Here is a 72089-nt window from a genome sequence, read left to right as displayed (position 1 = left end):
TTAAAGTATAAAGACGACACCTTGTCTCCTTGGCAAAGTTTGGTCTGGTATTTCCTGTTGGAAATTATCATGCACCCCTCTACGTCCGCCTTCATGTTCACGGTGACAGGTGGCCATCATGTTCAGAACACCCGGTATCGAGTGAGACACGACCTGGTATTTAGCTGAGCTGAAGTTTTACGTCATATTAGCATTGTTTCAGCCAAGTGTATAAATGCTGAAACAAAAGGCAGTCGTTTCCATTTCAGTCTGTATGTTGGCGGCGACGTTATCTTGCATATGTCGGTACCAGTTCTCGTGGGAATTTACGTGAGTATACGGGAAGTCAGTTCCGTAAATACAGCCGACGTAGCGGTCTCAGAGGGTTCCGTTAGAAACCGCATGTCCACAAATGAATGGAAATTATTGATTTAGCCTTCTTTGATAAGTTCATTCATCAGCAAATTGCCACTTGAAATATTATTAATTGAGTAATGAATATGTGTCTTGATAAATGTCACCGTCGCTTATCTTGACATGAGTAATAGTCTGTGAAATCCCTCGTTACGTCACAGACACAGGACGTTCGTTGTTGTGTCTTCGCGTTCCGAATCCTAATTTGGCTGCTGTTCCTGGAAGTGTCTTTGTGCGTTTCTTTGTGTGCGTGGTTGCGTACAGTCGGAATAGGATCATACACTACTGGTGTTAACTTAGAATGTTTTGGGTTGATGGTGAAGATGATTTTACCACGAAGTAGGTGGTGATGAAAATGGCGATTATGTCCACGATGGAGGTGATAATATTTTTGTGATGAAGATGGTGGTGGTAGTGGTGATAATGAATGAATGAATGAATGAATGAATGAATGAATGAATGAATGAATGAATGGTTTACTGCTAGTTTCACACCTTATTCATCAGTGCTATAAGTGTTTCATATTGCCCGAAAGCAACTACACACAAAAAGTGTAAACCGTAATGATGCGGAACTAATTTTTAAATAACTTTCTTTCAACATAACATATGTCAAAGTATAGTGATATATGAGTGACAATTTGCTTTAAAAACGATTTAATAAGATATTGGTTTCTACACTAAACCCAAACCTGACAAAAACGAGGACCGAATTTCATTTGTCGTGTCATGGCAGAAAATATATATCTGTCTAAATGATCAGCAAATACAATGCACATTTACAGAATGGCTTCCTTTTTAATGTGAGATACTTGTTTCTGAATTTATAGAGTGCGTTATTGATAGAGATCCGGTGACAAGGAGACCATGACACACACGCTTAATGTGCTGCTGTAGATGCTCCAAACAGTTGTCATCCCCGGCGAAACACGTGGCTTCCTCTCAATGTATCACCTTTGACCTTTGCATCAGCTGGTCATGTGCTACGGGCAATGTTTAAACCTCAACAAACCCTAACACATGACAAAAACAGTTTCTGAAACCCAAGGTATATTATATTCCTTTAAAACCTCTATTCAACAAACCTTTTAAACACAAGTGTTAAATTATCTGTTCGGTTTTGCCATTTGTTTTTGTAAGAAATGCAATATATTTATTACAATGTCAATTTAAATGTCGGCTATATCATTTTTGTACTTAAGAACTTTCGTTAGAATATGTTTAATTCCAAACAAATGTGTTGTTCTTGTCAAAGATAAGGGTTATCAGAAAAAATGTTACATCCAAGATCAAAGAGTATAACTTCATTTCTTCATACAATCCCCTATTGTTATAGAACAATCTGATAATCCCTGAGTCTCATACACGATCCAACCAACGTCAGAATGCAATATTCCATGAATCAATTTACTGGACATCTTTCTTAAGTGATCAGTTTTAGCTCTCGACAACTTTATCTTTTAATGTCAACAAATTTTGTTCTCCCAAAGTGGCATGAGTTTCCCTGTTTCCGATTTTAGAAAACGTGAAATGGGTCATTGTCTCCACAGAGCGGAGGAACAACTTTGCTTCACGGTGTCTGCGAATGGCGTCCGTGTTTAAACGTTGTCACAATATGATAAAATGTACATGTAATGAAGAATTCGTAATGTCAGCATATCTGTCTTGTTGTGGTCATGTCTGCTCCGCGATGACCCCGCCACTACGACTTTTAAACATTTAAAACGAAAACAAAACCCTTGTTGATGCCAAACTTTTCAGACCTTTTATTATACTTTACTCAAAATGAATTATGGGCAAGTTAATTTTCTGTTTTGTATCAAGGTATTATCTCATGCTTTCCTGAAATGTCTTGACATAAGTGTTTTGTGTCAAGGTATTATCTCATGCTTTTCTGAAATATCTTGACACAAGTGTTTTGTATCAAGGTCATATCTCATGCTTTTCTGAAATATCTTGACACAAGTGTTTTGTATCAAGGTATTATCTCATGCTTTTCTGAAATGTCTTGACATAAGTGTTTTGTATCAAGGTCATATTTCATGCTTTTCTGAAATATCTTGACACAAGTGTTTTGTATCAAGGTATTATCTCATGCTTTTCTGAAATATCTTGACACAAGTGTTTTGTATCAAGGTCATATCTCATGCTTTTCTGAAATATCTTGACACAAGTGTTTTATATCAAGGTCTTATTTCATGCTTTTCTGAAATATCTTGACACAAGTGTTTTGTGTCAAGGTATTACCATCATAATTAAAAACCAATTCATACATTTTTGTTATTCTTTTTCAACTTAAAAAGAGTCGAATGTCATGGTCAAATATTTAGACGTGAGTACGAGTATTTTCTTTTGTCTTGAAACATATTAACATCCATTAGCCCTGTTGTGTTAAAACGTTCCTGCCCCAGTGATGCTGGTGTTCATTAAGATGCGTCTACTGGCCACACACTGCAGCATAGATAGTACTAAGTACAGAGGTCCGGTCTTGATTGATGAGTGTGTATTCTCCATCTATTATCCGCCAGATTAATCTCTCCAGGAAACAAAGATATTGACACAACTAACACCAATCTGTCCGACGTCATGTCACCACACATTAACAACTTGGTACTTCCTCGGCGACCGGCGTTAATCACTGCCGAGTATGTTTGACTCAAATATTAATGAAGCTTGGGGCATGCTGATACCTTTATTATTTGTCTTAGAAACCAGAACGACTTTTGAATTAATTAATGCACCATTTTTTCTGAATGAAAATTCATGCACTGCATCCACCGATATATGTTTGCTATTGTGGTACTGGTCCGTGAATGTAGTTTCGTGAATGTTAGGTTTTAATTTCGTTTTTAACGAATGCGAAATCTGTTATCAAGTGTTCGCTCTTTTAATTTAGCAAAAACCTCAGGCACATACCCAAATGAATGTTTAATTATCATTACAAATATGCCAGTAACATACTATTCACTCAATTATTATCAAGTTTAGGCATTCTGCTATCGCACAAATATTTCTCCTTACAAAACGTGAAACTTCAAGACAGGAAAATTACATTTGCCTGGTGTTTTGTAACGATGATGAAAGCAATATCCGGTAACAGGCATGACAAGGCTTCCTGCTAATATAAGCGAGAGTACATAATGAATATTTCAACACATTATTACAGGGACGTGGTAATGATATGCGTGTCGTTCTTTCAAGTTTCCTTTCTTCGTGGCTTTATGTAAAGACAGCATCATTGAATGTCTGTTAAAAGGTTGTTTGGAAGATCGTCGTGAGGTCTCCAAACTTCGGTCGCCACATGTCACGATCTTCAATTAAGGCTTTCTTTCTGGAAGCAGGAAACGTGAGATTTCACACAAGAGGAATTGAAGCGATAAAGGCTATTTAAGCAAAGAAATAGAGTTAAGAAGTTGAAACCGATCAACTTCCGAACAGATGTCTTGCGTCTCGGCAGGCCAACCCCTTATTTTAACGCTAATATCAATTGTGCCCCCAATTGTAAAGTAGCGGTTTCTAATGGATGACACCTAGGCAAGTCCTGTCCCCCTTTGATTTCATTAAAGTGACAATCTTGGTAATTTCAAACAGTCTTCAAGTTGAAAAACGATCATTAATCGGTTGTCGATTTCTGAAGTCGGCCCGTCTCCCAGATGTCAGCGAGCGCTCGGCGCCGACAGCTCATGCGCGTGCCAATGAAATCGGCAACATGGACCTGTCATCGATCGGTGTCTTGAGCGCTGGAGGCCGAGTTGGAAGTTGTTGCTTAATTTCATGATGGTCGGGCCGGCGTAAATCACTGTTTAACAGAAGAAAGCAAATATTTAACCGCGGAAAATGTCTTTTTACCCCGTCAGGTCTTAATGCCGGCTGATTGCGTGTGGATGACAACTGATATATCGCTTGAGAATGCGTGGAAACATTCTTATAATAACTCGTCCCAAAAGCTAATAGCCCGCCGGCTCCAATCCTGCCTAGCAATATGAAGACATGAACTCAAACACGGGTGTCAGCCTAGAAGCAGCCAGACAAATACGTATCTGCAGAGATCTGTCGAACTCGGTGACGTTTGGACTAGTCCCTATTTGATCGTAAATCAAATACTTGTCTTTTAATTTCTCCATGTACACAAAGCTCGGAGCTTTCCGTGCAATTAGACGCTTTATTGTCTCCGCTGTCGACTCAATTCTAATCAATTCAATTCCTTTATTTGAGCAAATTAACTACCTGCTTACCAGGTGGAAATCATGATATTGCTTGCATGACAACCGGTGGCTAGGCTACAATAGGTTCTGGGACAATACCGTTATAACAAAACAACTCATTAGACAGAAACCATCAAGAAACAAACGATGCTATTGCCATTAATTTGACAGGACTAAGGAAACCGTTATCCGCGTATCGCTGACATGGGTATACTTGTGACAAGTGGGTTAGCATAGGATATAATCTCTACACACAAAATAGTGACGTGGTGAGCGCGTGCTATGACGTAATAAGTGGGAGATTATGAGTCAATACTATCTGATTACAACACTTAGCCGACTTAATTATAGGTGAATTATCAAGCACCTTGGATAGAGCTGTCAGCTTGTGCCACAACACAATACGTATTGGGTTGTAATGACAACTAGCCGAAAACCATCGAAGAACATACACGAACAGTCAACAGTTAAATGAATTGGAATACGAATTGAAATCAATGATTATTGCGTAATTCTTGTAGTGAGTTTTCTAGCCATTCGACATCTTGGCTCGCCTGGGACACACTGCGATGGTTATCGGTAAACGACTTGGCAAATCAGGCATTTATTCCGAAAAGTGTTAAATAAATCTGTGTTTGGTTAACCGCACATACTGTAGCTCTTAATGCATTTCGGTAACACCAGAAAAGGCCTGAGATGAATTTTTGCAGTCAATTTGTGTTTTTTGAAAATCCTCATCGGCCAAGTTGGTTTTTCTGCTGTTGTTCGTGTTACCAATATAAAAGAGAAATCTGCCGTAATTTGTCATGTGACAGACACGGTCAATTACACCAAGATAAATGGTTTTGTTAAAATTCATGCCCATCTATGACGTATCAGTTTCAAACAGTCCTCGAGAATAGCACAATATTATTCGTGTGTTGCAGGTGTAACGACGTTATATTATTCTACAATCTAAACGTTTTAAGTAAAACGTCATCCTTACTATTTCGTAAATCTAAGGTCATGCTAGACACAAAGCAGATTAAACACCCATTGTAGACATACCTGGTCATCCAAAATGTCAAAGTTACTGTGCCCGGACATGGGTGTTCTACATACAATACTGTGGTTGTAACGTTCTCAACTACCTCTGCTGGAAAACGCAACCAAAACCGGATATGCAAAATCTGATAACAAACTATCCGGGAATTTAATTTTTTCCTTACAGGAATTTCATATCAAGGCGACTGAATTTAAACTGAGGAAAGTCTTTCATAACATATGTCTCCAAGTACTGTTGCGGGTACAACATGCCTAAATTACTGTCAATTAAATGTCGCCATTCAGACAGTCTTATTTCTAATTCACTCCCAAAGTCAGATATATAATTATAAAATAATAACATAACACTCAATATTTCTGTAAATATTGTACTGGTTCTGTAATTGGTCTGTAGATCAAAATCAGAAATTTAGATCTGGTACAAGAATATCAGCCTCAACAGTCTCGAGCTTTTGGAACAGGTGGATTCGTATTTGTGTGTGTGTGTGAATGCGTGCGTGCGCATGTGTGTATGTTGTGTTGCTGAATATTTTTGCCATCAAATTATCTGAACCTCTCACCCAGTTCACAAGCGCCTGTGCACGTGCTGAGTATTTGTTGCAAAAGCGAACTTAGCGACAATATTAATCTTCATGTACTTCTCATGTGATGGGCTTAAACACATACAGAGTGCTGATGCTAAACCTAATTTAAAATCAACGAAAAAATATATACTTATGCATAAATTAATGATGCGCTTTTATTTTTGCCTTCCACTTGATAGACCTGCTCAATATGTCTGAGCTCATGGTTGAAATTTCCACCAAACATGTGTGCACTTGTGTATGTGTTTAAGCTTCCAGCACCACCTGTTGTCGGTGTAGGGAGCTCTACACCTTCACATCCTGGTGTAGCGATGCGTCAAGTGGTCTAGATTCACGTTACAGTACCAACACTACAAGATCATTATCTAAGCTCAAGTGTCAGTATCGTCCAGCAGTAATCAGTGTCAGTTTAATGTCTTCCATGTCCTTCTGGCCACAGCTTGTCAGTCTCCATACTGTCCAGAGCAGGATGGTACCGGTCACGTGGTCAGTGCATATGACCAATACATGTCCCTTGTAGCGGAACTGGTTTGGTGTTATTGAAGCGCGCAATGGCTATGACACTAACTAAGTAACACATTTCATTCTTGAAGGGCTGTGCCCGGTTATGATAATAACGGTAACATCTGGCTCTTTATACATTCACAAGGACTGTATGTTGAATAGTCCTTATTTTCACTACGTTGTGACGGCCCATTACATATTCTACATTGCTTATTAATTAACCGTTAGGCAGTCAATATGCTATGAAGTTATTCATGTTGGTATGCTGCTGCAGAGACGCTATAGGCGACATACGACGCCCTCTTATACCAGGCTGCAATGGTGAACTGCCCAAACATGACTATTTATGAGTGTATGTACTTGAATACCTTCAATGTTTTCTTAATCATATGAATCAGGTTTGTGCGTCGCTGGGTTTTGTTTTATCACAATATGAACATGACTTGAGGCTGATTCGCTGTCGTAAACATTTACAACATATCTCCCTACATGAATTATATTAAGATAGATTCAAAATTAAGATTTTTTTGCCAAATTCATTTTTAGAAATCGAAGACAGCCGGCCAACATCAGAAGTATATTGAGAGCGTTTCCTGAGGGTAGTGCGTTCTATTGGACGTGATTGATGACATTTTCTTCAGATCATAAGATTTGGTAGACAAGCGACAATAAGCAGACTTGGTAATGGACGCTTTCATAAATCAGCGGAGCCAAATTGGAAATCTTTATCATGTAAGACAATACTAAGCGATCAACACCAGTCCTTGTTGCTCCAACAGACGCCGCAGTCAGCCTGGCTGTAACTTTTGTATATTAAACTGTCTTAAGCAATAAATGACATAGTGTATAGATATTAAAATAATAACAATTAGAAGACACATTGGAAATATTATCTCGCAGACGGTTTGTTATTTTTAGCTAAGATAATATTTCAATGTTTGCAATCTTGCGAATGACGCTTATACCTCCGATGAACAGCATCGAGATGAAACTGTTAACGTTTTAGCGGACATGGAAAAGGGCATGTTTCCAAAATCAACAAATATTTCTACAAGTTATCTCTGCAACATGCTACAGGAAGCTGTTGCTGAGGCAATTATCATTTAGGGAATTCCAATTAAATTACACAATCACTTATTAGTAACGTGGGAAATAGCAAAATTGATATAAATGTATGTACTACCAAATTATCGAGTCGATATAGAACCCACTTGCTCAATCATTATTTCGTTTCTTCATGGACTTGTTAGAAGGTAAGGGGTTAATTTTTTAATATCAAAAGCAGGGTTTGTGTCGACAGCAACATTAGAAACCAATCCCCTCTAAATCATGCAAACAGATAGAAGATCGAAAAATGAAAAAGTGCATTGAGACTCGCTCGGACTCCCATTCTCAGCCGTGTAAGATGCGAGCTCCCGTGGGACCTCGTGGTATTATCATCAGCGTCATGAACTATCTTTAAGTGGTATTGGAAATTATTGGGAAATGCTAGATGGGTGACAGCGATTAATAACCAACTAAGTTGTGAATAATTTAAGACGATGGAAGTAGCTGCCCGTCCATTACAACCACTCGGAGAGTCAGGTTCCTGGCTGGGTTTCCTGAGCAGGATTGCGAGATGGGGGATTGGGGGAGGGTGTCAGGATGTGGGGGGTTGGGACATGGAGCGGCTGCGAACAACAGCCTACACCGGATTCATATGCTGTGATACTGGTGCAATCAAATACGGCTATTATCTTGATTTAAATTGATTTTAAATGAAACTGCACAATAGTTTAATGCTTTCCATAAAAGTGCACAACATGGAGTTGATCTTGTACACGTATTATTCCGAGAATGGTGGACGAAGATGAATTTCCGGGCCGCAAATACTTAATAACACAATTTGAAATTAAAACGCAATCAGTCATTTTCCGTATGATTCTATAACTTTCGCTTATGTCACACAGACATTGTATTGTTCTAGGACATTATGACGTCACGATACACCTGATGTCGTCATGTTGCCTTAACAAGTCAACTAGTATTGCCGCACAATGCCGAGAAAAATCCCCGCGAAATCGAATTTTCTCTGAAATTTATCAAACTTAATATATAATGAATGAAGCATCAATTCGCCTAGCCGATCATCACGTATTTCTAATCAGAATTCAGAAAATAAAAGCATTAATCGACATAGTGATGACATTACACTTGACTGATCGCAGGAAACTTTGGATGGAAGAGTGATATTAATCAAGAAAAATATTCATAGAAGAGGCCAGAAGCTTACCTCTTTTTTCAGTTCCATCCATTAAAATATCAGTTAATCAAATTTCAGGAGACACTGCCATAGACAGAATAATGGGAATTTTCTTCCCTCGATTCATTTGAAGTTTGAGTGATGGCTCTGTGTGGAGTGCTATGGCAGAACGCCGCTCAGTTTTAAATACGTACCAGCATCGCTGACATGTTCAACCGATAAGACGAAGCCAAGTGGGTTAGGATGAGCTCATTACGCTCAACTTGGTTCGATTCCTGATATGAGTAAACTTATAGTACCTGCAATGTGACGTTTACCTTGCGTCGTTTTGCAGAAGTGTTTTGACGAATGCGACGTGAAGCATTTTTGCTAAACTTACTGACTTACAGTCTATACTTGACTCCGTTTGAACATATTTCTCTGTCGATGTTGATACATGCATTCATCTATCTGAGAAGCAAAATTCAGACATAAAACATACGAAACACAAAGAAATGTATCATACTGAAAAAAAGAAAATAAGTGAAAAGTTGGTGGTAAGAGTCAATATGTGTTTCAATAAACATATTTAGTAAATATATTTCCCTTTGATAATTGAAGAATCACTAATGACGACAAATGTTATATTTCTGGATATTTTAAAACATACTTTGATTTACACATTTTGTCTTTCTCGCAAAAAAAATTCAAAGTTTGAATTTAACGAAATACGTTGTTCTTTACAGAGGCGATATAACATCAGTGAATGTGACCACACCCACCGACTTTCCTCACACTCTTTCCTCACACTCTTTCCTCAACTTAGACTAGTACTGAAAGGAAGTACATGTGATGATAATTTACTACTATTGTTTTCAATATGGAAACAAGAAGTGCGTTTATATTTTCAGAGAATCACTCCTACTGACCATTATTGTGATATTCCGTCACTTCTAATTTAAGACATTTCTCTAAAATATCTCCTTCAAGAACAATGAAATTGCAAATACCGTGATAATAACATCTGCACAGATAGTTGTTGGAACAGACTGTAAATAAGCCGAGAGCCACAGTTTTGTCCATTGTACAATAACGAGTTGTTATAAAATCTTTAAAATGTAAGAAAAGTATTAAAAATGGCAAATTATACAGTGAGTTTTCTACGATGATTCTGTTTTCCTAAATACACCCGGACCTCATAATGTAGCTAATTTACTTAAGCATAAACGAAAAATATCAAGGACCTAATTTATATAATTAATTATTATTAAACATGTAACATGTACTCAAAGTGTAAAATATAAAATCAACGCCGCAGTATTTTCACATGATCCGCTGAAGCAGGGTCCTTTCACCCACTAGCTCTGGCATCATCACAGTGGATTACTGAACATTGTTGACTCCAGTGTTCGAGAAAAGGGTATGTGTGTCCTGGCCAATCATTAGCGTGCATCATGCATACAATTTGCATAAACTTTAAGTGAGTGTTTCCTGAAGCATCACATTGTTTTTTAATTCCTGTTTGTACAAGATAGGACCCTTGTTTCAGTTTTATTAGAACCGTCTTTAGTGCTAGTGTTAACCAATGTTTTAAACTACGTTATATTGTCATTTACAGATATTTTAAAATCTTATGTTTAAATTATATTATTTTATATATTTGGTATATTTTTGTACGGATTATTGTTTATATATTCATAAATAAATGCGTCATTATCTGTGTACTATTGATATGTTATTGACATGTGTAGAAACATGTAATGTGATATATCCCAGAACTGTGTCCACAAGATCAAGGAGCTGGAGAGACTGGCCATTTCTCTAGCGACATCTCCATACAAAGTGTACTGCATGGGGAGATAAAATCGAGAAGCAGACTTTGTAATAACCCCTGTTGTCAATCATCTCACCAACTCTCTAATATAGATTATAATGCATTGTACATCAACAGAGAGACGGGAATGTGAGGTCGTGAAACACAACTACCGACAAAATGATTCGTGGTATACGTATAATATTGAAACAAGCACTCCATATAATTATTTTCTTGGTCCGAAAGTGATAGATATTTTTACATAAGATATTCACTGTCTCATCAGCTCTGGCCAGCAAGTCAGCACCCGTACATGCGCACACACGCCCACACTCACGCACGCACGCGCACGTATGCATGCATGCACGCACAAACACACACACACACACACACACACACACACACACACACACACACACACACACACACACACACACACACACACACTCTCTCTCTCGCTTGGGGGGACCTTACCGTAAATAATCTAACACTCATTTATGGAATTATTTATCGGAACATTGTGTATCATAATATGAGCACATAAACGTGGATAATTGTTAAAGGGACAATGATTGTACACTGAGGGACAAAAGAAAGTATACATGGATGTTTGATGTGGGCCAAACAAGAAATGATTAAATAGATAAGTGTTTGATATTTCTATCATTGTTCTGTTTTGGACCTAAAGTTTGTTGTTTCTTTTACCCCCGTAGTTTATTTGTTGACGTTTATGTGTAATTTTCTTACTATTGCCAAAGCAAATTGAGAGTGCTCGACGCTCCATCCGTTTCGATCCGGTGTCGCCGCTGTTTCTTTGGTTCATTCATTTTTATTCAATTTGATTTTTTTCAAAACGGACAATCTACAACGGCACAACGGATTCCGGATTTACTCAGACAATGACGTCCTATATTTTATGCATATGATACTAGGATCTGCAAAGGCAGTTGGAAAGTACTCTAAATAAGCTGGGGTTCACATCTTTGTTCTTTGTAAAATAATGAGCTGTCATCTGATTACGCAGCTCCTCAACTTCCCTGTCAAAGCCACCTACATAGGGATGACACACAACTTCTGAAGAATTGCACAGATATATTCTCACACTTCGAGCGATACGTTCAGGAAGTCACGTGTTTCGGCAGGGTCTGAGTGATGTTTTGTTAACAAGGAAACCCAGCTCTGTGATGTGAAGCGTAGATGAACACACGAAGGAAGTGCTCAGGCTCTCAATCTGGGGAAGGCGGTGCTGACTGTTGAGAAGTTGAGAAGTCACGATGGCGATGTCAGAATCGGATGTGAAATGTGCACCGAGTTCTTTATGAACAGGTCTGAACGCTCGGTTTACTAATAAGAGAATGGCATGACGGAAATTACGGGAAGATATATAAGTCGTGTGTTCCGTTAAATCTCCTCTGACATTGGCCACACACTGTCTCTTAGCACGAAAATACACTTGACACTTGAGATTAGAAATCTTCCACAAATGAGACGCAATTCCCGTGTGTCCTAAATTAATGTATACTCATTGAGTGACAGCAAAGAGAGAGAATATGGCTTCATTCTTTTAAGTAGATGGCAAGAATTCGGAAAAAATACATACCAATATGCTTCTTAATTGTTGCTTATACAATATCATTGACTTCGGTTGATGCTTTCCGAAAAGAAAATAGCAATATGATATTTTTGTAAATGTTTATTTTTGTAAATATTCTTATAGTTGTGTTTATCGTTCAATACAGAGATAACACAAAGAGGAATGTACCGAGGAGATCGTGGATCTGACTAACCTTTATTCTTTTGTCTGATCATGTCCTTGTTTATATATTTAATGATCACACACCGTCTGAATTTTTCACAACTATCTCGTAAATATTTTCTATATATTAATACTTTGTTTACCAAATGACACGGAAATATATATTTTGTTGCCAATAAAGTGGTGCCGTGGGTCAGTATCGTCTGTACAGGACACGTCTGATGGGGGACTAATGGAGGAAAAGCCATCAAGAAGAGAGCACGATGAAACTTGCAATGTGAAGTTAGGACTGGACATCGACATCGCTGACTACACCGAGGGCGGAGTTAACACAGTAAAGATGGATACAGACTGGCTTATAGAGGATGGCTGGGGTATGGTTGTATAGGATTGACGAGATTATTTAGGTGAGGTGCGATGTGTTTGGGTGAGTCATGGTGACGTGCAGTAGGTTTAGGAGAGATGAGATTTGTAGGGTGAGACGTGGTGAAGTTTGACTCCCCAGTCAAAATGTAGAACGCATAGGGTCTTGAGGTTGTCTTAAGTCACATTTTCTAATTCGATCTCGGTTCATTTCTTTTCAATGCCCATTAAAGTAGTTGTCTTTTCAATTTGGAGACGGTGTCTACGATGCTGTAGATATAACAGATACAAACAGTACAGAATGTGTAAACTATCCATGACAGAATGAAGGCTCGGTTTAAGTGTTTCGTTTTCGTGATGGAGAAATCAGATACTTGCTCCAAATGTTTCCGCTCACATTTTGAAGTCTTCACATTCTATTGGCTGTCAAGAATGTTGACCTGACACAGCGTCCGATGGTTTTGTCCAAAGATTTTTGCACACAGAGGTGATGAAACATCTGATTGTACTAAGCGCGAATGACAAGAGACGGTGCAAACTATGACATGTGATAATCGATTTTCGCTCCTGTATCTGAGTAGGTCAGCTTGCAACCAAAAACAAATGTATATTAGTAGAAAATTGCAACAGAACACAACTCTCTCTCTTTCAATAACTTCGTGTAAATGCTGTGTCTAATAGCACGTCACCCTACCACGACACCGCTAACCTCGTGTACTGAATGGCCCCTCTCTCTCAGCAATATGTTTCATACGGTCATGGCCTTCTGATGCCCGGTCCGTTAGTTATCACAGCAGTATTCAAATCAATCGGTAGTAGTTCTTCAGGTCTGTCGTACAGAACCTAAACAAATATATCCAAGAAAGTCTACAACAAGTCGTAGATCTAGATTTCCACAGTTTCGGTTTCTGAGGTTCCTTTTCATTACATTTTTTACTGTCAACTGTTTTTTTCTGTAAAATGTTTATTTCAGAGACTAGTTAGTTAGTTAGTTAGTTGTTCTTCAAGCGATGAGAACTGGAGATACACAAAGTGAGTGAGTTTGGCCTTAGCTCTTGTTAACCTTCCAGCTGTCCACACGGTGCTAACAACTTCCCTATGAAAGGAACTCAGTATCGGCGTCGCTGTACGCCTAAAGGCGACTCTAATCACCGCACAATGATATGCATGAACTAGAATTATTCCGAATGATGGTTCCTTGAATACAGCAATTAACAAACCCTCACGAACTCAACAAGTAAATCCACTTTGGCTCGGTAAAGCGATGAATATTGAGGCCTAAACTAGCGCAAGCCAAATATTTGGTTCTATATAAAGCTATAAACGATCTTCCTCGCCCTGAACGCTTTTCTAATGTTTGGTTGTGTATGATGCAATGACCGACCTATAGAGTCGCTGAAGACGAATCACAGTGGTTGATAAACGAACACAGATGATCGCTTCTCCAAAATTGCCAGTCATTTTAAAAACACATTAAAACCGAATAAAACGGAAACTCTCATCAATATTTGTAACAGTTTTAAAGAGATAGCAATTTAATATCCCGTACAATGACAAAAAGTAGGAAGTCATACTGCACTCTCTGTATTCCTCCCAATACAAGACATTCGATACCAAGGATATGCTTCCGAGCTTCGCCGCTGGTTAGAATAGCGCCTGCTCTTTGTGAAATCAGACTTGTGTATTTCAAAGATTTAATTAGAGAAATAGGCTGCTTTATCCCAAATCTCCCGTGTGTCGTTAACGTCGGGAGCAGGGTCGGGTAGTGTTTTAACTTGAGAGTATTGTTCCGCCTTTCAGAGGAGTCAGCGGCCTAGAAGAATCACCAGCCTGAACGTCACGGACATCGTGATCACCTGATAATAACATTGTGCGTTGTGGGTAAAATAATCTGGTGTTTCCTTGGTAGCGTTTTTCAAGATTTATGGCAGATGTTTTGTAAATGGTGAGTGGGTTAAGTTTTAAGCCGCTATTTGCAATATCAGCGGTACCTCCAGAAATGCGCTTCACACATTGTACCCATGTGGGAAATTGAACCCGGGGTCTCAACGTGACGAGCGAGCACTGTAGATACTGGCCTACCACATGTTTGAAACAACAACGGTCGTAAATAACACACTTCCAAGCAGGCATTCGCTGATCTGATTCAAGTGACCCTGCGAATCTGCAACCCGTTCCTGTAATCGCCTCACAAGACTAGCATGGGTAATAAGGATGACCTCATACCCAGGGGTTCACACAGGATATAAGCTACAGAAAGTGGAGAACTCGTCGATGGACTTTGCTTTACACCACATCAGCTAATGTATTTACTTCAGTTACATGCTGCTTCTTGGACTGTCCAACCCGCGAACTAATTTGTATGTGTTTGCTGAGATGGTTGTGAAGTGGACAATGGATCCGTTACCGAAACTGTCAACTTAGATAACCACGTTGGGTAGAGCCACCAAATCCTAATGACATAGTTTGTTTTGAAAGTGGAATATGTTCGATATTCTTATAGTGTTTTTTTTTTTTTCATTTAAACGAAAGTTAACTATCGGATTAAATTAATATATATTTCAAATAAATATCATATCTAAAGAGATTTTCTAATCTGCTATCACAAGCCTCAGATAATGTAAATATAACACGATCTCAAAAGTGAAACAATTCCATTTTCAATCAGGCTTTGGATTTCTGACAGAATTACAATTTGTGTACCATAAATAATATCTATTGATGGATTTCAGATAAACATGAAATGTTGATTTGAGCAAGACTGGCACCTGGTCTTGTTAATGACTCAAAACAAGGCATTATACTTTTGTAAAGGTGCATTAGGAACAGAATTCAATACGACGAACATCACACCACATATCAAATAGCATGTGCCCAGTTTCGTTAACACTCTGGTCATCTGAGACGGAATCTGGTAGATAATGCAATATCCCCTAGCATCATGGATTGACTAATACGTGACGAGTTATAGTCTGAAGATGAGTAGCTTCTCATGATGATTCGTGTGACAAAGATATCCATTTGTACACCTAACACAGCGTTGGTAGACACTTCATCATCTGTTTGCATGTTTGCCTGTTTGTTCATTTCTAGAAACCAAAAAAACAAAAGGTTGGTCTAAATTGGTCTTCAGCAACCAATTGTTGTTGTAAGAGGACTGACGGGATCGGGTGGTCAGACTTGCATGTCATCGTATCAAATATGCAGATCGATGCTCATGTTGTTGATCACTGGATTGTCTGGTCCAGACTCAGTTTTTTACAGCTTGAATATTGATGACCATAGCGTTGAACAACAACCCAACCAACTTTCTTCAACATTTATTATATTTCTTGTGAGCGATTATACCGTAATTCCAACTCCTTAGGCCCAAACGGGTGTCAACGGTTTCTGAGCCCCCCGCAGCTTCTGGTGATTATTGTTCTCGATTGAAAATAACCTGGTAAGTCCGGTGTAAAAATATTCTGAATAGGTCTGTGTGCCCCCTGATTATCAGAAAAGACGGCTCCAGTGTATAGCGACTTAGTAAAATCCATCTGGTTAACCGCACCATTGCCTTATTCCCCCCGATCTCATTAAAATCACATCTTTCACACCCACTCATCTCGGCTTGAAAACCGTATCACAGAGCCCATTGGCGGACGTGTCATTTCTACTTTCTAATCAGCCAATCATCGTCGTGGCCTCAAAATTGTCTGTACGAGTGAACAAAGTATTCTAAAGACTCTGTCTCCATGAACCTGGAGAATAAATTAACAACTAAATCCAACTCAAGCTTAGAATTAATTCCCAAGTCTACATTGCCCTATCTCTGACTCTAAACTTAAGTTTTGTTCTGGAGCTTCAGCTGAATTTTTAAAACTATCTTGGAAATATATATTTTTGAAAGAGAAACACTTTCGTTTGTTGCTAAATACTTGTGTGCATGTATATTCAAATATCTGAAATCTGACCTAGAGACGAACGTACTCGACAAATGCCTGAGGAAGAAAGTCGCCGTTGACGTCGCCTGGTGTTTCTGATAGTGTTGGCTCTGTGCTTAGTACAGCGTATCTCTGCAGGAACTCAGGAGTTCTATGGCTGATTTCGTTTTCACAAATCGTTATTTTTCGAATCGACACAAATGTCTCTTTTGATTGCTACACTCCATTAGGATTGGGCGGTCAAAGTTCAGACAGGGTTCACCTGACGCGACCTCCCAATGGTTGACCTCAGCTTCGTTCACTGTGGAGGATTGTATGGGGTGAAAAAAAAAGAATTTTAATTATAGTGTCCAGGGTCGATTAATCAAAGGTCGCTGTGAGGGACCATGAAAAGTGAAGACTGTGGTGTAAAACAACCTTCATTCGAAATTTAGTCTAGAAACGCTTGGTCTATATAAGGCGTGTTCGTTTTAGCTGTATTTAAAGTATTCGTGAAACAGGAAAAGTGCCTAACCTCATATTGCTTGTCCAGTTTCTTGGACTAGAGAAAACAAATTGAAGCATAAAATAACTCGAAGCTCAACCTACCTCATGATACCCAGTCACACACAGATACTCACAGGTGATCCAGCTGAGCGGAATTCAGACAGTTTCCAGTGTTGTGTTTGACATATATCACAATGATCTATGCGCTATTTAGTTCACACCGCTTACGAAACTTATGTCTTAAATACTTTAACTTCAGGTTTGTTTCCACAAGACTCCCGCGGTGTCTCAAGGTACACCTCCACCCAATCTCTTATCGTTGACAGACACATGTAACCACGTGACTGCATCCGGCAAGACTTCCAAGACTTAAGTACAGACCCATGTCATCACAGTAGGGGGCGACATTGTCTCCGACCGATGTTTGCCTTGTCTGGACAGACCAGCACTACACATACTTTAGTTCAATACTATTATGTACTCGTTCAAGTCGAAGACCTATGTTTGATGTCCTATATTATGTAAATGTGTGTTTGGTCTCCTACATTATTTATGTAAACAAGGTGGCCAGTTACGACTGTCCAGCCTTGTTCGCTGAAACTTCGTCAACGCGATGCGTCTTTCAGGACGATTTAACAGGGTGGTGAGAACCTTTGCTCGCTATAACATTCCTATAACCTACTGGAGAAGTTTCTCATTTCGATTAACCTCTAAATTGCGTGTTCGCTGTTACTCAGCATATATTATCACATCGGTAACAGGGGGGTCGCTTCAGACGGTGACACTGAAGATTTACTTGTTTAAGTGCACAGCGTCTCAGTAAACACAAACGACCCGCGTCACATTTCTCAGCTGCCGATAGCTATTTGTCCAGACAAATCGACCACACTTTAAGAAATAAGCTACGACGTGTTTGGGGGCCCACGTGGCCGGTACGACGATGCAGTCACGACGGCATCCAAGCATACACCTTCCAGGCTGCCTGAGGCACTACTACACTATACATATAGGATACAAATCTCTAAGGTTATCTATGACGCCATGACATCGATCTTATGTCTGACATGCACTAACATCCAAATAGGCATTTGTAATATAACGTAAGATTGAGGTTCTCTTGGACAAGAATAAACGATACGGAACTGCCAGCTGTCACGTGGAGAAGCATCTTCCGTACATGGGAACCCATGCTTCTTCTTAGCAACGTTTACCATAATTCTGTGGTCAGACTCAGTCACGTGGTTCATATCAATAACAATCACGTGTATCACTGGATGTTTTGGTCTAGGTGCTATGATTTCGAAATATTGCAGATTGTCACGTGAATCAACAACCATAAGTTTAAATGTGGTCAGTAACTCTAGAAGAGTGGTCACACTTCTGAAACTTACATAGAAACACATGCATTAGAGTTTACTAGTGAATCAATAGACAGATTATATTTACTATACTTTGTTTGGTTGTGTGAAATAAGACGATACATATATATACATATAAATATTAATCAGACAATCCAGTGATAGATATTATGAGCAATCAGTACTTCCATGGTATCAGGATACACTATCAACCATGTGTCATGGAGGCTGACCACCTAGCTAATGACAACCAAGTTTACCAATTTAGAATCCCCAACGTAGTGGCCCTTATGACAAGCATAGGTTAAAGGACACACAACAGATATGCAGTTCCATTCTGACAGGTAAAACAGTCATATCCAGACATAATAACTTAAACAGAATACCTGATTACAGGTAAAACATGACCACAATTCCCTGACATATTAATCTCAGAATTGTTTATGGCACAAAAAACAACAAATACCAAGCAATAAACAACTCAAATACTTTACTGCTAGAAAATATACCTGATGTTGCCATCAATCACAAGGGTGAGCTTATACCTGAAACAATCAAACTTCCACCTGCCACAATATTGTCAACTGGAAGGTCACTATGACCTAGTTGTAAGGTCACCTGACCCATTCACCATTCTATGCAGCCTGACCTTACATAAGGACATAGTCTGGGAAATTACAAATGGATTTAGAATATACCATGTATATTAACTTTATTCAACTATCAATTATGTATCTATGTAAATAACGAGTGCTGATTACTGATCATATGAATGGAGACTGCAGTATAACAACTGCACAACTCCAGTGTTTCATGTATGTGGATGTAAACGTTGACTACAGCGTTAGTTAGTTAATACTTTATTACCAATGAAATAATGCCATAAATGAGCAAGTCAATATTCGTCATATAGCAAATCAAACATATCAAATAAGTAGATAATTTATTCAAATAAATATTTCCTCAAAATTAAAGGTATTTATGCAATTTGAAACAAGATAAAACCATTAAACACACATTTACACAGACTTGTGGCATGTGACAGTGCTGCGGGGCTGATGATGCGAGACCAGCGATGTTGCGACAGCTGTGGATGCTCCAGAGATTCTCAGAACACAATGCATTCTCCGGAATATAGTCTCCTCCATACGAATTAGGCACAATAAATGTCTACAACACATCTGCTTGTATATTACAAGTCCAATAGTAGAACTCGCGGATCCTCCACTGCCGATTTTATTTTCCTTAGAAAGAGGACAGCCTCTCTCCCATCTACAAGTCTATGATCATAGGTGAGGGCTACATACATCATTGGGCGGATCTCCACCTGCAACGACAACAACATCAGTCAACACAACACTCACAAACAGGTGCTCTTAACAGCTGGGGTGCCTCACTCATTCCACATTGGGGGGATATTGCAATGGACAGACTCCTTACTGACTTATCCTACATCAGGGAGAAATTCTGGTAGGTGAACTCCTAACATCTGGGGTACCTGACTTATCCCACATAAGTGTGACATAGCAACTGGCCGACACTCAACTGACTTATCCTACAATAGAGCACCATCCAGGTAGGTGAACTTACAGGTGGGCCTGCTGACTTGTCCAATGTTAGGAACAATAGGCAGACACCCAATAGTTTGGAGCAAAGTAATCCCTAGTTGTACAGTTCATTACAAAATCATGTGCCAGTTCATTACAGCTAGTTTACTGGAATAACAATCCCTTAGATCCCCCATTGTAAGTTCTGGATCTGTACTTGGTGGACAGTCTTGTCAATAAATCATATACTCACATACTAATTGGCATCTACAACAACACAACTTATATTGGCTTAGTCTAACATAACCACAGCACGATTTAGTAATCTTCAGTTGGGGGTCCAGTGATAATTATAAAGGCACAGAGCAAGGTAAAAGGTTCGGTAACTGTTTTGTCTAGAGTGCAGATCACATTACCTTCCCATCCACGGCGACCGGACGTTGGAAGACCCCATGCATGCCGAGGATAGCGGACTGAGGAGGGTTGATGATTGGGGTGCCGAACATGGAGCCGAAAACACCGCCGTTGCTGATGGTGAAGGTTCCACCATCCATATCCTCCACAGCCAAATTCCCTGATCGCGCCTGAAACAAACAAACACAGCACTGTCTGGGCAGGTCCACAAAACACTTGATTAAGTATCAGACCATATGACAACTGGAATGATATTTGATTATTTCAAATTATTTTGATGTTAGCACTCTTAGGTGTTCATAACTCTAAACATAGACTTATACCTCCAAGATCACATGCAGGTTTGCTGACAGAAAAGGAGTAATTACCTTAGGTCATGGTGTTTCACTATAAAGCAGCTACTATTTCTCCATATCTAACTACTGGCAAACAAGGATAAATTGGACTGGCACAGAGAATAAGTTTACGACAAGTAGGCGATGCAACACAGTGAGCAAAACCATTTGGTTTGTGAAAGGTAGAGTAGATGGAGGCTAATGCATGTGCAATACATGACGATGAAATTCATTCTGTGCGTAGCTGTGGAGATGGGTCACACACTGCACCCATCAAACTACACTTGATCACAACCTGGAGCTCCTTTGCTCACAACAGCAGGCAGCAGGTGCTACAGGGTGGCACTTATTTATGCTAATACTGTCAATTGCCAGGTAGGTGCTCAACTTGTTTGTCCTTGTTTGCCAGCAAGTGCAAGTGTATAATTTATTGAATGCTAATCCCCACAACCTGACAGACATGTCCACTGATGACTTACCCTCTCTCCTAGGTCGTTTATTGTCTTCTCTATGTCTGCATAGTTCATTCTCTCCACATTTCTTATAACGGGAACAACTAGGCCCTGAAGTATCACAGAAACAGGTTAAGTACTGAAGCTTCCTTCCACATCTTAGCCAACTTTGAAAGATACACTGACCAATGCTAAACAGTATTTATTGACAATTAGATGACTGGTATCGGGCATAGTAATGCTTCATATATTCACTATTTATTGTTGCAACAGACAGTCATTTTATCTTTCAACAAACAAATTCAAGTTCCACCCTTGAAGAAATCCAAACCCATACTCACCTTTCCAAAGAATTTACCCATCCATCACGCCCTGACCAAACTCACAGCATTAACCTTGACCCCCCAATCCACTCCCAGCCTCACCCCATCCCCCCAGCCACACTCTCGCTCCCTGATCCCCACACTCCAATAGTCCATGTTGTACCTTGGGTGTAGACACAGCAACACTGATGTCTACATAGTCTCTATACACAATTTCCATATCGTCTATAACTGCATTAACCACAGGTTGATCTTGAAGGGCAAACGCTGATGCCTTAACAAAAGCCGACATGAATCCCAACTTGATCCCGAACTTCTTGAGGAAGGCCTCCTTGAACTGGGCTCTCATGCCCATCACATTGCTGGAAAACAATGTCACACACGGGCAGTCAGTGCACTGGGAGTAATCCATGAGCTTCCTACCACAGTCTTACAACAGGTTTCCTTCAACATTCTTAATTCATATCCTCTTTAGCTTGGATCTCACTCAAGACCCTTCAACATGCTACAACTGATTTCATCAAGACACTGTTCATTACATTAGAATCTAGGCCATTGCGGGAACATGATGTTTACCTAAATAAGATTTCCTTAGTTCAATTATACAAAGTGATGTTTGCATGACTAGTCTTTGTTAAACTGACAATCTTAACATTAAGATTAAGGGTCATGGACTGCACTACCTCATGTCAACCTCATTGAAAGTGGTCAACATGGCACAGGTGTTCTGGGCATCCTTCAGCCTTTGGGCAATCCGCTGTCTCATCCTGTTCATCTTCACCTGCAATGGCACTAACAGACTTAGAAATACATGCTTTTCAACACTACTGTGATAAGAAGAAACCTTATCAAAGTTTGCTCTAACAAAACAAACTGTTTGCTATGGTTGCATTGTCAGTTTGATACAGATACAATTCAAGCCTTAAGAGGTGTTCCAGTCCTTGCATGTTACTAGATAATGAGGACTTTCATCTTGAGGACGCCCATCATTATATTTTAACATTTCCTCAAGAAAATTAACTTGTCTTGGGCTATCTTTACTTTGGTGTAGCTCAGGACATAAGGAATGTGCTTTACACAGCCAAACGAACCAGGCATGTCAGCATCCCCTGTCGTCAAGGGAACGAGGCCTTGACACCTGCTATTTGTTAGAGCCTGACATCACTTCCTTGTTTAGTCAGTCATCACCAGCATTACCAGCTGCCTTGTACCTATCTAATTCTAGAGTGATGTAGACATTATTACAGACTGCCTTGGACCTATCCAAGCCTAGAGTGATGTAGACATTATTACAGGCTGCCTTGGACCTATCCAAGCCTAGAGTGATGTAGACATTATTACAGACTGCCTTGGACCTATCCAAGCCTAGAGTGATGTAGACATTATTACAGGCTGCCTTGGACCTATCCAAGCCTAGAGTGATGTAGACATCATCAAAGGTTGCTCTGGACCTATCCAAGCCTAGAATCATGCGTACTTACCCTCTGTTCTCCTCTTGTTCCACTTGCCATATCCAAAGAAGGAGCAGATGACGGGGTAACTTTGATAGAGGAGGTTGCGGTGGAGGTCACAGGGGCTTTTGGGACAGGGGGAACTGGGGGTGGAGTGGTGGGAATGGGGCCTGCTGATGGTGGGGGTGGGGGTGGTGGTGGTGGTGGGGGTGGGGCAGCAGCTGGGGCAGCTGCAGGTGCTGGAGCTTCAGCCTTGGCAGCTTTGGGGGGAGGGGCATCACCTACAAATGAATGATCCAAGTTAAACTTCATCACAAAACTGTCAACCAATTCAATGCCTTACCACCTGTTACACAAGTCATTTGTTACATCTATTGGAGACCAACAACAACCTGGGTTGCTTCATCGCTGTCGATTCCCAACAACAATAAGGAGATTCCTGACATTCAACAATGATATCATTCAGATCTTACCAGTGATTCTGATCTTGAAGAGTGCCTGTCCTGCTTCGACTGTTCCACCGTCCTCCACAAGTAGCTCCTCGATGATGCCTGCTACAGGGGCAGGCACAGGGATGGAGGTCTGGACAAACAGCATGTCACATACAGGAGGGACTCAGTATTAGTGTTACAGTGTTACTGTTAGTGTTACCGCTCTCTCACACACTAGCTCAATGTAAAGATTATATACAATACAAATAACACAGTTAAAATTAATGGGTATTTTGTGTTTTGCTCCAGTGATATTTCAGTCTTGGGACGCCCTGAGACATCTGACTTTCAACATTACAACTATTATGAGACAGAGTTCCATATTATTTTGAACGCTGAAAGAAGAAATATTAATTTCAATTCGGGAATGTATGCTGCCATGTGTTGCAGATAAATCCTCAGACATTATAACACACCTTGTCGGTCTCAATCTCTGCAATAACATCATCCTCACTGACGAAATCACCAACAGCTGAAATACAGTCAATGGTTAGAATATCACATTGTCAACACACAGAAGATTATCCATGGATAATCTATTGTGAAGAATTGACAACAGTGCTCAAACATTGTACCTAGTCTGGCTTGAACATGTCAAAAATGTTTTCTGTGTTTTGGGTCATCAAATACATGGCCATCAAACACATAAAATGTTTACTAGTCCCCAGCAAATGTTTGTAGTCACAGGCTAGCAAGCTAGCACGCATTTTGAAGACTGTAAAAGTTCAACAGCTGAGTATTAATCCAGTCAGGTTGGATAAATTACTAGATTCCAAGGAATCTGTTCCTGGCCCCATGGACACTTGTGAGAGAGTGACAAGTTAGTTTTAAGCTGCACACAGCAATATTTCAGCTATGTGGTGGCAGTTTGTTAAGAAACAAGTCTGGGACAGACAATCCATGATCAACAGCATAAGCATTGATCTGTGAAAATGGGAACTGATGGCACTGGTCAACCAAGCCAGTAAGTCTGACCACCTGATCTTGTTATTTAACTCTTACAGCAAGCATGGGTTACTGAAGACCAACTCTGGCCTGAACTCCTCCTGGACCCTGATGGACACTGACGCATGAGTTATGAATATTTCATCAGCCTTTATCATACCTGTTGGTATAATAGGTGTAAAGTGCCTGATAATTCGTCACAGTCCAAACCATACAGACCATGCCATGCTGAAGCTACAGAAACTGTTGACCCAAACTGATCAATGTGTGATCATACTGGTGGAGCATGAAAGATATGACTTGTGTGAACATGAAATCTATGCATAGCTTCTACATATGCAAGGATACAGAGACTAGTGTGTGTCTGTATATGAATGGTGTTTTTTTTGAGCAAATGTTGCCTGTCCATGAAAAGATAGGAAAGTGCACACAGAACATACATAGCATGGATATGAGAAGATAATGGTTTTTGGGTACATGAGACAAAAAACATACAACAGACAAACTGACTCACCTTTTTCCCACCTGACATCTCCCTCCGTTACAGACTCCGCAAACGGAGGCGAGTTCACTGTTCTCACCTCCTCATCTACAAATACATCCACTCAAAAAACTAACATTTGTATAGTTCAACATCATTATAAGCTACATCACTTGCAAATATGTTATCAAATCAAAATTTGAAATACAGTTACACAAGATACACATAAAAGTCAGTCAGATAATGATGCTATAACTTATCACAGTGAAGGAAGGCGCTTCCTGCAGCTGCCAGGGCCTTCAGTCAAGTAGGCGAGTACTTACATTGGACAGATGTAGTCTTGAAGGTTCTTGCTGGTACCAAACCACCTGGCGATGTCCGTGAGTGACTGAAACACAGGAGAGGGAGATCTAAATACATCCAAGGTTGTTAACATATCACCAACAATTCTACACACACAAACCTCAAGGTACAACAGCTCAATATTTCACAGCTGTAATTTTAGATTATGAGCAACAGATTATCAAGTTGGCTGTTAACTTACTAACTCTAGGTAGACAGCTCAGGAATGTTTGTTAGAAATGAAATCATTAGTATTTCAACAAAGCTCACTACACCAAATCCACTTTGTGTTGATTTACTGTAAGACCACGGTCAACACCCACACAACCACCCACACATCACCTGAAATTCCTTCACAAACAGGATAATGCCTCAATACATCATATAAATCAACAATCATTAACAAATACTGATTTGACTAATGATGTATACTTGGGGATAAACAAAACTGAATAACTAGAATACACCATGATGAGTGGGGACACATTCAGACATGAATTACTAACACATACAGTGTACAAAACATAAAACAGAAGCGGCCCATGAGCATGAACTTTTTGTGTTGCATGTGAACATTACTTTATTCATCACAATAGTTTACGTTAGGTACTATCAATGACATCATTTGCATAACTATAATAATTTTGCCCATATTTCTGATAATCAAATTTTCTAGTCAGCCTTCTTACATACATATGGATCATTCTCCAAGAAATATTGATGAAAACTAACAACTAGAATAAGCATGAACAAAATCTAAATAAATCTAGATTAATAATAAGGACACATACTAAGAGAGTGTTGCCACGCTGAAATGTAATGGTGTTTGTCAAAACTGATCAATAACTAGTTCTGCTGTTCTACAATCCCATTGACATATGGTACAGTTTCAAGGAATGACACGTTATCAATGCATGCAGTGACAGAGTGCAGCCAACGTATCATCCCATTATCGCAAGTGATAACAGTCCTTGGTGTCAACGAGGAAGAATCACCCCCAATCTTCACCTTCCCCGAGCATAAATGTCTTTTGATGGACAGGTAGCTGTACATAGCTGATGGCTGAAAACATCAACCACCCACGTCTCTATCAGTCAACAAGTCATGCCTATATATACCATGTAGTTAGCAATCTTTAATTAACACTGTTGATACTGCAACAGGGACAAAGTCACATTACCCGGCCCTAATCTTCTTTATTATCTTGCCGCAGCTTCTTAAGAATGCAGCCTTTGATCAGTTGGCGTAATATGTAATATTAGCTGTCACATCTAGGTGCAGAGTTCATACACAAGAACATCAGGTAAGGTGCATTACTAGAATGCTTATTGACGTTTCAAAGTCTGTGTACTGGGTTTCTCACATGTAAATGGGCAGGTTTCCAGTGAGTAAGTACGGGGCTAAGAGTTTGCTACTATAGTAGTCATCCTGAGACAGAGGGACTCCCTAAGTGTTTTCTGCTAACATGAGGGTAATAAGAAGTATCAATGCCTAATTCCACATCATTTTTTACCCAATGGACTGCTTTTTCATGAATTCAAATACTGGGATTGTGTGAAGAGAGTCCAACCAGTGATTGATAACATGAGCACAGCTCCTGCCAAGGAATTCCCACGTCTACACCCAATGTTGTCTCACATGTCCAGAAAATGGGATATCAGAAAGTCAGCATTTCAAACAAACTGTTCAAACTTGAGTTTTTATGGATGTCAGCATCTATATGATGAGGAACACAATGAACAAAATGATGGAGCTGGGACATACTCAGACACATTGTATACCTCATAATAAAGAAGTTGACATCCATACAAACTGTCTTCCTTATGGTTATCACCTCTAAATGCCATTCACAGACCTTAGAAAAATTTTATGAACACATGTATAAACAGCAACTAATAGTTAGACAAGGTAATCTGCATCTGCTGACAATGCAACTTGATAAAGACAGAATAAGGCATAATACAACCAGATCAAACTGTTTTTTTAATCATTGGGCTAGCACAGTGGTATAAACGATCGCTTGTCACGCAGACGAACTGGGCTCGATTCCCTAAATGGGTACAATGTGTGAAGAACATGTCCCATGCTGTGACGTTGCTGGAATCCTGTTAAAAGCGGCATAAAACTAGATGCACTCGGTTTGCATCATCTACAGTAGACTACCGGTGGACTACTACTAGCTGATCTTACCAGCCAGTTTTACTAGACTCAGGTTTTGACAAGTGCATAAAGTTGGAGACTGCCCTGTCCCTGAAGGTTACCTGAATTATGAATAAATAATGAGACAACATTTTCAAATTTGAATGCTAGTTTTTGAGATATCTAAGCTGGGGTATTTTACAGGAGATCACAATATGTCTCTTTGTTGGGAACTGAACCTGTTACGGAAGATGTGACAACCAAACCTTGTATTTACTTTTCATCCAGTGAGGTTTGAACATCAAACATTGCTTGAGATAAGGAAAGCAAGGTGGTTTTCCTGTTTCATCATTCATGTGAAATGTATTTTGAACATTAGACTGACGCTGGAAGGACTTATCAGTTCATCAGGTTTAGTTGGATCACTGATGACAAGAATGAACAGGGTAAGGGCTGAGGAAACTATATCCCAACATCCAGCATGGTGCTGATGTTGGATTGAGGAAGTATGTTCCCTGTGTGGTCAATATACTGTGTCAACTTAAACATTCGCTAGGAAGCATGATACACAAAATCACAACACATGTTGCATTGGAGGAAACAAAATCATCCAGCTTTTCCATATTACCAAGTGTCTACAAATACAAATGCTTGGCTGTACAAAACATATCCATTACAGTGTATACCCAGGGTGCAGCGACATGTCACTCACTATTCTAACACAATGCATTATAAGATTTATAACTCACTAATGAAGTGAAATTGATTTTGGCCAACTTACTGTGAGTCAACAGCTGCCCATAACGTAGACAGAGCCCTGCAGGATGTGGCTGAAAACACAACATAGACAGGAAACAAGGAGGCAATGTCACGCATATAGCACGTGAAGATCTCAGTCAGACCTTGTCTTCAGCTACAGATGCTTGTAGTAAGAGACGACTAATGGGTTGGGTGGCTCGCTGACCTCCCGATGCATATCATTGTATCAAACAGTGTAAATCATGCTCATGATTTCTATCACTGGATTGTCTGACCTACACTTGGTTACTAACAGACTACCGTAACACAGCTGTAAAACCAATGTGTTTCATGTTAAATACCAAACACTAACACCAAAGAAGTATGTTGAATGTACACAGTCTGTCACGGTTCGGTGACCTGACGTCAACCAGGCCTGGCTTTCCACTACGTTACCTCTCAGACCCAGTATAGGCAACAGCACTAAGTTCTCTCCAACCATGACTTATCTGGGCCCAGATGAGAGAAAATGCCAGAAAATATCAAAATAGGAATCATATATTTCCCAGCCCAAGCCATACAGTAGTAACGATTGTTATAGTCTTGCACACATGCCCCAGATAGTAATTTCTTTCTCAAATAGCCTGTGAAAGATTGTTAGTCTGGGAAAAGGACCTGAAATGTACATAATTTATTCAAGAAAACTGTTTATAGAAACAACATATTTAAGGCAGTATAGTTACATCTGCTACTGTATCAAATAATAAAAACACAAAACCTATTTCTGCAATAATAAACAGGTAACAAATTCATCAACAAAAATTTCTAGTATGATCAAAAATGCTTAACAAAGATTTGGGCCTAAAATTCTAGTGTTGCATCAAGTCAAAGTGTCGGGTTTATCTCATGTATATAGACAAACATCAATAAACTATTACTGAAATTTGCAACTTATATTAAATGAGCTAACACATATATTAATAAAAGTCACATTATTTTATTAGAAGATATTGACTAGCGGGAACGAATAATAAACTAAATGTCACCTAACTTACTGCTTGGAACTATTTTTCATCTTTGACAAACAAAAAAACATTCCAGGCAAACTGTAAGACCTGATTGTACAGGACGGAAACATCAATATGTATCCCACTGTTTCCTGATTGCAGTGTTTTGTTAAGATACTGTCTCAACCCAATGTCACTGGCAACATATTGCTCGTTTCAGACAATGAGCATCAGTCTGTCAGTCTTTTTTCACACATTCATATAATACTACGGCCATTCCAATTTCAAAGCCATCACATCAGAATTGTTGTTTGCTCAACAAACCATCTACAAATTTTTCAGGTTAACTTTGAAAAGAAAAAACAAAATAAACAGGCAAAAAAAAAAAACCCATTCTTTTTATCCTTGAATGTTTGACTTTTCAAATTTTGATGGAATGAAATACCAACTAGCTCCAGAAACCATCAAAACGCTGTGGGTAAAATAATGGGTGTTTGAGATCCAAGTAGTTGCGGTCAAGGAGTGTCCATGTCACTACAGAAGGCTAAGAGTTGCAGAGGGAAGGTCATAACAAGTAGGGGTGTCACGATACAGGTGCCTCACCATACAGTATATATCTTGATACTGAGGTCATGATACAACACGCATTGCGACACAGCACTTTTGACATTTTGTGCATAACAAGCAGCCATTAAAAGTTATCGGATGTTGAAACCATAGTTCACTGAAAAATTCTTAACAACTAAAACAAGTTATTTCTGTTATAGGTAGAGATTAATAGATAAGGACAACTACCTATCAGCCAGGTACCCATCACTCACTCTCAACAAGTCATATTTGCTGTTCTGTGTGAAAACACAAGAGACAGATGTTATAAGACTCAAAACAGTAATCGCTATGTGATAAAAAAACAACCCTGAATCGAAATAAAATCATATGAATTGTGTATTGCATAGTGCAAAGCTTGCCAACAATTCACCGGTGCATCCATGAATCGTGACATCCCTACCAACAACAAATAATTAATTACCACTAACACCTTTATTTGAATGAATTTTGTATGATATAATTACCACGGAGTTCTTGAGGCAAAACCACCAGCACCTGTAATACACAATCACAATGCATTACATTCACCTTGCTGTTATGACAAAAATAAACATCGGGCAACTTGTTTCATTTTGAAAATTCATCTAAGGATCCTTTCATAGTACTACTGTTAATCTGTTAATGTAACTTGATAGAATCAGGTACTCCAGAACATACAGAGTAACTACAGCAATATGAAAGAATCAGGGGTTCCTAACTTCTTTTGAGTAGTATATAATGCATTTAGCTTAATCTCATCTTGAGTACTTTGAATGGTTGCTTAGGGACACTACCAGCAACTGTCACGTCAGTTCCTCACTAACTCGCACATACTAGCTGAACATGCATGAAGTTGAACTGAACCTGTGATGTTGATATCTTGATAAAGTATCACACTGAAACTCATAACCACAAGGAACATGACAGATATACTCATGATGTTATAAACATACATACAATACAATAAACATACATGACGGTCTGTTACACCTACATATTAACTTGAGAAACAAGAGTACATACACAGGCGTATAGTTGTAGTGACTTGGTGTGGGGACTGGCTACAATACTGTCAACAATGGCATTTGCGTGAGACAGACATGGAGTGACCAGCACACCAATGTGTGAGGAGACAACTCAATCAGACTTTTAATCTTGTTCTGTTTGGTTGCGGGCCATCTAGAGGGCGGACACTAACGAGAACCTATATTCAAGCACAGACATCACGGAAACAAAGCATGGGCTTCTAGCTAATAAGAGTTGCCAGGTTTACAAATATTGTCAAAGTCTGACCTAAGAATTCTAACAACTTATGCAAATGAGATGCCTAGCGGGATTAATTCCAACTGCCACGGCCTAAATCCACCATTATCAAGTGCAAGTGGGAGTTATGTGTTGTAGAGCTTACAGCCGGCAATCTCTGCATTCCCTTCCCCTGCACACAAGCAGTTAGGATACCCGACAGACAACGCTGTCCAAACAAAAGGTCACCAACTTTCCCGCCCTCCGCGAATTGCAGCGCCTGGTACTAAGTAAACCGTGCACTCACTTGACCAAGCAATGTTTGACGACTAATCGCAGGAAAGTCTCTTATCCATGCGGTGGTTGTCTTCGGGTACAAGTTGGCGGCAAAACCCCTCAAGTTAAACACCCCCACAAATCAGCAAGCCACCAGTATGTCTACATCATCCCACAAACTCAACAATCCCTTCACATGTGGCAATGAAATCTTTGACGGTGCACCTCTCAGTTAGGTAAACTCTCCATGAAAACACTGAGAAAATTCTGTATGGGACCTAGGTCCTGGCAACTACATCCCTGTCACTAGAAGGATACTTAACTCACAGTAGTCAACTGATAAAGCACTGGTGGAACCACAAAGAAACATCAAGCACCATCGACCAGGACAAAATGACAAAGCACATGACCATTGCCACTAGCCAGCATTAGCACATTAACTACTATGAAATACCCATGACATGTGAACTAAATGCCCTAACTGAACACCAAAATATTTTGTCAAACAACAAATGAATATACAGAAAAGGAAACTTAAAAAGAATTGTGGCATGGTGGGCTAGAAAAATAAAACTGTATCCAGCATTCATTGTTAAAACAAAATTTTGTTACAGCTGTTGTATTGGCAAAAAGACCTAAGTGTTCATTTATGGAAGCTTTTCTTTCATTTTCAGTGTTGAGGTCTGGTGGGCAAAAGTGTTGACATTTTTGACGATGGTAAAAGCATGCCTGTTGAGGAAACAGGCTACATGACTAACATGAAACAACTGATACATATTCATTTTCACTCAACCTGGCTGTTGGACCAGTGGTCACTGACCCATAGAATACTTTGACAGCATTCAGTCATACTTGGCCATGACCAGTAAGAACACAGCAATATATGCTTTGAATAATAGGTAATTTTCTGCATTGCTCTCTCCTTTAATACCATTAGGTGACGTATAGTAATTCAGTATAAAACTAAACCCTTGCCATCAGGTAATACACACTGATACAGTGTGGCTGACAGAGTGGCTGTTTGTGGTGTTGACTGTGTTTAGGGGAGGGGAGACAACTTGTGCTTGATCTCTCCTAAATCAATCATATTTCCTGCACAGCATCCAGGATAAAAAGATTTTGCCAAACCAATTGATTATATCAAACATATGCATTTGATGGTTCGGCCCACTGAATGCCATCATTCATTGAAAAGGAGGATAAATGTGAAACGTGTAATGTGTTGAACATGAATCTAACATTTCTCCACTGGTTACACTACCAAATCTGTAGCACTAGTAAATCATAACGTGTTTACAATGACTGATTCCACACAATGTAAGAAGTAATTTACATTTTCCAAGCAAATCAGCCACTTTTCTATAATCCTTCTTATCATGTTTCAGCACATGATGATGTCACATAAAAGATGATGTTTCTATAAATAATTATCGTAAACAGGTCAAACTTCACTATGCTCATGCAACCTCACACGTTGTGGCTGGATTTCAACTGACCTCAACATCAATCTATTATTATGTCAAGACAGGTCTGTCCTCATTTCACAGTGGGGGCTGAATGATTTTGACTGCACCAAGAGAAGAAAATGTAATCTCATGTAAATAATAAGCAGGTCACACGTCTGTCTATTCTTCTTAATGAAGACGTGCAAACACTTCTTTTTCTACCTTTCTTTCACTCACGAAGGTCATATTAGTTTTTGTTTTCCAAATATTTTCAATCAGTTGGGGAGAATAATTACTCAGCAGGTGTATGATGAAAACCTTTCATTTATTGTATTGTGAACTTGGTGAAGATAGATTCCATGGGCCTGGTGTGTCACATTAAATATACTACTTAATTCATGTGGGTTTACTTTTTTGTAGAGGTAAACATATTTTCAAGGGCATATATTTACAAGTCAGTACATTTTCCCTGTGAATGTCATTTTGACTTTGACAAGCCCTCCCGGGAAACCGGATTGTTTGGGGCTTTCTTCTTGCGATCAGACATCTGCGTCTACACGAAAGCTAACATCCAAATTACAGGAGTGGAAGCATTTTATAACTTGCCTTAGGCGTCCTTTGGTTTGCTCTACAAGACGTTAAAAACCTAGCACATTGCGGTAAATACCGCAGTCTTGTCGAAAGCATGGCGGTCGTCCGTACTTCCGCTGCGCATGCGCAGTTTGCACGAGAGGTCACAGGTCAGAGTTGGGAGGTTCCCCAATCAGATAAGTTGCTTATTGTTCTTGAAGAGAGCTACACTAAGTGCGCCGAGACAAGCGGAGTACAGAGTCCAAGAGACGGGCAGCATCGATGGATTAAAGGTAAGACACCTTTCACATTTCCAACTATGACATCACCTGGCAAGGGAGTTGAGGAACGGACTAGCGTTGTTTGTGGAAACTGTCAAGACAATATGTGATACCTTAGACGTCCTGTTGCTGTCGGTGCTGCTATACATATGGACAGTTATTTCCATCGCCCGTGGCTTAGTAAGCTTATAATATTTCTATCTCATTCTTTCCGCTGTTATCATTGTGTTATGTATATATGTCTGTTGAAACATCGTGTCATAGTTTTTAAATATTCATTTTGGTATACATGTTCCAGTCAACAACAACTGTTCATTTTAGGCCGCAACACGTTTTAATCTTTTGATTGTTTGGGATGACTAAGACAGACGAATAACTGATTCTTGTCTCGTAAAACTAAAGGCGGCTGAGCGTGTATTGAGTTACAAGTAGTAAATTAATTCATGATGTGCATTTAAATATTTTGCTATCGATAAGGAAATGCTGCACTCGATAGAACAAGTGTCGCTTTTCTTCTCATGACCGAGCAAATTATTTGAGCCCTACCTTCCGTATGGTAATTTCTATTTCATTTACCTCCAAGAATAGCATGAGGATAAACTCAGTCTTAAGCGTTTAGTGGAGGAAAAGTTTTTCAGATGTTTTTATCCATTGTTGTTAAACCACGCATGAAAAAGTCTATCTCGCGAGGAAGTATGTAAGAATGGTGTTTGATATGTTTTTACAATTTCACAACCAGTCAAATATTAACACCGTCCAATTTCAAAAGGTTATTCACCAGATTTGAGTAGTATAACTGAATTGATATGAGTTAATGTAAACCTTGACTGCCACGGCAGGTATGATATATCAATATTTGCATTCTTATGTCCCGAAGTCGTAGTTGTTGAACATTAACTTATACATGAACTGTGCTGTCTCCTGAAGTCTGTACTTACACATATTCAATGATAGGATTCATACACCACCTTTGTTTTAAGTAACTAAAAATCAAATTTTTATCTTCGATACACCTCCACCTTGACAGCCCCTCCCCCTCTCTTGCAGACCCCGCCCCGTCACGCCCCAACCACTGTAGTTTTTTGTTGTAGATGTTTTCTTGTTTTTTTTAACAAACTAATTAATGTGAAATAGATTTATTTTCAAGAATAAAAAAAGTTTAATAAATAAATAAATTTAAAGACATTCGAGGTGCAATTGTCGAATATCACTCCGGCGAAGTTTCCACTTATGTCGCGTGAGCTGAACATACACTGAAGTCCGGGTCCCGATTGAACAACGAAACCTGGCTCGGAACGACGACAACCCGCTCTGCATCTCTTCTTCTGCCTGGTTAAACGTCACACCGGCTTAAAGGTGTCTCTCTCACCGGAGCCAAATCTATCGATCTTGTAATATATTAATATTTACATGCGTCGACCAAACCCTTAATGATATTTCCGATATCAAATGTCAGGCGTTACCGATGGAAAAGTATTTAGAATGTGTATATTTTAGGTTTCAAAATAGGAATATATAAATGTATTACGATATTAAGAAAAGTATATACTACTGATATACTACTTTTTAACCCAGCGTAATGGCTGCAGCGATTTTGTACCAGATAAGTACCCTATTAACTAGCATGTAAGTTTAACCACTGAAGTATGTAATCAAGGTAACCTGTGTTATAAAAATTGTCAGCGGTTCACTGACGTGTTTCAAAAGCCCATTTAGTGCTGGTTTGCAACTTTCTGTACAAACGGTGAAAATATATGTTACGTCACAAAAACCGCCAAAACATGGTCCAACAATGGCTATAGAATAAGTCACGTGATACAAACACCGATTCATATGAATTCCACTGACCTGTAGTGTGTCAAACTCGAGTCCATCAACTCCTGATGACTTCGACAAAGTCAGTTTTTGAAATTATTTCATAGTTTAAGAAGAGATTGCTGATAGTTGTGTTTTGAAATGGCCTCTCTGTCTTCCTTTTTTTGAGAAGTACCGTTATATATACAACAACCTATTCCGACCGCCGTGATTGTCAGCAAAATTTGACAAAGCCAACAAAAAATATTTAAATGTTTTTATCTAATATAACAGAACAACAACACGAATTAGTGATTCACCCGGGAAGAAAAACATTTTCCACCATAGGCACATATGCATATAGGTATTTTAAAGTATATACTAGTATTCCTTGATACAAAACTATTTCTCGCATGTTACAGTTGACACAAGCCAAGCTTTTAATATAAAATACATTATACGGTGATGAGAATATTCTGTAAGGTGAGCTGATAATGTCTTCCAAGTGTTTCTTCCGCAGCATCTATAATGTAGTGAGAAACTGTGCGAATGTTTAACATAGATATTGGCAGGCCCATGTATGCTGCATGTAGGCGATAACGGTATCAAGTGATTGTCTAATGGATGACACAGATAAGTCGTTGTCCTATCATCGATTTTATCAAACAACATTATATTTCATTTATATATACGCTTTGTGTATACATGTATGTAGTTTCTCCGGCCCAGCATTAAGCATTATGCACGCAAAAAAGTTAGCCTCTCTGAGACGCTTTACGAGTCGCTATAGGTATAATATTTAATGTGTATATATTTATATAGAGAGACAAGGTTCCAAGCCACGAATGTACGAAACCACAAATTGTAAAATATTTTGAACATATTTGAGCAAGATACATTTTGTATTTCTGAACACGGATGAAGACGAACAGGAATTTGGGTTATGAAATTGCAAACACTCGAAGTATGTCTAAGCAATTATTTTCTCTGCATTTGACACTGGAATAAAATATTTTCTTTCTTTCCGTCATTTTCTCCTGTAAAATTTACCTGCGTATTTGTGTTCAGAAGCATCAATTTGACACGTTGACTTCCTTATGGAATGCAGGTGAAGGACGAACGATTTTAGTGTGAGGATTGTATATCGTCACTTTTATGGTATTCGTCCGAGTTAAGATGTTAATTACGAGAACTATTATTTATATGATTATTATTTTACTTAGTGTGTTACATTTTGTAAGTGAAACACCACGTAATCGTTAGGCGGTCGCTCTACCCGCATTTAAAGGCATTGACGCATAACTATAGAGAACAACTAATTGTTTTCACAGCGGTAATCAATAAACTTTTCATAACATGTACATAGACCACAGGCTTTGATGAAAACAAATGATTGAAATATATCTATATACCAAAGAAGGAATTACATAAATGAATTATAACAAGGGACAGCATTTTGTTTGGAAGCACGCTGACCCCTCGACATCGGGCTGCAAGTTTGTTAAGAACTAATAGTGAGAAATCTGAATTACTATAACGTTAATTGTCTGTCGTAATCAACACTTGTTGACGTGTGGTACACCACTGCATTACTGGCTGACAGTGGTGCACATGTCGATTGTTAATTAACGTGTTAATTACTCGTGTTAATTATGCTATTCAAGTGTTGTTGATCGCTCTCTCATCGCAGGCCGTGAACGTTGAGTGAATAATGCCCGTCTAGTTTGAGGAGTGTTTATCCATATTTTCTGCCATCATTTATGACAATTATTTCTGAATACTAACTAGGTGTTACTACAACGGAAGTGACTAGGTCTTACTACAACAGACGGGAAGGTGTATGAAACTATTTATGAAAAAAACGAGGTGGATAAGTGTGATTTATTGACACATCCGAAAGGTTTCAATGAACACTTATGGTAATTCCTTTTAGCATTCAATTTTGAATAAATTGGTGTGTTTTTAGGAAGATGAATTCATCTGGAAAATAGAAAATTACACAAAACTGAAAGGGATCTTTCACAGAGTAAACAGATCAAACGTATGCAGCTTGTGTGGAGTACTGGGCTTAAATTTTCGTCGTGGGCGAGATTTCTCTATGGCTGTTGCAGATGTTGCCGAATATACACTACACACAACCACCTTCATCTCACAGGTTTCTTTTGATAGCATTTCAAATCCCATATGTGCTATTCGGTCCATCTGTTGTCTTACTGAGAGATACCCTTACCATATAAGTCGGTAAAAAGTAATCCAAGTTGTAGCACAGTGTTAAGACAATCGATAGTTCGACGTTTAAAGGAAAGTGGAAACCGCAGGCATTTGGGATGCATTTGCGAGCATATTTGAAATTTGCATATGTGTGACGCCATTGCCTCTGCACCGTTATTGGCTGCGCGGTGACATTTGATGTCAATCATGAATGTTATGCACCGAAGAACAACAGTTATTGTAACAGGTTATGTATGATGCAGAAAACGCGGGATGTTTCTAGAACAATTCAACGGCTTTCTCAGTCAACATGTGAAATATTTCTGTGTGTATGATCGGCAGTGTATATAAGATTGTTTGAAGTACACCATCTGTAGCTTCCTGACTCGGGAAACGGATGACAGTACTGTTGCCTCTTCACAAAGAGGTAGTTTGATGTCAGCTGACACACGCATCAAACATTCATCCTTATCGTCAGTCCCATCAAGCTTTTGTTGTTCCCATTACAACGTTTTCATAAGCTTTGTGCTTTTATGAGAAAAGTATTTAGCGGGCTTTGGAACATAATATTTCCTTATAAACCTCTCTTAAAGTTCGACTTGAAGTTATATTTATGTGCACTATGTACAGTTGATAACTGCATAAACGTGAATAAAATAAAAACGAAAAACATTTATCAACCCTAAGCCGACGAGGAGTCAAACCCCCCACTCCTCCCCCCCGGACAATAGCAGTTACAGGTGAATAGTACGTGAATGGTACAATGAGGAAGGTTTAGACATGTCCGCATTTAATTAAAGAAATTCCAAAATCTGGTAAGCCAGTTGGAAACATTATGTCAATTATAACAGACACCAATGGGTCTTTATAGATAAAGCCACACAGTGTTAATGTGTTCAGAGTTGCATCGGTATTCTTTGAAGTAACCTGTACCCCCTAAGGCGTCCCCAGGTAGCTCACGAACTTGCGGCAGGTGCGCGAGACTGACCACGCGCCTAAGTGTGTCTTGAACTGATGAGCCGGTCAGTGTAGCTGGTGTCTCTCACCTGTCGGGGGAGGGGAGGTGATAGGACGGCGAACAGTTCCGCTTCGGTGATCTGGTTCATGTATAAGTAATACACCCAAGACAGCTGCGAGTTGTCAGTCGGGAGTTGAGGAGGGTACGGCGTGGTGTGGAAGACGAGCCTTTGTCACAGGTGAGGGGGGACCATCTTGTAAGTTCTTCGGTTTTTTTGTCTTTGTTGTAGCGCACGAAGGTCGCAAGATGTAAGCGCGCGATGCTCTCGTTTCATCGTTAGAACAAAGGTTTCTCTGATTAACTCTTGGTTAAGTTTTCAAACCCGAGCCTTTAATTTTCACCTTATTTAACCATACGTGATTTAGTGATCATTTATTTTGATAAGTTATCGAGTTGTTTAGTTGTGCATGGTTCTTCCTGATGGTCTCGGGCTATTAACTGCATCTCTAGTCAAAACCAAATAGGAAATTAATACTAGGGATTTTCAAATGTGTAGTTTATTTCGACTTGCAACTTTTGTTGTTTAGTTTCTCAATCGCTATCTTGTATTACTGCCTTCGAGTCAGCGTTAAGCATGTTTTACAAAGAACAACGTGTGGCCAAACGCGTTGAAAACACACACGATTAATTAACTTGGAAAAGCTGAATAAACAAAACCGTTAAAGATGCAAACGAGACCCAGTTTGAGAAAGCGTTCTACCAGCTTTCCTATGAAGTCGTAAGTGGACACCGACAGTTGTATGTAATCAGGAGTTGAGGCGACTCGTGTACCTTAAACATATGTTCGCGACATAACGTGACAAATCGATTGCGTTGACAACATCTTTAGACATCTTTTCAGCTTGTAATGTATATGGATCCGTTATATGAACACGTTTTGACTTCATAATATCGATTTACATTGTGATGTGACCGTTTAAAGATTTTTCTACATTTATTGTCAAAGCTGAATCTATTTGATCGAGGAATCGCGCGCCATGACTGCTGTACACGCACAATTGATGCTAAATTCTGATATTACAACACAGAATAGGTGTAATATATACCAGGTGCTACCGGGCGTCAAATACATCGTAGACAGGTGCTCATCTCGCGACACCTGAACAATGCCCCGACATTAAAAGAACATCTTTGCCTGGAAACATTTAATGTTCATATCCTTTGTTATGCAGTGTACCTTCCTTTTAATATTTGAAACTCGCGTCCGCATTTCTTTTAGTACAAGTTTTCATAATCGATTACGTAATGGTTAAGAATAGATATGCACGTTGCCCATAAGCACGTTTGATCACGTGACTCTCCTGCAGGTGAACGGAATGACTAGTATTTCATAATATATTGTTCTAACACTGAGTTTGCTGTAGTTCGTTGTTATCAATTAATTTTTTATATGCACACATTTAATACAAAGTCATATTACAGTCAGATCAACAATTACTTACAGTAGTATTGGTGTTCCTAGATTTAACTAAATGTAGTGATAGGTTCCATTTGTTTTTGAAAATGGTAAACTTCTTACAGAATAATCCCAGTAAATAAAAATGCATATTCAATTATTAATCAGGTAGGCTTCAGAATACTTTTACCTGTAACACATCAACACTGCCATTGTATATAAGCACTCTCTTGTGGCAGACATCTTGGATTTAAAAATCTGTGGCACTATGCAACAGTGATGTGCTCAAATACCCATCGCTGCGAGGTTAATATATACATCACCACAGTGGGCTGAAACAAAAGTGATAAAACTTCATATAAATTTATTAAGTCATTAAATGTCTGAAAATACAGTGTTTGAATCTAGTTTGATAGTTCAGAGTGTGGTATTTCAGTGTTTGAGGGTATGCTGGATGGTGTCTCTTGAGGTGACCCCCTTTGTATCAACAGGATCTCTTACAGTCCCTCCCCTGTTGGTAGACAAGATCTAACTGGACCACATGGTTTGGCCAAGAATAAAGTACAAACCTCGCTTCAACTGCTTCCTAAGCATCAACGTGATACTGCAGAACTTGTTCTCTACACATGACTGATTAATTTCATATATTTGATAGGCTGCTTTTTGTCCTTCAAGCTGTTGCCATTTTCTTGGTGCATGCATGCAAGTTACTGTGGTAATTTGATTACTCACCTATTGTTTGGCTGTTTCAGCTATCAAGACTCTTCACGGAAACATGATGCCAGCCGTGGAAAACATTCCAAGTGATACATCGCACCTGTTGCGGGAAATACTTCAGAACAAAGGAAAGAACTTGAACAATAATGATCCTAACAAAAGTATGCATGTGATGAACCACGGACACAACCCTTCAGAAGCCAGCTCAGCCGTTATCATGTCTCACAGTGAAAATGTTTCTGTTGATGGGGATCATGTGTCAGATGACCTTGACCCTCGAGTGGACAGTGAGGAGGATAGTGTTGGTGAGGAGGAGCAGGATATTGGTGAGCAGAAAGATGGAAGTTTTGGGGAGTGGCAAGCTAATGACAGTAAAGAAGCCAAGAGGGCTCGTGTTGAAAACATTTTGTCGAGTATGAGACAAGTTCCATCAGACAATGAAGATGTGCCTTCCTTGAAGGCCATGGAAGTCAAGAGACCCAAACGGAAACAGCTCCAACCTCAGCAGCATGATGGCAGCAATGGAAGTTCGGAGGGAAAGTATCGAAAGGTGGAGCAGATGGCCCTCCAGGAGCACATTCGGCAGCTTCAGCAGCAGCTACAGGCAGTTAAGCGAAAGTGTGACCAGTTGTGTGATGAAGACCTTCCAGCAGATGAGAGATCTGGCGACTTGAATCACAAGAGATCCGATGAAGTCATTTCTAGCAAGGAGCAAAATGGAGTCGGAAAGTCGCCAGTTCGTGATGACTATTTCCCTGCGAGGAGGCCTGAGCTTGACTTGAGGCATATGCAACAGCTCCTTCAGGAACATGATCGCTTTGACAAGCTGTCCAGTAGTGCTGTGTCGGTTCAACACATAGGGGACATGCAGAGTGTGATGGACTCGTTAAAAACTGAAATAATTGGAGCCATTACCAAAGTGGTGGAAAATGTGATGAGCAAGATGATTGAAAAACATGCTGTGAAAGACAATGTCGAAACTAAAAAAACAGTTGTGGAGGAAGCGGAGAAGGTTATTCAGGCTCCAACACCAGAGCGCAAGAGCAACAACACAACCCCCAAATCTGATCTATTTTCTGATGCATCTTTGGGCAGACTTGGTGAGAAGCTGAGTGCGTTTGAAGCAATTAACAGAGACAATGATGTAGCCCGTTCTCAGCATGTTCCTCCTCATGTGCCTTTCCCCCATTTTCCCTATTACATGCCGACACAGGTGCTGCCACCTCTGTATGCGCAGGAGCCTGAACAGACAGAGGCACTTCCTCTCATAGTTAACACCCCTAAGAAAAAACGTACAAAAGTCACGGATACACGTCTCTCTCCTCGAGCTAAAGCTGCCCTTCTTCAGGACAGTACACCAAGTTCCTCTCATCACCTCGACCTTGAACGACATTTCCAGTCATATCCACATTTCCTGCCACCGATGTTACCAACAAGTGTTGCCATACCCAACCCTGGGCTTCAGCAGTCAGACATTCTCGCCTTTAGTTCGCTACGGGATAACTGTTTCCCGGATCACCGCCTACATAGCCACTCTCCGCCCAATGACGCAGGCTCCCCGCGGTCCCCCTCCGATGCCTTCTCTCACGTGGGGAAGTCGGACATGTATGATGTGTCTCCCAGCAGTGATATGGATGGCCAGATGCAAATGATATCCTTTACAAAACATTTTTAAATGGTATTATTTGTTGCATTCATCAATATGGAAGCTCTATGATGGCAGTTTGTCTGACACTGTAGTCACTGACACCATGAACATCATTTAGGGATATGAAATGAGTAGGTTTTTTTTCGCTCTTGAGTAATTCCCTTTAAATCATCTTGTTAGTTTGTTGGTTAATTCAGGCACACATTTACTATTTTCACATACAAAAAATACACATTAAGTGTTAATAATCTAAAACTGAACTTTCTTCAGAATCCTTTTAGTTGTATTTGATTGTTGTTCATGATAGGAATCAGTTTATTCGGTAGAACAATGACAGCAGTTCTGCAAGATAATTCAGTGGGAGTAATCAAACTGTTCTAGTATAGATAGTTTTCATAATTTCTCTGAATTTCAAATGAGCAACTGAATCAACCATGTCATTTTCTGCTAAGGCAAGGTGAAGGCATGTAATGACACCATCTTTTTTACTTCATATGCTAGGTAGAAGTGTGAGATTGTTACTTGTCAAGCTGTTACTGAGGTAAAAGTGGCCCAGCAAATAAACTGACCTTTGTCTAATTACTTGACCCCTTTAACAAACATTCCCATCAAGCTGTACTCAATAAAATCAATACACTTAATTCTCGCAAGAAAAATCAGAAAGTTCATTTTCATAATGTGATATTTTATCAAATCAAAATCTGTTGATATCTGAGGGAATAATTATAGGATAGTAAATGAAAATACTTAAATTGATTAAGCTGTTTCCTGTGAGCAAACAACGTTTTGTTTGTGCGAGAAAGATAAAAGCTTGAAGATCATTTTAACGCGGTTCACTTCTCAGATGCGGAACACAATAGGCTACATTAACGGTAGAAGCCATTAGACTCATCAAGTAGAGAAATGCTTTGTTTTCCTGCAGATGCAATTTTTCTTTGCCCTTGTTCAGCTAAGATTTCATAATTTCCTACGTGATTTCCCCTCGTCCGCCATCTTTTGTGGAAGCGATAGACAGGTAACACCACCCGCGATGGAAAACACGAGAAATACATTAAGACTGTGTGATAGTACTGTGCCAGCAACTTCTTAAGTTGAACCATGTCGAAGGCTTTTCTACCTCCATTGATTTGGTAGCATTTCACATTAATGAGTTGTGCATTTTCCCTTTGTCTTCATTGTTTTCATTCTCATCAGAAGCGTGAAGATAGCAACCTGATACCCTTCTGTCCCAGCGCATAGAGCATGATCAAATCTGCCTTGTGCCTTTCTCAGCTAGTAATTGAAATATGGCCCCACCCATTTCTCACCTTGATTTCCACAAAGATTTCATGCAGGGCTCTATGATTCAGCCATCAGTTTTGTAAGAGAGCTATTAACTGTTTCAGATTCTTTATCAATTATAACCTCTTTTGATCAAGTTAATAATCAATGATAATCTCATAAAAACTAAAAAAGGGATGATATTTCATTTTTTCAATCAATAAATATCGATCCAGCATTTGCCTGAAATGCAAATCCTTGCAAGACAAGACTTTCTCTTAGTTATTTAAGTGTCATATTCTAAATTAATTGTTTTTGGTATTGTGAAACACATCAGCATATAAAAAGCTAATTTTGAAATTTTATGATTGCGAAATATCTTAAGAACAAAAGATTTACATTTTATTGTATCTTGGTAGCATTTAGGAATTTATCCTTAAGCGAAGGAATAGTGTCTCAGTCATTTGGTGAGATTGTAATGCATATTTAATGTTCATATATCATGGAAATATCTTGGCAATCCAACTTTTTCATGTTTCATCTAGTGTTTTTGGTGTACAATGCTGAATTATGGTCTAAAGGCTATCATTGGTAGACCAAACCGTTTATGGCAAGGAGAATCATGACGGATTTCAATGTTGGTTTTGAGTAATATGAAACTTAAAGACATTATATATATAATGTAAGAGTTGGTTCCAAACGTTTATGGAGCAATTAAATTTGGAATGGATGAAATTGAATCTAATAAAAAAATTGTAAATTTACAAAAGAAATTAAAAACTTCAAATTTCAAACAATGCAAGGCCGTACATTTTCTGAGCTTTTCAAATTATTATATCATGCTTGGCATTATGTGAACATGTGTTACTTATCAAATAACTTACAGTTTTGATAACAATTAACAGTTTAGGAAGGTAAAATTGTAGAATGTTAAAACACGTTTAACTATGTAGAGATTACAACTTATTAGAGTGGGAGGATAATGACAAGGAATAACAGTAGTATTGACTGACTCCCCCAACACACAGGGCAGGTGTTACAAGTAGACAAATAAACACGTATCTGTGTAAGTGTACAGTGTAACTCCACGACAACAAGTGTCGTTACAAGTCAGCAACATTAGACAACAAAGCCCTTTCTGTTCAAGTTATATTCCACAAATACTCTCCATTGATCATAAGCTAGCGGCTGGTATCTGATTATTGGAATCTTTTCACTTTCTAATGGTGGGTAAACTCCCTAGAAATATTCACACCACAATAGCCAACTTGTGCATGGCATCTGGAAATCAGTTTTGTCCCATAATGCCTTGCAATGTCACAGGTAGATTTCCACAAAAGGAGATAATTACTTTTCTCCTTGGCCAAGAGGCTAAACAAAGGTGGCTACCTGCTTGTCGGTCTTAATTAGGGACAACTGTACAATTACGAGAAGGTGTGTGTGTTGTGTTGCACACAATGCGAATCAATACCAGTAGTTGCTTGAGTTAGGACAGTTGTTAAAGCTGAGAAATAGACAGTGATACTGATTGACAATGCAAGCAGCACTGTTTTCTTCTCGAGGTCTTATTGGCATTCATCACTGTCATACATTCAGTGGCCAGTTTAGGACAGATGCTATGGCACAAATCAGAATCTCTTTCCACTCTGACAAGATTTAGAATCATGTTATTGTGTAGTAAATTATTCTTGTTTCAATATGTAAGGCATTTTTCTGTGTCTTTTTAATGAATGTTTTGTTATTTTTATGGTTACTTTAAAACATGTATGATAGTTCAAAATAATTTTAAAAAATCACTGAACAAAGTGTTCTTTCTCATCAGCTATTTTATTGCTTTGAGCAAGTGTGCAATGGCGAAGACTAGAGTTGTTTGGCAGAACAAAAAGCTTTTTCAATCAAACCGTCTCCAAAATGATGTTTTATAAACAGATAGATGTTACAGTTTCAAATGATTACAACTACAAAGGTGAGGTTCTATCAACACATTGAACTTGTACTACATTGATAGTTATTAATTCATGTTGATCTATGCAACCTGAGTATTGAAATTTACAAGTAAGATAAATGTTTTTCTGTAATTTTCAGTCAAGGTATAGGAGACAGCTTGTGCTATGGTTAATAGGAAAGTAGATAGTGGTACTAGACTCATATATTATCTTGTACATCACAAAGCTTTCATATTTTTGTTTCATCACATACAACATATTTTCTCATATATATGCAGTTTTAATTTATCTGAAGTCGACAGTACTAACAGCTTGAGGTAGTCAGTGGAGTGTGCGGGCTAGATACTGAAACACGTGGTCGCAAGTCTGTCAACTCCATATCAGAATAATTAGATGCAGATATTCAAAGACTCATGTATGATGATTATGGAAATATGAACTTTGAAGATATGGAAATGTATTGCCACAGTTGAGTGATCATGGCAAGCCAGTCCCACCAACAGACGCAACGATAATAAGAGGAACAGGATGATAAGCAGAACTGTCACTTTAATTTAGTCGCTTGGCAACAGCTGGACTTTAAGCATCTTTTGTTTCATTTCTAATATCATGGCACAGCCGTGCCGTCATATCGCAGGGCTTGTACAAGTGAAGTATGGGTGTAGTTAATTGCTTCGAGAGACTGTTACACTTGAGAGAGCGGACTATCCGTCTTGTCTACAATGCCGTGATGAGGTTTGGTAACAGGTTGAGGGTTGTGTGTTTATTTCAACACGTCACAACCTATAGGCAATAATGGTTGAGATCCTAGTTTCAGATTTGCTTGGTAGCATTCCCTGTTCCTGTGTTCTTATTGGCTGATGAGGGTGGGTAGAACTGTAGCACACCTTCAGCCCTGAAGGGATAGAGCATCTCTGGTAACAGTTGTTCTTAACGCTTGTCACAGAGATGATTTGCTCTTCACGTGTGGAGCGATATGGGAGTGGGGGAGCCTTTTAAATGGGCTCTTTTAATTATGACCATATCAATAAATGTTAGTGCTTGTCCTCATGTTTAATGAACTTAAGAAGCGAAGCATATAAACTGACCTGATAGAGTACTATAGAAAATGCACAAGGAAATCTGCTACCATTGTTCAGACCGAGATATTTATATTGATTTGGTGAAACTATTTACTCAGTGCTGTTGTAGATGAACAGCCACTAGGATGCTGCAAGCAGCCATTTTGTTGATGCAGGATGGTGTTAATAAAACTTCAATGCTAAAGAGAAGACTTTGATCCATAACACAAGCATTTAGTATTTGTTGGAAACGGGATTGTTAATTGTTTTCTTTTGTGTAAAAAGCTATTCAGATAATGGAGTGTTCTGAAATATACAGTGTTATTTTTTAATTGATTGGATTGTGATTTGATGGAATAATTTGGACAATATTATGCAGTGAGACTGACATTTTATGAATCAATTTAACATTTACCTATGGGCCAATAGCACTGATGATAGCAATGGAAGGTTAACACTAGTCATTTGAAACATTTCAACTGAAATTGTTTGATAGATGAAAGGATAGACTGCCTTTAATATTTCTTCCCTAATAAAACTGTTTTCAGAAATAAATCCCTAATAAAATGTTAAAATTTGAACATTTAAATTATATCAAAATGCCAATGTGAGTTAATCATTTGAAAGTCTGGAAAAATATCTGTAGATAGTGAGAATTTGTTAGACATAAACCATTGTATTTTCACAAAGACAAGACAGAAATCATTTTTGGCAAGTTGTTGAAAACTTCTAAAATGTTTCAAAATGAGACCAATGCATGCTGTACAAGAATCTCAGAAAAACGTACTCCTAGAACTATGTTAGCAGAATTTCTGCATTGCCATAGTTACAAGGTGTGGAATAATGTCCACTCTTTAAAGATGCACAGTTTGTTCTGCAAATATTTTGTTTCAAATTCAGATTCCTTGTAGTGTATTAAATATCCTTCTGTGATATTTTCCTTCATGATATTACACAGCATGTTATTTTGGTTCTCTAAACATTCACGGTATGCAATGGGCAGCAGAACCTTTCAAATGAAATAATTGTTTATTTTTCTCAGCATACCATGTAGAAAGTGTTTGTAATAGTATCTAATAGGATCTGAAATATTGAGAGCTATTACCATGAAAAAACATACAGGCATTAAGTTTGTAGATAATAGTTACAGATTGTAATGAGTGTTCTGTCATTTTGACAAATGCCTAATTGTTGTGACAAATACAGGCTTGTGAATTATATCCACAAAGTACAGTACATGTACTTGTATTTGATTCCAGTTAAAAATAGAAATAACCTTTTCTGTATGAAGAGAGAAAGGTGTTATTCTTTCTGTTATAATAAGTTGAAGTATGATAGTGTACAGAAAGTGTTGGCAGGGATGGTAGTTAGTTGTCTTGGCAGTACTACTTCACCTTCCACCATCTGAAGTCATGTTTGTACGTCATGATCTTTATAATGTGGTAGTACAATGCATTTGACTAACAAAATATAATTTTATTTGCTTGATTGTCTATGTTCCTTAATGATCCTACACCAGTAATCTAACACCCATGCACTTACGGAAAGCCAAGTTGATGTTTTTCTTCGTTCGCTACCCAAGTTCTGCAATTCTCAAGATCTACTTCCCTGACATCAAGTTCAACAAAAACAACACTGCCCAATTAGTCAAATGGTTCAGCAACTTCAGGTAAGTTAAAACTTGTTCCATAACTAAAATGATATTTCCACCGAACTTCCAGCATCGCACACCTTGCATATGTTTATATTTGATGGGACATTTTTAAAAACCATAAAAGATTTGGAAGGTTAAGGACTATAGCTAGTTGTAATGAGGATGTAATTTTCTAATGATCAGAGCATTTTTCTCCAACCTGATGCATTTGAAAAAGTCGCATTTCCTTTTTGTGAAAGGAAAGGTTAATGCACTCAATTATATAAGAGAGTGCATGCATGCATGCACACACTGGTGAATCCTTCCTGGCTGCCGTGTCGTGCCAGTGACTCAATATTAGATATGGGCATTCTTCAGTTTCTTTTGATTTGGGTGTCTGCATTTCAGCAACTTGGCCATAGTTAATGGGCAGGAAATATCATAAAGATAGCTCCTACCATTACTCATTTAAATGAGAATTTGGTCTGCTTTGTTCATCACAAAGGGAAGAAATTTGCAATGCAAAGATTTGATAGCAGTAAATGAAGTGTCATGAGAACTCAGAACAGGCAAATATTTGGAATTGGATTGCGGTAGGAAATTGTGCAAGACAGAGTTTAATTGCAGCCAGGCCACTCAAACGATATGGTCTTTAAGTCCTTAATGAACTTGCACAGGGTATTAGCAAAATGCAACAAATGGTTGAATCAGTGGAGGGCTTAACCATAGACACAGGTAGCGGTGCCTTCCTGCACACAAAGACAGCCATTGTGGTGCAGGAATTATGTATAATAACCAGCATTGTCCTCGAGAGCCACAATTGTTGGTGTCCCCAGGGGCATACAGATGGGATGAGGAGACAGTTGGTCCCAGCAACACCCTCAGATAGTGATGGAGATATTGTACAAATATGCCATGCTTCTCAACCGGCCCCTTGATGCACTACCCTGCTCCTGAGAATGCATATTTCTTAAATATTAATGGTGCAAATATGATTTGAGTCCTAGAGGCCGGGCTGGTTTTCTGTCTCCTTTGATGACAGTGATGAGAGGTAATGGCTGGGATTGTTATCCGGCCATTATCGCTCTGCAACAATGTATCTATAAATCATGCGAGTGTTTGCTCACTCCATCTTAATCACCCTAGTCTAATATTTGTAAAGTTGTATGAGATTGGAATTGGGTATTGTGAGCTGAAGCTGAAGGGCGATCTCTCTCCGTAGACTGTCCACGTTGATTCACAAACCTCTCGGTCTCCCCATCAAAGTCAAGTCAGAGCTATTGTAGAGGCATTTACTTTCTCTAATGTACATTAAATTTTCATATTCTCATATCTTTAATGTATTTTCTCCATAGAGAAATGCATTACAAAGTTCCATTTGAGGCCCTGTGTGATTTGATGATTGCAGACAAGAATTGGAAAAGACTGATATCATTTGGTTATTGATTGGGTATTGTCCCCCTTAATCAGTGTTTCAAGATGGGCCATGTGCTTCGTCCTCCAATCACCTTACTCCCCCTTTAACTGAGGTTCTGTCAAGGCTCTGAAATGCTCCGTTTGCTGGCTTCCAAATGCTCTGTTCGCTAGCTCCCACGATTAAATGAAGTCTTTAAGACTGATATGAGAGGAAGTTAATTGGTGTGTCGATTGCTTGCAAGCATTCGACACATGTTGTGTGAGGTGTGTGGCTGTTCTCAGCCGAACTCTTGTGTGGGCAAGAGGCTAAATCAGTCAGAGTACACAGAAGAGAGAATTAACTTTTGTGTACATAACGTGTTTCTCTTAATGCTTGTTTCAACGTGTTTACACCCTATGTATTTAGAATAGGGCTCCATCAATCCCGAGTATCCCCAAAGTCTTGTTCGCAATGAGCTGCCACGGTGACAAGCAACAGGTAACCCCCACCCTCTGAAACCAAGCAAAGTGAGGCTATATTCTTACCTGTAATCCAGGCTCTGACCCCAGGCTCATTACCTGGTCAGACTTGAGAACAAGTACAAAATGAAACAGAATTAACTCCTAACCTCAAATCAATTTTGTGATGACCTTCTTGTGTAAACTCAGCCCCCGAAGGCTCTGTACACTGACATAAACCAAAGATTAACTTTTTGTGTTTTTATCTCAAAGGGAATGTTTGAAAATGTGACTGGAGTCAGGTATCAGTGATCAAATTATCTTTTCATTGAATTGTTAAGATGTTAAATGAACCTATCTTTTAATTTCCATTCTGAATTGGAAAGATATGAATTAGTATATGCCACTGAAACAGTTGTGACTGAATATGTAACATGTTTTGGAATCCATCAGGAAATGTAATCAAATGCTAGTGTAGTGTTTAGTTTTGAGAAAAAGAAAGTGTGGCATTTGTTCATCTTACAGGAATGTGTGTAATTTAGTGAAATGATGAAGTTGAATGTTAAACGGATTTAAACACCACTGTTAAGAATGCGCGAAATGATCGTGTGGAAAATAATATGCTGTCATTATGTCTGAAGTAATATGTCTTAGATCACCGTGTTTATGGAGGAAAATGATAGCTTGGAGATGCAATCAGATGAAGACTAATACTAATGAAAACTTTGCAGTCAGTTCATATTTTTATGTAGGATAGTCTAATCTATCAAAATCCTAAAAAACTATAAATGCTTCCCTGCAAGACGTTAGCAGGAGGAATTTGATTGGCTACAATTGATATGACAAAGCTACAAATGTAAGGGTGTGTGATATGCAACAATAATGTCTGCCTGACCATAACTCATCGATGACGGGCATTAGGAAAATATTACGCAAATAGTGTTATTAGATAAGCAGTGAGAAGAATGGCTTTGCATGTATTGAGATTTGCTGCACGAGGTAAATAGATTAAGGGTCGGACAATTCAATATAAATCATCAGGAAAAGAAATGAGTTTGGTTCAGAAAGAATGAATCTTAAAGCAAAAGGTGAGAGATAGTTTTGTGTGGAAATAAAACATTTCAGGTATATGATACCAGGTCTTGAAATACCAGTTCAGGGCCTCAGGAAAGTTACACAGATAGGAAAATATACTTTGTAGTTATTCATATAAAGTTATTGTCAGTTCAATTGATAAGATTGTCAAATATTTCAAATAGTCTGTACAAGGTTATTATGAATAACATATCTTTATGCTATAACATCCTTGTGTGATGGTGAGTCAGTCCATATTGGAGCTGAACACCCAAAATGATTAGCAAACATGGAGGGAGTAGGCTATTACTGCTAGTCTGTAAACTACATATACTTGGTACTACTAGTCTGTAAACTACATATACTTGGTGCTACTAGTCTGTAAACTTTCATATATAATTTGTCCGTTTATTTCCATTTATATAGAAGAACATGTATTGGTCTACTTGGCCACATTTGAGCTGAAAACCCACAATGCAATGCAATTATGGAGGGGTAGATTTGGTACAGTTGGCAAACAATTCTGCTGCAGTTCACAATGGAACACAACAAAGAACTAAAGGGATTCGATATTAAACCCGGAAAGACTAAAAACAGACACATAGTTTGCTTATTGCAAGGTGTGCTAACTGAAGATCTTCCCATGCATGTTTGTAGTAATGGTCTGTACACATATTCTAACTTGACAGTTTATTTAATTTATTCTTCAATTAAATAATCTACTATTTTGAACACAGTTGTGTTTTTGCATCCATCCATGAAAGTAGCTTCCCGTTATTTTGTGGAGCTTCCTTTGATAAAAAATGTTCAAAAATGATATTGTTGGTCAATTAGATTTGTGCTTTCAACCATGAAAACAATTTTCATTTAATGTTTGTGTAAGTTTCTCCTGAATGCCAAGGTGTTGAATTCATAAATTGTACATGGCACTTTCTGAGTCCTGTAGCAACAATGGCCGGCACATCTGTGACATGTCGTATCAAGTTTCTGTAGGCCATGCCATCTTGTATATAGTCCCATAAACCAACCAGAGCTCACATTCTTGTCATCAACAAGATGATCAGCATGACTATATGGAAATGCAAATAAACCTAGCTCCCATTTTACCATTTATTTAAATATATGCTAAGAGATTAGATTTTGAATTGTTGCTTAACTTCAGTGTTGATGCTATGCAGGATGTTTCATGTGATATTTGCGGGGGAAAAAACGCAGATTATTCTGTCGAACATATTTATGAATTTATGATATTCAGCCCTACATTTTGAGTTCAAGTTGAAGGTAATACACAAGGATGTGATATTGATGTTGTAGAATGCTTCGATCAGGACATAGAGTCCCTCCTGTCATCAGTCACCTTTGTTGCTGGACAAACACCGAGAAAAATCTATACTAAACTTTCAACAGTTCATATTTCAATAACATGTTTTTCAGTTAATTCTGTTGTCACTCCCAGAGTTAGGTATCGTCTGCTGCATATAAGGAAACGTTTAAATTTTTGAGGAGATTGAAATTCCCCTTTTAACATTCCCCTTTTATTAACAGATCCATTGTATCTGCTCTTTACTTTTCACCAAAGCCCATCATTCATTCATGCCACTTCTACTTCATGATAATTTAAGGTGGCGACTGCCTGTTGACAATTAATGATTTTGTTGTGGTTAAACAGTAGAAATCAGACATTTGCTTCAGAAACGAAGTCATCTCTGAGGCCAAATAATTTTGTAACCGTCCATATTGTTGACAGAATAGCACATGTTGACAACTGTCTTAAGATACATATCTTGTTTGACAAGGATATTATTTCTCAGTGTCCCACACATATAGATTTTGGGATCGTTGTCCACCTGTTACGGTTTGCGGATATAATACTCTGTAAACTGTCCAAAAGGTGTTGCTACCATCATAAATCTCTTAACTCTTGTCACGCTTTCATATTTTTCCATATGATTAAAAAGTATATGCCAGGATTAAACACCGTCTGCCTGTGACCCAATCCCATTGTCTATATATGGTCAGCAGTTATCGGTTATATAGTACAAATTCTCATATTGACAGATGGTTTAGTGATAGGTATTTCTATACTCGTATATTGTTGAGACCTCACTCTGGGATCAGCGAAAGAAAAGAACTTTGAGATCCCATTCAAACCTGTTTTATTTTTTTGAAAAATTTTCCATCAATAATAATTTTTCTGGTCTCTTGAAACTGTATTTTTAAAATTGAATCTATTAATCTCCAATAGTCCCTAGACAGTGAATTTGAAAGATGTCATATCACATATGGGTGGCTTTGTTTCATGATAGACTAAATGACATACTTGTGTCTCGATTATTAAAAATGCTTGTTTCATAACAAAACTTTGATGTGTATTTTTAAATATTGAATATGCTTTGGTGCAAACTTGAATATTTCTCTCAAACAGTTACCTGGGATATGTGACTACTGAAAAAATCATCATCACTTCAGAACTGACTCATACTGAACTTTCATACTGAAGTCGAGTTTTCTTTCATGCTGAATATCTGTGTGACTTTTCATTAGTTTTAGCCCATACATCACAAAGGCTGGAGACATGTAAACACTTGATAGTATTTAGTTTTATTCATATTTAGTTGCCATCACTTCTGTGTTCTTATTCTCAAGATAAACCTGCTTTATTTGACCTATGATTAGCCGGCAAGCTACTCCATACAGAAACTTCTCTGTATTCATTCTTCCTTGATCAAATTATAACTGATGTTTTGTGTCAAGGATCACTCAAGAGCTTTTTTAAACATTAGCATCAACAAAAGTGAGTGTCAGAAATAAAGAACTTCACTATTTTATTGTCTGTGCATTGAAAGTGCAGTCTTTATAATGTAAATTTTCATTTTTTATGCATGGTATTAATTATGAAGAAAACTTTAAACATGGGAATTTTGTTGAAGATTCAGATAGTCAATATTAACTCTGAGCAGGGACCCATTTCACAAAGCAAATACAGCACTAAGGTGATTGTAACACCTATACGTTAAGACAGACTTACAACTGTCGCATCACTACAATCAATTTGTCAAACAGGCCCCTGAGTTCCAGTAAGAGTTGAGGATGTCCCACGATGTGCCAAATGCATGCAAAGAAACCACTTATTGTTAGCCTCAGACCACAAACACATAGAGTTTACCTGTCTGAATTCAGTGTATGGCATTACAGACATCAATGGCAAAGCTTAATAAGTGGGCTTGGTTTTGAATTAACAATTTCTGTTTTATCATTATTATATTGGTGAAAATCGAGTGTTGAATTTCAGCTGCAGGTTTCACAATACAGATGCTGGAAGGATAAATCAGGGAATGACATAGAATTTTGCTCTTGTCTCGAACCTTTGTGAACAATTCAGGGTTGGAAATTGTTTCTGATGTTCTCTAGGATGTCCATAGTAGATATTGACAGAAGCCTTGGTACAAAAGTGCTATGTAAAAGTTTGATTAGACACACCATGCAGAAGAAGTTGATTTCTTTCACATGACGAATGTCGTGTTATGGTGGTTTAATAGATATATTATTGTTTGATGGAAAAATTGTAATTGTTATCATGACTAATTCACTACAGTTATAGGTCCAACTCCAGTGTTTATGTTGTTTTGAGCAGTATATATTTTGTGAGGTCAGCTGACAAGCTTTGTGCGTTACTTCCTACAGGAAACCATGGGACATATTCTTGAGCATAAGGAAGTTCCCTTTCTCTCTGCTGTGTTTAACAAATATGTATCTGTAGTGATGCTGTGTTTTCCTGCTTTATTGTGCTGGATCTGAAGGTATCGAAATAGGAACCAGCTGACAAGCAAACATTTTATTCACCTTTTATTGGTTTTCAACACTATTCATGAAACTACGAAGATAGAAAAAAATGTTTTATTGATTTTCTTTCCTAGATATGTATGTAAGGGAGACAACTTGCAGTATCAAGCACCGTACTCATGGAGCACCTGCTACCTTGAATGGTCACATGATCATTTCGTCAAAATTGATTTGATTTGCATGAATGCTGCTTCTGGTTATGTCTGAGGGAATGCCAGACTGGTTGTGCCATTTACCATAGCACACACCAGGAGAGTCATACAGAGACTGCCTTGAACTAAATTAGCATTCTGATTAATAAAAATTGTTTGTAAATAAATGTGTTTATGTACCTGAGTGAGTAGAAAATGAGGACATTGTAAAAGTAAACAGACAGATTAGACAGTTTGTATGAGAAGTTATGAGAAGTATTCAAAGTGCCTTTCTGGCACTGTGTAATGAATCACTCACAGACTTGCAGCATCAAGTGAACGTCTTTCACAACAGAATGTACATGTAGATTGTGTACCATAGCAATACAGTTGGATAGTGTGACTGTTGGATAATGTGACTATGTTGGATAATGTGAATGTGTTGGCTAGTGTGACTGTTTTAGATAATGTGACTTGGATAATGTGACTGTGTTGGATAATGTGACTGCAGGTTAATGTGACTTGGATAATGTGACTGTGTTGGATAATGTGACTGTAGGATAATGTGACTGTAGGATAATGTGACTATGTTGGATAATGTGACTATGTTGGATAATGTGAATGTGTTGGCTAGTGTGACTGTTTTAGATAATGTGACTTGGATAATGTGACTGTGTTGGATAATGTGACTGCAGGTTAATGTGACTTGGATAATGTGACTGTGTTTGTAATGTGACTGTAGGATAATGTGACTGTAGGATAATGTGACTGTGTGTGAAATTACATGTTCACTTCGGCTTCTCTATGTACACCATCCGTGACATGCTTCTTTTATAGAAGAACCAACTCCTCGACTCCCAGTCCTGGTGTCCCTGCATTATTTCCCACTACTTTATTTCTGATATTAATACTCATTTCTGTGAATTTCTCTTGACAGGCACATTTCTCGAATTGCACCGATTATACCGCTATTAGCTGTGTGTCCTGCATTTGTGCGACTAGCCGTATTCTCCTAGAGAGACCCCTTTGTTTGCTCGGCACAGATCTTCTGTCATTAACCCCCCATCTCCGTCAGACAAACGGTAGAGGCGACACTTAGGCCCATGTGGGCCGTGGATAAAATGTCTGCTCTCATATTGAATAATTGGACCATGTAGGAAAAGATTAGCATTTTATGATGTCAATATGAAGGCCTCTCTATACTTGGTTGTGCCCTAACAGGGAGAAAAGCTATCAGGAAGTGCTATCTGGGGGAGACCCTGGCAATACAAGCCCTGTATTCGCTTCTTATATTAATGATAATCAGTTTTAAGTCGACCCTCATCTCGTCGGCAGGGCCTCTCTCTCATGAAATATGAACTTGAATTTGAAAGGCCAGAAGGAAATGATAAATGTCAACGCCGTAGTTCCCAGGCGGACTTGTTGGGTACCGCTCTCCTTCAGAACCCTGCTCAAATACAAGCGGGGGCTAATCGCTAGCGGAGACAATTCCACCACCATTGTGTGGAGGCTTGAGAGGCTGCAGTCAGAGAAATAATGTCCGTTAAATGTCTCTTCCCCTATCAAGTATAATCATGGAAGCGAGGAGGGAAAATTATCACTTAATTGAGATTAATTCCAGTCTGTCCTTAACTTTGTCCTGGCTGTCAGAGGGAGTTGTGTCCCGTCATTTGGTCTTGACTTGTTGCCCTGCCAAGTGTAACTTGTCCTACAAGCTGCTTACAGATGTGCTGAGTCAAGTCACCTATTTCTAGGCCTTGGTAGACCTGAATAAATTGTAGTCCCTTACACGGGTGTGTAACCTACACACTAGATCACAATGCAGAGCAATGTTGAATTATAGGCAGTTATTGTACTTTGTTCTGAACAAATGAAATTATTTTTGTAATTTATGAATTATTTCTGAAAAAAAATAAAGCGACTTCTATGAGACAATTTTACACGTACAATAATCAAGACCCAAATTATATTGCTGTTGCATCAGTAGTGCTGACACCCTTGATAGATTTAAACATTTTTGTAAAATGTTTTCCTTTATTTTCAGAGAGTTCTACTATATCCAAATGGAGAAATTTGCTCGACAGTCAATCGCAGAAGGGTGCAAGCACATCGAGGACATTGTGGTGACAGCAGACTCAGAACTGTATCGTGTGTTGAACCTTCACTACAACCGCAACAACCAGATAGAGGTATTTACATCCTCCAGCTCAAAACACCATTCCACATGTCCTGGAGATTTTTTTGTCTTTCCACAATTTATAAAAAAAACCAATTCTCTCAAATTTTCTTAAAGAGACGAACAGAACTTATTATGGCTGTCTTAAGGTGAGATGCATATATTTTCTGAAATGAGCGGCTAAGTAGATTATGCTTTCCAGTAACAGAATTGTATTGGTCATTTGAATTTAATTCTATGTATCCCATTCACACTAACAATCTGCTTATTTTTGTTAGAATCATTGTTTATTGTTTTGCGTAGTTTCTTGCCCAAACACCAAGAGGCAGAATCAAAGTAGGGGAAAGAATCATTTGTCAGGGTTGTCTTAAGGTTATCTTTCTAATGAAAATAAAAAAGAGTATTTTTCAAATTAAGATTTAAAGAAATATGTGTTTAACAAAAATTATTTTACTCATAAGATTTAATATAGGCAGAAAAAAACCCAAAATAAATAGACTGATCCCACGAAATGGCCAATATTTCATGCCTCTAATTCCTGGAGGAAGATTAATATTCTAAAATAGCATCTTTGTTCTTCATGAGAAAATAACTACAAAATATTCCATAATCCTGTCAGCGATTCCAAAGTTCCAAAGAAAATGGTCGTGATATTTTTTATGAAAATCAACAAGATTATTCCATGAGCTAGAAGAGGGCTTATATTCTCATGAAAGATTGGAATTAGAGTTGACAGGTAAAAATATTATACTGATGAAAAATAAAAATGAGGATGAAAAAAATGGGCAGAGTTCTTCAGTAATGTGAGGTTGTTGCGGGATGTATCCATTCAGTATCCACTTAAGACATTTAGTCAGTTGAAGCAGTGAAACGCCAAGCTTTCCTGCTAAGAGGATTTCTGCGTAACAAGATTAAATATCTCTTGTAGAACCCCAGCCATTTTGTTGCCTAACCTTTGGATGCATGTAAGATGACTGCCCTTCAATCAAAGATTGTTGTCAATAACGGCCACCTCAACGGCCTGCACGATGTCAGATTGCATCGTCAATCCACATCAATGACTACTTACATGACTTTCCTCCTACTAAGACTAACAATGATCGATTGGACAATTGTCTTTAAAGCAACCTTTCAGGCATGTGGACTTGACACAATACAACTCGCAATCAGAGAGTTTGTGAGTTTTTCAAGTCGCTTAATGCACACATTATTCTGTCATCTTTAGCTTATGTAGGTTTCTCATTAATTTCTTGTGTGTGGACGTTGGGTCTTTGTTGGAGCCGTCTCGCACCACTTCCTTCAATAACTGAGCTTTGATGCGATGGCGGAACACGAGAAATCACTTACGACTCAGGCAGAAGATGGCCAGTTGGAGACCACATCTTGTCATTGAAGTCATGAATGAAATCGTTTATTACAGGTGTGATGCTCACCTGTGTTGCGGGTGCTTCATTACTCAACACAAGGTCACCCAGGACAGGCCACACGCTCTCAAACAGTTCACTAAATAATTTTTCCCAAAATAAATCTAGTTTTATGTTTGATTGGTTGATAAGGAAGAGTTATATAGTGACCTTTTCAGAACGGCATCACTAGCTCAACAGTGCATGTGCTTGTTGCTGTTCATTTGAGAAAGGCCTTATTGTAGAAGGGCACGCTTAATCACTGCATGGCATTGTCATCTTAGCGATTCATTCCTTGTATAAAGAATGGCTGACTCTAAACATCAAACATCTTTAGAAATATGGACAGAACTGTAGGACAAACAAATCTGGGAGGCATTGTTGTTTAGTGAAAGTAGCTTGTTACTATCCACCTTCTGGCAGTAATTGCTGGAGTTAAATGCATGCATCATGCTGACATTTAGTGGTTGTAAAAATGATAGTAATACTGAGGGGAGGATATCTGGGAATTCACTGAGATGAACATAATTTGACCTGTTTGTGCAAGACATACCTATTCAAAATCATAAATCTAATGAAGTTAAGTTGATTGTGAAATATCCTTAGCTTAAGGTAGTGTAGTTAAGTACAAAATTCACACAACTAATATACATAGCTAATGTTTCCTGTGAATGTCACAGAGCTAATATTGTTTTGTTTCCTTTAAATATCACAGAGCTAATATTGTTTTGTTTCCTGTAAATATCACAGAATTAATATTGTTCAGTTTCCTGTAAATTATTACAGCTAGTTAACTGGAATCTTATTTATTTTTTATTTATCCTCACAAGTTTAAACTCACTTAAAGCACTCACTATATGCAGCTGCAGAAACCAGCTGCAAACCTTATGCAGATCAACTGCATGGAGATAATGCATCAAATTGCTGAAAAGCACGTGCAGATATCGTGCATGTGAACAGCTGCAATTTGGTGTAAAGTTTTGTTCAAGATTTGCCAATTTTCACTGAGTTCCATCAGTTTTTGAACCCATGACAATAAACTTTTCAATGTTACGAATTTGTCTAACAGTAACCAGTTCATGTGTAAACAGTACCTTTCAACAGTATCAAATATTTTGCAAAGTCTATATAGTTTAGAATAGTTGACTGAAAAAGTGGCTACATTTACACAAGTGAGTCTAAACTTTTGATGGGTAGTATATTAAAATATTTTATGGATATCTTTTCAACTCAGAGCCCTGTCTGTGAGCTGCTTTTGGCTGACTGACAAATGTTGCATGTATTTGGGCTGGTTTTTTAGACTAAGCAGATGCTAGGCTTGGTGTGGGAAGGTATATAAAGTATCTTTACTTGGGTTTCAGGTGCCTGAGACATTTCGGATTGTGGTACAATCAACGCTACGAGAATTTTTCCGAGCTATATCAGCCAGCAAGGATTCTGAGCCATCATGGAAGAAGGCAATTTACAAGGTCATTGCCAGAATGGACGACACGTTACCTGAATTTTTCAAGTCAGCAAACTGGCTGGAACGTCTCGGAGATGCATAAACAATTAAGATGTTTCTTTACATATGGAGGTACTGTTTAAATGTTGATCAGCTGATGTGACAAGATACAGGAATACTGGTTCCATGATCTACGACTTCAGTGTCAAAACTGGATAGAGTGGGGCTGGTCCAGTTTCAAACATATTGACTCTGAACAAGGATTATTGAATATGAACCTTTGTTTATAAAGATATTTATTTATTTGTTCATCATGTGACAACAAGAATATGGGAAATGCATATTTATTATTCTTTTCATAATTCAGAGATAATATCAATAATTTTTATCAAGTGCTATGATTAATATTTTAAATATGTTTCACAATTTTTTGACATGCAACTATTGCACAAAATAATGCATAATTACCAGTATCCAATATTGTGGAAAATATTGCCAGTGAGCATAATGTGGCGGTGATAGTGAAATAGACATAATGTGGTCGTGAAGTCAGACATAATGTTGAATATCGTTTTTGCTGGGTTTAGCTGTTACATACTCTAGTCACTTCAGGCAGTGTGTTCATCTGCAACATGGTTTGTCTAAACTTCATATTTATCTGGGTTTATTTTCATTTCTCAGATCTGCATGACAGACGGTGTTTAAATGTTATATATAGTTTCTGTTGACCTCGCAAAATGCTTCGGACTAAACTGTTTACACTTAGTCCGGACAAGAACTATGTCATCACTTTGTCCATAATCATGACAGTTTACTCTGGTTCTCTTGCATTGCTTCAAGATAATTCTTTTGCGCAAACAATCCATTACTACCAAACTTCATAATTTGTAACCATGGTAACTTATTTAATTGTGATCTGCTGTTGTTAAACATTCCACACAATTTTGTAACTTAAACTAATTCAAATGTTCAGTACGATAGGAAAAATGTTATGAGTTATTGAAAAGTTGATCTTAACCCAAATGATATTACAGAATTTGTTTTGTTTATATTTTGTTGTTATTGAGATCAAAGATCAAAACCAAGCTAATCAAATTTATGTGAAAGTTTATTTTGAATTAGATCTTACGTAATCAAAATGTGTCATAATAATTTTAAAATATTCTCTTACCTAATGGGTTTCAGCTAAAATCAAGCAAAGAGTTCACCTTATTTTCTTGATGTGTAATCATTTCATAATTCAGAAATAAATACAAATAATCTCAAACATATTCATTGTTAGATAATCTCATTTTCGCAGTGTTTGGAGCTATCTCCCCTTGTCATCTTGTGGCAGCCAAGTACTGATTTTGAACTTGCAATCATCATATTATCCATTTTCATTCTTTTTGCACCCCAGTATTCGTATTTGCCAAATTTCATTAAAATAAAGAGAGTGGGTAGCCAGCAGTTTGAGGTAACATTAAAATAAAGAGAGTGGGTAGCCAGCAGTTTGAGGTAACATTAAAATAAAGAGAGTGGGTAGCCAGCAGTTTGAGGCAACACTCATTAATTTGGCAAAATATAGCTTAAAATTAATGATCACCAGAAAATAACTTTGCAGACTGGTTGCATTGGGGGCAACTTGAAAATGTGGTTGCACTTTGTGCAACATCCCCCTGCTTAGGACTAGTTCAACCTGTTTTTTGTGCATGGTGCAAGTCAGGCAGATTGGTTGATTAGACAAAGTGATTTCCTTCTACTCAAGTATAAAGATATTATGACAACTGAAACTTTATTTAGTTGTTTATTATTGAGTTGTAAGTTAGTACCTAAATTGTTTTTGTGATTATTCAGATAATCGTTATGTCATGAAAGGTGTGGTACAGTGGGTTAATTCAGCAGTGTAAAACCAATGAAGATTCTTTGTTCAAAATCAGTCGCTCCAAGTCCCTTTTCTCTTTACATCACTTAGTCAGATGTTACTGAGAGAAATGTGCAATGTTAGCTGTCTTTTCCAGAGATCTCTGTAGGCTAAAGGTAGACATTCGTAGACAGTAATTTGTTTATTTCCAAATGCATATAATCTGCCTGTATAATAGTATGTAGTGTAGAAGACACAGACTGTGTTCAGACCGTTTATCATATGCATGAATGAGCATAATATAAAACTATTTCTTATGATGTGTTTTTTAGATTCTAGTTTTTCTAGCATTATTTGTGTTGCTGGGCAATGACCTGTACTGGTACACACGTGTATATATACATGCACACATGGATGAGTCAGCAACTTTCATATGGGATCATTTCACATTTTAATTTCATGCTTGAAAATAGTATCCATAGCAAGATGCTTTCACTATGAGCATGTACTTTGTGCAATAACAGTGTAGTTTTTCCAACACCAAAGGTTCATGACAGTTTCATACTCCATCAAATCCAGGGGATTAAGCAAAGGTTATACTTTGAAAGTACTCGACAAGTTATTGTATTGAAAAATTATTCTTTGAAGGACATCATGGTGAAATTTGTGTCCTATGTTCATGTATACATGTTTTGAACTACAAGAACAGATTATGGTTTGAGGTAACCTTTAATCACTGCTACATCAAAAACTGTGTGCAGCCTCTCGGTACAGAAAATATTATGCAGTGTATATTGCATCATACAGCGCAACCAGTGCTAGTGATTGGTTGCACTTTTTTGCAATAGAGGGTTTGTAATTAATCAGAAATTAATAATTGTTTGGTTGCATTTGGTGCAACTTGAAAGTATGGTTGCATTTGGTGCAACATTCCTAGGTGTAGGATTGAGTGCAACCTGTTCTCACCTCTTGGTTGCACATTGTGCAAGTCAAGCAGTAGGGATGATAAGACCCTGTGATTTCTGTCTACGCTTTACTCAACTGTGTTGTTTTTATTTATTTCTCATTGTTTTGTTGTGAAAATGCCCATTGGTGCCATGCAGTCTTTGCTCAATACTGCGGTAATCAAATCATTGTCCATAATCGGACCTGTACGGATCAGGAGAATTCCATTGAACTAGTCGTCTTTGTTGTGGTAGAGTAGAAAGCATAATACTTTATATTTGTCTATCATTTTCTGATTGAAAATCGATGTCTGATATTTACCATTCCAAATGATGTCATTTACACTATTATAAGTATGTGTGAAATTATATTTTGAGGTTGAAGTCATGTATTATTAAATATCAGCCTTGTTCCTTTGTATATAAACTACTGTGAGACTTTTGTTGCCTTTTCCTTGCTGGTGGTCAGTGAGTGGTCAGCTACTGACGCTGCAAGACTCTCATTATCTACTCACAATGTTGTTATTGCTGGCCTGTGTAAGCTGGCTCTGTGTGAAGGTTGTGGGGAGGTAACTCTTGTAGTTAGGGATGCATGCAACTTGCTGGAAAACAAAGAATACAGTTTTTGACACATATTTTCAACCTTTGTGATTATTTTCTGATTTATGAACTCTCATTTTAATATTCTTTTTCTAAAAGCTAATTCAGAAGATTGTATCTTCTAAATCTAAGTCGTCCACATTTCATGTAAGCAAAGGTTAATGAATCAAGTTGAGGTCTGGATAACCAAAGTCGTTTCACTGTTTCACATACCTTAACATCAAGATTGCAACACCATTATTGCAGTATATTGTCCATACAAACTAAATACACACATGTGCCATAAATATTTGTCAGCTGAAATTATGTCTACAACACTTTGTTTTCCATCAGGTTCTCGGATGAAAGAAAGCGGTGTAAAATTCACCCAAATTGTTTTCCCAGTTAAATTAAGTTGGTTATTTGTGTAGAATTTGATTCCTCCTTCCCTGGTCATGTGGAGAGCCGGACTTACCCTGGCACCCACACCCTTGTCCAGCTGATGCCCCACCCAGCTCTACACCATGTGGGTACATCAGTACTACAACGTTGCGGCATCCACTGTGATGTCTTCTAAGTGTTGACCAGGTTCCTCCAAATTGGGTGTGGTCAGTCAACTGTGACTGGGAGAAATTTGCCTTTCCACCTTTTCTATATTTTCCTAACTTTTACATGATAATATTGTAGCTGTTATCAAATAAATAATTATGAATAAATCTTGGCTTTGTTTTTGCTTGTTAAGTCGTGGAAGTAGGAAGTCATGGATATTTGCTGGTGTATAAATGTGAGATAATATTCATACCTACTTTCTGCTGGATTGTCACTTTCTGAGAGTGAGTGAGATGGGTTTAGGGCTGTTTGGAGCACTATTCCAGTTATACCATGGCATGTCGGGTTTAGGTGGAAGGAAAGGGTGAAGTGGCAACCTTGGGGGTTTACCTGGCATGGAAGTTAGGTGGAGTAGCCTGGTTGTTAAAGGGTTTTGCTCTTCACGCCTTCACGTGCTAAATGTTGTGTAAAGCCCAAGACACTCACTCACTGGCCTGTGTATAATGCTGACAGATGTAAGACACTGTGGCACATGCTGAGGCATAGAGCAAGAATGTAGGTCTAAATCACTGGTTCAGGGCGTATATCTGGCACATGGGCTCAGTGCCACAATCAGACAAGTGACAGCTAGAGACATTGACCACCATCAGGTGCACTCTCCATGTGTAGACAGGATCAGGCAAAGATAGTCGCAGGGATGGGGAGTATAACTGGGACCAGTGACATGGAAACGACTGCACCATGACAGAAACAGCAACACTGAAACAGTCAACACACACAAAAACAAATGGATACACGAACCAGCACTCACAACAAACATAAACACCAGCACTCACAACAAGCATAAACACCAATAGTCACAGCAAGAGTAAACACCAGCACTCACAGCAAGCATTGACACCAACACTCACAGCAAGCATTGACACCAACACTCACAACAAGCGTAAAGTCCAGCACTCGCAGCATGTATAGACGCTCGTAGCAAGCATAAACACAATCACTCACAGCTTTCACAGCAACACTCGCAACAAGTGCAAACACCAGCATTCACTGCAAACTTAACAAAGCAGTCACACCAAGCATAAACGCCATCACTCACAACAAGCTCAAACACCGGCAGTCACAACAAATTTAAAAACCAGCACTCACAGCAAGCGTGAACACCAGCACTCACCGCAAAAATACACACACTACAGTAATAATTCACCAGCACTCACAACATGTGTCAGCATCAGCACTCACAGCAAGCTTAAACACCAAGGCCTAGATTTTCGAAGCCCTCTTAGTGCTGTAAGTAATGGGTGGCTTCGAAAATTTAGGTCGAGGGTGCAGATTTTGGAAGCTCTCTTAACGGTAAGATAGTCGTGAAGTTAGTGTTAATGTTTAGCAATTACGACTATCAACGCTCAGGGAGCTTCGTAAATCTTAGCAGCAATAATGCAGTCTTCACGCTAACTACACTTAACACAACATGAATTTACATACAACAATGCACGTTTACACACTACACTGCTCTCCCCACAGCAACGCACATCTTCACAAAACAACTCTCGCCAAATCAACATGCTCCTCACATCAACACACACCTTCACAAAAGAACATACTCCTCACATCAACACACACCTCCAGAAAACAACATGCTCCTCACAGCAACACACATCTTCACAAAACAACAAGCTCCTCACAGCAACACACATCTTCACAAAACAACATGCTCCTCACCGTAACACACGTCTTGACAAAACAACATGATCCTCACAGCAACACACATCTTCACAAAACAACATACTCCTCACAGCAACACACATCTTCACAAAACAACATACTCCTCACAGCAACACACATCTTCACAAAACAACATACTCCTCACATCAACACACACCTCCATAAAAGAACATACTCCTCACAGCAACACACATCTTCACAAAACAACATACTCCTCACAGCAACACACATCTTCACAAAACAACATGCTCCTCACAGCAACACACATCTTCACAAAACAACTCTCGCCACAACAGCATGCTCCTCACAACAACACACATCTTCACAAAACAACTCTCGCCACAACAGCATGCTCCTCACAGCAACACTCATCTTCATAGAACATGCTCCTCGGAACAACACACACCTTCGCAGAACAACATGCTCGCCACAACAACGCATATTTTCACACACCATGCTCCTCCCTACAGCACCAATCTCGCCATCGCACACCAGACACAACACGACGCTGTACATGAATCACTCAAAGGATGCTCCACCGCCGGTTCAGCCTGTTAACGACCGTCTTGCTTCCCGACTGCGTCTGTAACAACCACTGAGGATGAAGCATCAGTGGTTGGTTCTTCGGGAGCGTGGGTGCGTTAACGGACACTGCCTGCAGGGGGCGGGGTCTGCTTAGCTCCCCCTCTATTCTCATCGTTTGTTTGGAATGTCCAGCAGTAATAATCACCTGGGAAATGCGTTGTCTTTAGAGCAATTTGTTATAACACTTATTTGTTAGCAATAAAACTTAATATATTTGCAATACAGCGTAATATATTTTAAGTTGTGGACATTGAGAACCGCTGTTCGCTTAACGACAGCGCCGAGCAATGAATCGAGTTGATTACTAGTAACACTCTGTAGTCTCATTTATCTCAAGACGCTCATATTTTCCTGCACGGTGTAATTCAACACTTTCACAGATTAACAATTTCCTGAGTGGAAAGTATTTCACAGGTTTATGTTTTCCTCGGTACTTGTTTCTAAAAGGAATTATCTCTTAGAGGAAATATTTTAAAGTTTGTCCTTACGAAAATCTCGAGAAGAACCGCTGTACTGAGCTCCTATCAGAATATCCTGAATATGCCCTATTTTTAATATTATAAACAGCTAGACTAAACTTGTCACTGTTGACTGATTTCCTTTCCCTCGGCTGTTGACCATGGCGGATACGGCTTTTTTGGTGGGGATGGGGGAGATACTGCACAGTACGTTTCCAGTCGTTTTCACGAGGGATTCAATGGTCATTTAATAAGCTTTCAAGACTAAAAGTGCGCATCTCCGCACTCCCTCTAGATCGACTTAAATTAAGCGCATTTGCACGTTCATTGGCAGATTTAATTGACTGATTTTCTTTTGTATGTCTAATTGTCCACAGTTATTAACCGATCTGCTAATAATTATATATAATTGCAAAGTTTATGAATGGACTTGCATATTTCCATTGAAGATTACTTAAAATAGAACATTCCACTTCGAAAGAACATTTTTCGGAACACATTTTGCTTCTTTGCCACTAGGTTGGCCTATGTCTCGTGGCCAAAAGATACATTATTCTACACTTTCAGATACAACACGTTGTGCATTTTTATATTAAACAGATGTCCGCGTGCTGCAAACCCACGCGTAGATGATGACTACACAGGATGTGTGCCACCATCCACTTTCCACCCTACTTTCTTGAAAACAGTCTCCAATCTCTAACAGAATGTCCAGCATTGAGGATATGTTTCATGACAAGGCCTCTATCAGAATGTCAAGCATTGTTGATATGTTTCATGATAAGATCTCTATCAGAATGTCATGCATTGGGGATATGTTTCATGATAAGATCTCTATCAGAATGTCATGCATTGGGGATATGTTTCATGATAAGATCTCTATCAGAATGTCAAGCATTGTTGATATGTTTCATGACAAGGCCTCTATCAGAATGTCAAGCATTGTTGATATGTTTCATGATAAGATCTCTATCAGAATGTCATGCATTGGGGATATGTTTCATGATAAGATCTCTATCAGGATGTCAAGCACTCGGGATATGTTTCATGATAAGATCTCTATCAGAATGTCATGCATTGTTGATATGTTTCATGATAAGATCTCTAACAGAATGTCCAACATTGAGGATATCTTTGATGACAAGACCTCTATCAGAATGTCTTGCATTGGCGACATCTTTCATGATAAGATCTCTATCAGGATGTCTTGCATTGGGGATATGTTTCATGATAAGATCTCTATCAGGATGTCCACCATTGGGGATATCTTTCATGATAAGATCTCTATCAGAATGTCCAGCATTGGGGATATCTTTCATGATAAGATCTCTATCAGAATGTCAAGCATTGGGGATATGTTTCATGATAAGATCTCTATCAGAATGTCAAGCATTGGGGATATGTTTCATGATAAGATTTCTATCAGAATGTCCAACATTGGGGATATGTTTCATGATAAGATCTCTATCAGAATGTCAAGCATTGGGGATATGTTTCATGATAAGATTTCTATCAGAATGTCCAGCATTGGGGATATCTTACATGATAAGATCTCTATCAGAATGTCAAGCATTGGGGATATGTTTCACGATAAGATCTCTATCAGACTGTCAAGCATTGGGGATATGTTTCATGATAAGATTTCTATCAGAATGTCCAACATTGGGGATATCTTTCATGACAAGATCTCTATCAGAATGTCCAGCATTGGGGATATGTTTCATGATAAGATCTCTATCAGGATGTTCAGCGTTGGGGATATGTTTCATGATAAGATTTCTATCAGGATGTCTTGCATTGGGGATATGTTTCATGACAAGATCTGTGTCAGGGTGTCCAGCATTGGGGATAAGTTTCATGATAAGATCTCTATCAGAATGTCCAGCATTGGGGATATGCTTCATGATCCATACGTCTCAAAATCAGCAAGCAATCTACGATAAAAACTCTTGACCACTTGTTTTTGTGGCTTTTTGTAGTGAAATAGCTGTTGAAAAAAAGTCGACAATATTATAACCGGGAACAGCCAACATCAAGGTGACCAGGAGAAGCCAACAACATGGTGAACAGGAGAAGCCAACAACATGGTGAACAGGAGAAGCCAACAACATGGTGAACAGGAGAAGCCAACAACATAAAGACCAGGAGAAGCCAACAACATAGTGACCAGGAGAAGCCAACAACATAGTGACCAGGAGAAGCCAACAACATAGTGACCAGGATAAGTAGACAACATGGTGATCAGGATAAGTTGACAACATGATGGCGAGGAGAAGTTAACAACGTAAAGACCAGGAGAAGCCAACAACATAGTGACCAGGATAAGTAGACAACATGGTGATCAGGATAAGTTGACAACATGGTGGCGAGGAGAAGTCAACAACATAAAGACCAGGAGAAGCCAACAACATAGTGACCACGATAAGTAGACAACATGGTGATCAGGATAAGTTGACAACATGATGGCGAGGAGAAGTCAACAACGTAAAGACCAGGAGAAGCCAACAACATAGCGACCAGGATAAATCGACAACATGGTGATCAGGAGAAGCCAACAACATAGTGACCAGGATAAATCGACAACATGGTGATCAGAAGAAGCCAGCAACATGGTGATCAGGAGAAGCCAACAACATAAAGACCAGGAGAAGCCAACAACATAGTGACCACGATAAGTAGACAACATGGTGATCTGGATAAGTTGACAACATGATGGCGAGGAGAAGTCAACACCGTAAAGACCAGGAGAAGCCAACAACATAGCGACCAGGATAAATCGACAACATGGTGATCAGGAGAAGCCAACAACATAGTGATCAGGATAAATCGACAACATGGTGATCAGAAGAAGCCAACAACATGGTGATCAGGAGAAGCCAACATCATAGTGGCCATGATATGTCGACAACATGGTGGCGAGGAGAAGCCAACAACATGGTGACCAGGATAAGTCGACAACATAGTGACAAGGAGAAGCTAACATTGTGGTGGCAAGGAGAAGCCAATATCATGATGACTAACAACATGGTGACCAGGCAAAGAAAGCAACATGGTGACCAGGAGAAGCCATCTACATCGTGGTAAGGAAGAGCCAACAACACAGTGACCAGGATAAGTCGACAACATAGTGACCAGTAGAAGCCAACATCATGGTGACCAGGAGAAGTCAACAATATGGCATTATGGTGACTAGTAGAAGCCAACAACATGGTGACAAGAAGAAGCCAACAATATGGTGACCAGAAGAAGCCTAAACTCCACTGTCGAATAACCTGTTTTTTCTGTTTCATTCAGCCTGCATGAAAACACTGGTGTTGGTTTCCTTATGTCCGGCATTGGCGTGTTTGGGTACACAAATCCACAAATTCTTGGGCATTTGTCGCTTTGGTAAAACCAACGGACACAGTGCTTAAAAAAGGAGGGTGGGGAGGGAGGGAGGGGGGTCATTTATTAAAAAGCTAACAGACACATATGCATAGTTAGGCCAACTCGGTCATAGTTGTGATATATTCTCCTACCTGTGTTTATTATCGAGCATGCATCTGTATTGGTAATAGCGAGCTATCATGCATGACATTGGTGTTATTCATCAATATTGTCGTTTGTTATGTGTCTTACATTTCCAAGCATATGCGTAATGCTATTACATATGGTCGCGATTTACATGTACATGTATGTGTGTCAGGAGGGTAGCTATTTCCATATTACAGAGCGAAACCTAAATTCCTTTTGTGGTTGTTCAGTTCATGTCCGTTGTGTAAGTACTATAAAGTAAAAGCATATCGCAAGTTGTTGTTTGTTACATACATATGTATGACGGTAGTGATAGTGTTGGGCGTGACCAACCCCGCCCCTCCACAGTGGTAGGTAAAGCGTGGATCTGATGCTAAGCTGACACGGTGACATCGACCTTGGCGAATGCTGATCACATGCTACAGCTGCTTACCGTCTACATGACTTTCTCTATATTTCAGTCGCGCTGACACATATATTCGTATATCATTATAAATCTAAATCGTGCTTTGGACACTTTAATGATGTATGTTTGAAAGACGACGTCAGATATACAATACAATTACATTCATCAATTCACGGACAGACAGACAGACAGATGTATATATACACATGACTTATGGATCTATTTGAATTCCACTGTGGCAACGAATTCACAACATCATTTATAATCTTATACTGCATCTATATGACACACACGCCCATTCGCGTACAGTAACACGCGCACGCACGCGCACATTAATTACAGCATATTCTCTTTGACAACAAAAGTGTCCCTATTACTTGTGTTGGAGGCCTGAGTGGCATAATGTCTTGTTGTATTGTTGTACTTCTGTTTTATCCATACACACTGCCGGGAAAACGAAAGTAAACGCTCACGTTTAATAATTGATGAACAAACATAACCAACGGGGAACGGTGATTTGATATTGATACATCTGAAACCAGTATCAAAGGTTTGTGTGGATCTGAGTAGCTTGCAGCTGTTTTCATTCTTGTTTGCGGATTATTTGTAATATTTATTTTTTAAGTTTAATTATATTTGTCAAATCCATATTTCAAGTGTATATTTTCCCAGGCAGTTTCGTACTTTCCTTTAGTGGCATTTAAAAGCTCCAAAGGTGTAATGGAGAGAAACGTTTTTTATGCATAGACAACATTTTCCTTGCAGTAGATGCGACGTTTCGGTGTAGATTCTAACCGTTATCAAGCAAGTGATGATTAGTAATTATGTTACATTGCAAACTGACTACATGCATATGATTATGTTCAGATTCTATCCCTTCTGTCGAAAAGACAACAAAAAAATCTCATTTTTAAACCTACTCGCTCGTGCAGTGGTATATACCTTATTACCTGTCTTGCAAACCACCCTGCTGGTCCGCTATGAGTGGGAGCAATGTCAGCGTGTCAAGGTCGATGTTTCGTTTAACGGGTTAATATCAGTGAACGACGGACTCCCACTACTGAAAGTTCTCAACGCAGTTCATAAGGTCAGGTATGTTCACGCCAGTTTCATATTTTACATTTAGACGCGTTCATTTCCTCCCTTCGTCTTAGACATGTTC

General features: G+C 38.7%; 2 protein-coding genes across 2 annotated transcripts; one reads left to right on the top strand and one right to left on the bottom strand.

Moving 5' to 3' along the window:
• Positions 1 to 19122: 19122 nt before the first annotated feature.
• Positions 19123 to 33692, bottom strand: LOC137293609 (dihydrolipoyllysine-residue succinyltransferase component of 2-oxoglutarate dehydrogenase complex, mitochondrial-like). The gene is made up of 13 exons (XM_067824251.1): positions 33472 to 33692; positions 30388 to 30418; positions 28351 to 28399; positions 25412 to 25476; positions 25122 to 25196; positions 24079 to 24134; positions 23645 to 23753; positions 23202 to 23452; positions 22404 to 22501; positions 21884 to 22082; positions 21425 to 21508; positions 20613 to 20780; positions 19123 to 19976 (listed from the first exon to the last, which is right to left on the bottom strand). The coding sequence occupies exons 1-13, from the start codon at positions 33550 to 33552 to the stop codon at positions 19842 to 19844; spliced, it is 1401 nt and encodes a 466-aa protein (XP_067680352.1). The 5' UTR covers positions 33553 to 33692; the 3' UTR covers positions 19123 to 19841.
• Positions 33551 to 64407, top strand: LOC137295352 (homeobox protein prospero-like). Its single transcript, XM_067826666.1, has 5 exons — positions 33551 to 33728; positions 40888 to 42503; positions 48282 to 48436; positions 57347 to 57491; positions 60243 to 64407. Exons 1-5 carry the CDS (start codon positions 33551 to 33553, stop codon positions 60426 to 60428), a joined length of 2280 nt encoding a protein of 759 aa, XP_067682767.1. The 3' UTR covers positions 60429 to 64407.
• The last annotated feature ends 7682 nt before the right edge of the window (positions 64408 to 72089 follow it).

Source organism: Haliotis asinina, chromosome 8 (genome assembly GCF_037392515.1).
Source record: "Haliotis asinina isolate JCU_RB_2024 chromosome 8, JCU_Hal_asi_v2, whole genome shotgun sequence".
In the NCBI taxonomy this organism is placed as follows: Eukaryota; Metazoa; Mollusca; class Gastropoda; order Lepetellida; family Haliotidae; genus Haliotis; species Haliotis asinina.
Note: the sequence above shows the minus strand (reverse complement) of the source record. Positions and strands in the feature narration are given on the sequence as shown.

Coding starts and splice junctions, on each gene's coding strand:
- LOC137295352 (XM_067826666.1), top strand. CDS start 33,551: ATGGCGGTCGTCCGTACTTCCGCTGCGCATGCGCAGTTTGCACGAGAG. Junction 33,729..40,887: donor GCAGCATCGATGGATTAAAG/GTAAGACACCTT, acceptor TGGCTGTTTCAG/CTATCAAGACTCTTCACGGA. Junction 57,492..60,242: donor ACCGCAACAACCAGATAGAG/GTATTTACATCC, acceptor CTTGGGTTTCAG/GTGCCTGAGACATTTCGGAT.
- LOC137293609 (XM_067824251.1), bottom strand. CDS start 33,552: ATGCTTTCGACAAGACTGCGGTATTTACCGCAATGTGCTAGGTTTTTA. Junction 25,197..25,411: donor CAAGACTACATCTGTCCAAT/GTAAGTACTCGC, acceptor ATGTATTTGTAG/ATGAGGAGGTGAGAACAGTG. Junction 22,502..23,201: donor GAACAAGAGGAGAACAGAGG/GTAAGTACGCAT, acceptor GTGCCATTGCAG/GTGAAGATGAACAGGATGAG.